Genomic DNA, 64,447 nt, shown 5'->3' on the forward strand with positions numbered 1-64,447 from the left:
CAGTATTCCAGGTGGGGTCTCCCAAGAGCAGGGTAGAGGGGGATAATCACCTCCCTCTCCCTGCTGGCCACCCCTTTGTTAATGCAGCCCAGGACACAGTTGGCCTTCCGGGCTGCAAGCGCGCACTGCTGGCTCGTGTCCAGCTTCTCGTCCATCAGGACCCCCAAGTCCTTCTCCGCAGGGCTGCTCTCAAGTTCTTCTTCTCCCAGTCTATAGAAATACCTGGGATTGCCCCAGCCCAAGGTCAACGCCTTGCACTTGGCCTTGTTGAACCTCATTAGGTTCTCATGGGCCCACTTCTCCGGCCTGTCCAGGTCCCTCCGGACGGCATCCCTTCCCTCTGTTGTATCGACTGCACCGCTCAGCTTGGTGTCATCTGCAAACTTGCTCGATTCCGTCGTCTGTGTCATTGCTAAAGATGTTGAAGAGCACCGGTCCCGAGGCCGACCCCTGAGGGACACCGCTTGTGACCGGCCTCCACCCAGACATAGAGCCGTTGACCACAACCCTTTGGCTGCGACCAGCCAACCAATTCTTTATCCGCCCAGCAGTCCATCCTTCAAATCCATACCTCTCCAATTTAGAGAGAAGAATGTGGTGAGGGACCGTATCAAAGGCTTTGCTCAGTCCAGGTGGCATATCCTATCCCAGGACTGGTTTCAGCCGTAAACAACAAACAGTTACGAGGAGAGGTGTAGCTCTGTAAATATTTTTGTTGCCTTGGGTGAATTGGTGTCTGGTCGCACTGAGTGGCCCGCGTGGTAGCTGGGAGATGGCCGACGGGGAGGACTGAGATGTTAAAGCTGCCTGTGGTTGCCTGCCCCCAGCCCCAGCCCCAGCCCCGTCCCCGTGTGCCATCCCGATGGCAGTAGCGGCTGGAACCTCAAACTAAAGCGAGCGTATTCTGATGTCGTTACCCTCCAAGCCTGTCAGAGAGGCAGAAGCGCTGTGGCCTACTCAGGCAGGAACCGCGCGTGTGGGGACGGCCACGTCCCTGCCGCCGTGTCGGGCCAGTTTGAGCTCCGCTCTCCCTGGGGCTGCTGCAGGGCACCGCGGACCACGCTTGGGCAGCCTTGGGGGGCACTGCCTATTTTTCCAGAAGCCTCCTCCCCAGCTGAGCACAAACCCAGTTGTGATGTGCCAGGGCTGAGCACAGGCTTTGTATTCCTCCCCGCCACCCCGTGCGCGGGAGGTGCAGCTTTCCCCCTTAGAAACACCAGCAGTTGAAGTGGGGCTCTCAGGGAAGGTTGTGGAGCAACTTCTGAAAAGGTAAGGCCTGCCCTGGCAAAAGCGGGGATCTGCCTGCGGGGAGCAGCGCCCAAAAGCCACCAGCGTGTTTGGGGTGGAGCTGATAGGGTCATAAATAATAGTTGGGGCTACGAGCGCGAGGTCCCGCATTTGGTCCGGGGCAATCCTAAGCACGAATCCAGGCTGGGCGGAGAATGGATGGAGAGCAGCTCTGAGGAGAAGGGCCTGGGGGCGTTGGTTGATGAGAAGCTCGTCAACCGGAGCCGGCAATGCAATGGACGCTTGCAGCCCGGAAAGCCACCCGTATCCTGGGCCGCATCAAAAGGAGGGCGGCCGGCAAGTCGAGGGAGGTGATTCTCCCTCTCTGCTGCTGTGCTCTTGTGAGGCCCCACCTAGAGTAAGTACTGTGTTCAGCTCTGGGGCCCCCAGCACAAGAAGGACGGGGACGTACTAGAACGCGTCCAGAGGAGGGCCACGAAGATGACCAGGGGGCTGGGGCACCTCTCCCAGGAAGGCAGGCTGAGGGAGTTGGGGTGGTTCAGCCTGGAGAGAGAAGGCTCCGGGGAGACCTTGGAGGGGCCTTCCAGTACCCAAAGGGGGGGCCCTACAGGAAAGCTGGGGAGGGACTCTTTGTCAGGGAGAGGAGCGATAGGGCAAGGAGTAATGGTTTTAAACTCAAAGAGGGTAGACTTAGACTGGATAGTTGGAAGAGATTCTTTCCTGAGAGGGGGGTGAGGCACTGGAACGGGTTGCCAGGAGAAGTGGCGGATGCCCCGTCCCTGGAAGTGTTTAAGGCCAGGTTGGATGGGGCTTTGAGCAACGTGGTCTAGTGGAAGGTGTCCCTGCCCAGGGCGGGGGGGTTGGAATTAGGTGATCTTTAAGTAAGGTCCCTGCCAAGCCAAGCCATGCTATGATTCTATGATCGGAGCAACCGTTCTGTGGAGCTCGTTTCCCAGCCGTGCAGGGCCCGGCTTCCCTCCGCGGAGCCGCCCAGCCCGTTTTCGGGCGCCCACTTCCTCCCTCCCGGTCGGATCCCTCCGCGCCCCGAGGGCACGCGACCTCCCTGAGCGCCGATAAGCACCGGGTCGACGGGAGCGGAGCCGCCGAGAGGGCGGGGACAAGGGAAGAGGGCAGGCGAGGCAGCCAATCGAGGCGCGGGAGCGGTCGGCGGCGATCTGTCGGCCCAATGAGCGCCGCGGAGGGCCGGGCCGAGTGCGGGAAGGGAGGGGGCGTTGTACCGAGCGGGCGCCGTCATGGCCGACGGGATCGTTAGGGCGCAGGCCGCCTGGCCCGGCGGCGGCGCTGCCGCTGCAGCCGCTTTCGGAGAGGTCGCCTGCAAGGGCAAGGAGGTCCCCGCCAACGTTCTCCGTGAGGATGAGCGGTCGTGGGCGAGGAGGTAGCCGCGGCGTCGTCGTGCGAGTCTTCTCTTTCCTTCCTTCCCTCGGCCGCTCGCAGGCCCTCTGAAACGAGGGCCCGTCGCGGGTCCCGGGAGTGCGGCAGGGCGGGTGGTGGCCTTGCTGCGGGAGGGAGGGAGGCAGGGAGGGAGGGACGGACGGACGGACGGACGGACGGTCGGTCGGTCGGTCGGGGTCTCTCCGGCTCGTGGCGCTCTCTACTGCAGCGCCTCTAAAACCCCGCGCTTCTTCGGTGCGCGTCCCGCCTGCCCCCGGGGTGCCACGGCGCGTACTGGGTCGCCGGCGCAGTCGGTCTCCTTGGGGGTTCGGACTGCCTGCGTATAGGCAGCGAGCATCGCAGTAGTGACCGTAATCAGTCATTTCTGCGTAGCAGAAACGCAGGTCTTGATGCGCCTCGTGACAGCGTTCTAGAGACGCCCCGGCTCGGCCGTGCTAGGCTTTGGTTATGGCACCACCCCCACCGCGCACGCGAGCGCACGCTCTCTCCAAAGTGGCTTGTGAAAGGGAAGAATTGCAGCTTTTCCTAGCTTTCTTAAACATCTAGAAGCCAGTCAATCCCGCAGGCTGCTGGTCCTCACTTGAGGCGGGGGGGGAACTTAGAACTGCTTTTGGAGTGTAGTTGGCTATAGCGAATGGTCTTGAATTTGCTTAGCTCGCTGTACCGAAGGCCTGTTTCACAGTTGAGCGATGTTATAGGGGGGAGAAGTGTGAGGAAGGCTCGTAATTCTCGATTGTCGCGCAGTGAAAGGCGATGGTGAGTAAGAAGTGCAAAGCATCTGTGGAATCGAGTCTTATCGGCGCTGTTTCAGTCGCATCTAAAATAAATAAAACTGCCGGAAGTCGCTAATCTGAAGTACTCGGCTGTCTCGTTGCCCCCGTCACCTTGCGTGCTGGATCCTGCTTCTGGTGCCGTATGCAGTTTCGGTCTGCTGGTGATTTGGGGAGTTCCCTCGCAATTAGTTGCGAGTCGATGGTTTCCTACAGATCGGTGGTATTCGTGTTTCGCAGGTGATACCTTGGCCTCGGTCTGGAGGTGTCTGACGTAGAGCCGGCCGTAACGGGCTAACTTGGAATGTTCTTTCCCCTGAGTACGTGGCGTTATCGAGGACGGAGAGTTTATACAGCCTCAGCCGGATTACTCCGGGTTCTTTGAAGATGCCTTCCTACCTCTGGCCGAGGCAATATTTGGACATAACTGAAGGACAGTTAGCAATTGTTTGCCGCTTGTGTGTTTTGCGTGTAGAAGGTAGAGAACTTTGCCTATTCAAAGATCGCTTAAGAAGAATCGCTGTTTTGTCGTGCGCGTTTGGGGTACCTGATAATCTGCTTCGGTAGGACGAGTTCGGTGGGGCATAGTGATTTGCTTAAGCTGTTGCCTTTCTCTGAAGCTGACTGCGTTGTAACTGTTTACTCTTCCTCCAGCGCCTTGCGTTCCGTGATAGTTCGCCTCAGGCTCCAGTGTTTTTTCCTAGTCCTTCCTGAGAAGGCAGTTGTCCGGTTATGTGAAGCAGAAGATTCTGGCGGACCCGTGAGTACTGTGGGAGCTTTCTTTTCGCTAGGCTGGCTGTACCTGTAACTAGTTTGTAACTTCCTAGACTCTTTCCCGTCCCCTCTTTTCCTCTGGATGTTGCGGAGGGGCGCACAGTAGGCTATTTTGGGTTTTCCGATGCTGTAGTCTTTTGCCTCTAGCTTGTAATGGAGTTGAGCTTTTTGACTAAGAGCGGCGATATAAAGCGATGCTGGTCTCCGGCTACGCGCTTGTAGTGCAAAAAGCAGTGTTGTTCCGAAGTACGGTCTGATGCCCGTTTTCACGGTTTCCAGACAGCGGCGGTGGTACTTTGACTATGCAGAAGAGGGCTTGGGGTTTGGGCAGGTCAGAGGCGAGGAAAGGGAAAGCTGGTTGAGCGGCGCTGGGTGTTTGTTTCGCTGTTAGCTATGCAAGTCAAGTTCCAAGGCTTTGTGAGGCCACGCAAAAGAAAAGGCACCGTGAAGCTTTTATTTTCCGCCAGAGCGGCTTACGTTGCCCGAAGCTATGACGGGGGCTTTAACCCCCGAGACAAATTTAGCTTCTGTGACTGTTTTGTAGTCTGTTCCTGTCTAGAGGGTAATTCAAAGAGCAGCGGTTGAATCGTGAAGGATTAGCTAACCGTGTTCTGTGGATGGTTCTCCGCTCGCGTTCGTTCTGTGCGTCGTGGCACGTTATGTTAGGTAACGTTATTTCCTTTTTCCAGCTTCTTGGGCGTGTAATGGTTGTTGGCAAGAAGTGTGCTGCTAACCTGGACCTGACCAATGGATTCCGGATGGCTGTGAATGCCCACCCTCGGGCCCTTCGGGCTGTCGTGTACATCTACGTATTCTGGGTGGCGGTCAGTTGGGCCGGCCTCCTGGCTAAGGTTTTTGCACCGCAGGCGTCACTGCACGCGTACGGGTCGCCGCCGAGTAGGTTTCATATGTTGCCCGTCAATCTAGCCCCTGTTGATGTATGATTTTTTTTTTTTTTTTTTTTTTCCTGGACGGCTGTCTATGGTGGGTAATAAAGAGCTTTGAGCAGCACTTGCACAATAAAGATGGAGCATGGGGATATGACCTCTGTCTTGTGTGTCTTGCCGATGGAAATAGTTCTGCAAGTTAAAAGAATGTTTCGGTCTGTTGACAGTGTCGTGTAGATGGTGGTTTGCCCAGTCATTTGAAACGCGAAGATAGAAGCGCTCGGCGGTCCTGTGGGTCTCCATCTCCCTAAGACGATCTAGGATGTGCTGTGTGTTTGAGGCCTTGCTATCTTCCCCCTGCTCCCAAATAAAAGGGCGTGCTTTTATTGCGAAACAGCCGCATCGAGGACTGGCAGATGTAGAACCAGAGAAGAATAAGGTTGGAAGAAAGCTTCCAGGCATCGTCTGTTGTCTGCCCCTGTCCCGAGGAGGCAGAATAAACTCTACCCGGTGTGATTTCTGACAGGTGCTTGTCAGCCTGTTCTTGACTACCGTAGGAGTTTTGCTACCGCTTTCTTTTCAGTCGTGGGTTTCGCAACTTCGAGAAGTAATTTCTCCCACAGACGCTTTTCAAAGCGTAGAAGGCTCTGGGATGCTTGAGTCGGCTTCTGAACGTTCAAGACTCGGCTGCCGTTCCCTTTATTTTTTTGTATGTATTTTTAGAGTCTTCTTTTTTTCTAAACGAAGTCCGTTGTTCAGGAACTAGAAGAAGGATTAGCTAAAGGCACCATAAGGCGTTTAAATGCGATCACCTCTCGTGCTTTGTTAGACCTCTGGCTTTGCTGTGCTCCTTGTTTAATTGCGGTTACGTTCAAGGCTTACTGGAGCGTGGGAGCGTTAAAATGCTATTAAATATTTTTAGTGTTTGAAACTTGCTAATGAAATGATTTTTGTGACTCCGTTCCTCACAAAGAAACTCGATTCCTTAGCAGGAGGAATGATCTTTGTTACTGGATCTGTTTGCGGGGTTAACGATTGCAGCTGTGAATGACTAAAGTCTTTTGAAGAAGCTGAATGATAAAAACCAAACCGAAACAAGAAACAGCCCTTGTTCTACTCGAAGTAATATAGAATTTGCCGTTTGCGGGGTCAGATGAAAATAGTTGTGGAAGTCAACTACTTGGGGGGGGGGAGGGGAGGGGAGGGGAGGGGTGGGTGGAGGTGGAGATGCTGTTGCCCTTTCAGGGAAAGCTTCTTAAATTGGCACTTGATCAACTGTTCTGTTTCTGTATTTGTCCTTGGTCTCTTTCATTGGTCTGTTTTGTTGACGTAGAAGAGCCCATGGAACTGCTCAAAGAAACCTGTGCAAATGGACCTTGAGTAAGTATTTACGTGTTCAACTGTTCCCCAGTCGGTCTAGCTAGGTCTAGCTAATGCTATCAGCGCTTGTAGTCTTTCACAAAAGGTGTTTAATTCCTGAGAAAGTAGAGGAGGAAGACGATTGGTAATCTCTTTGCTTAATAGGCACTGTTAGACAACCGTAGAAGGCGAAGAAATTTGCCCCCGAGGCACCAATTTGACCCTTCCTTTAGCCTGTACGCTTTCAAAGAGCATATCATAGAACCATAGAATGGCCTGGGTTGAAAAGCACCTTAAAGATCATCTAGTTTCAACCCCCCTGCTCTGGGCAGCGTTGCCAACCGCTAGAGCAGGCTGCCCAGAGCCGCGTCCAGCCTGGCCTTGAATGCCTCCAGGGATGGGGCATCCAGAACCTCTCTGGGCAACCCGTTCCAGTGCCTCACCGCCCTCTGAGTGAAAAACTTTCTCCTAATATCTAAGCTAAATCTCCCCTGTCTTAGTTTAAAACCATTCCCCCTTGTCCTATCGCTATCAACACGTGTATTTTTACTCCTGTATATACAGATTCGTAGGGGTTGGAAGGGACCTCAAGAGATCGTCGGGTCCAACCCCCCTGCCAGAGCAGGTTCCCTAGAGCAGGCTGCCCAGGTAGGCGTCCAGACGGGCCTTGAATATCTCCGGAGAAGGAGACTCCACAACCTCCCCGGGCAGCCTGTTCCAGCGCTCCGTCACCCTCACCGTGAAGAAGTTCTTTCGCATGTTGGTGCGGAACTTCCTGTGCTCCAGTTTTTGGCCGTTGCCCCTTGTCCTATCCCCACAAACCACTGAAAAGAGGGTGGCCAAGTCCCACTGTCTCCCACACTTAAGATATTTGTAATCATTGATAAGATCCCCTCTCAGTCTTCTCTTCTCAAGGCTGAACAGGCCCAGGTCTCTCAGTCTTTGCTCATAGGGGAGATGCTCCAGGCCCCGTATCATCTTTGTTGCCCTCCGCTGGACTCTTTCCAGGAGATCCCTGTCTCTCTTTTTGTACTGGGGAGCCCGGAACCGGACACGGTACTCCAGGCGAGGCCTGCCCAGGGCAGAGTAGAGGGGGAGGATCACCTCCCTTGACCTGCTGGCCACGCTCCTTTTAACGCACGCCAGGATCCCATTGGCCTTCTTGGCCACCAGGGCACGCCGCTGGCTCATGGTCAACCTGTCGTCCACCAGGACCCCCGGGTCCTTCTCCGCAGCGCTCCTCTCCAGCAGGTCATCCCCCAGCCTGTACTGATACACGCGGTTGTTCCTTCCCAGGTGCAGGACTCTACGCTTGCTCTTGTTAAACTTCATTTGGCTTCTTCCTGCCCAGCTCTCCAGCCCACCCAGGTCTCGCTGAATGGCAGCACAGCCTTCTGGCGTGTCGGCCACTCCTCCCAGCTTTGTATCATCGGCGTACTTGCTGAGGCTGGACACTATTCCCTCGTCAAGGTCGGCGATGAAGATGTTGAACAAGACCGGACCCAGCACCGACCCCTGGGGAACACCGCTAGTCACAGGGCTGCAGCCGGACTCTGCGCCGCCGATCACCGCCCTCTGAGCTCGGCCGGTCAGCCAGGTCTCAACCCACCTTACCGTCCACTCGTCTATCCCACGCTTTCTCAGCTTTGCTAGCAGGACGTCGTGGGAGACAGTATCGGAAGCCTTGCTAAAGTCAAGGTAGATGACATCCACTGCTCTCCCTCCATCAACGCAGCTGGTGATGCCATCATAGAAGGCAACGAGGTCGGTCGAGCACGATTTCCCCTTGGTGAATCCATGCTGACTACTCCTCATAACCTCCTTCTCTTCCAATGGCTTGGAGATGGCATCCAGAACAAGCTGTTCCAACACCTTTCCAGCTGTTCCAACACCTTTCCAGGGACGGAGGTGAGACTGACCTTTCCAAGAGCTCCACATCCTTCTTGTGCTGGGGGCCCCAGGCCTGCACGCAGTATTCCAGGTGGGGTCTCCCAAGAGCAGGGTAGAGGGGGATAATCACCTCCCTCTCCCTGCTGGCCACCCCTTTGTTAATGCAGCCCAGGACACAGTTGGCCTTCCGGGCTGCAAGCGCGCGCTGCTGGCTCGTGTCCAGCTTCTCGTCCATCAGGACCCCCAAGTCCTTCTCCGCAGGGCTGCTCTCAAGTTCTTCTTCTCCCAGTCTATAGAAATACCTGGGATTGCCCCAGCCCAAGGTCAACGCCTTGCACTTGGCCTTGTTGAACCTCATTAGGTTCTCATGGGCCCACTTCTCCGGCCTGTCCAGGTCCCTCCGGACGGCATCCCTTCCCTCTGTTGTATCGACTGCACCGCTCAGCTTGGTGTCATCTGCAAACTTGCTCGATTCCGTCGTCTGTGTCATTGCTAAAGATGTTGAAGAGCACCGGTCCCGAGGCCGACCCCTGAGGGACACCGCTTGTGACCGGCCTCCACCCAGACATAGAGCCGTTGACCACAACCCTTTGGCTGCGACCAGCCAACCAATTCTTTATCCGCCCAGCAGTCCATCCTTCAAATCCATACCTCTCCAATTTAGAGAGAAGAATGTGGTGAGGGACCGTATCAAAGGCTTTGCTCAGTCCAGGTGGCATATCCTATCCCAGGAGTGGTTTCAGCCGTAAACAACAAACAGTTACGAGGAGAGGTGTAGCTCTGTAAATATTTTTGTTGCCTTGGGTGAATTGGTGTCTGGTCGCACTGAGTGGCCCGCGTGGTAGCTGGGAGATGGCCGACGGGGAGGACTGAGATGTTAAAGCTGCCTGTGGTTGCCTGCCCCCAGCCCCAGCCCCAGCCCCGTCCCCGTGTGCCATCCCGATGGCAGTAGCGGCTGGAACCTCAAACTAAAGCGAGCGTATTCTGATGTCGTTACCCTCCAAGCCTGTCAGAGAGGCAGAAGCGCTGTGGCCTACTCAGGCAGGAACCGCGCGTGTGGGGACGGCCACGTCCCTGCCGCCGTGTCGGGCCAGTTTGAGCTCCGCTCTCCCTGGGGCTGCTGCAGGGCACCGCGGACCACGCTTGGGCAGCCTTGGGGGGCACTGCCTATTTTTCCAGAAGCCTCCTCCCCAGCTGAGCACAAACCCAGTTGTGATGTGCCAGGGCTGAGCACAGGCTTTGTATTCCTCCCCGCCACCCCGTGCGCGGGAGGTGCAGCTTTCCCCCTTAGAAACACCAGCAGTTGAAGTGGGGCTCTCAGGGAAGGTTGTGGAGCAACTTCTGAAAAGGTAAGGCCTGCCCTGGCAAAAGCGGGGATCTGCCTGCGGGGAGCAGCGCCCAAAAGCCACCAGCGTGTTTGGGGTGGAGCTGATAGGGTCATAAATAATAGTTGGGGCTACGAGCGCGAGGTCCCGCATTTGGTCCGGGGCAATCCTAAGCACGAATCCAGGCTGGGCGGAGAATGGATGGAGAGCAGCTCTGAGGAGAAGGGCCTGGGGGCGTTGGTTGATGAGAAGCTCGTCAACCGGAGCCGGCAATGCAATGGACGCTTGCAGCCCGGAAAGCCACCCGTATCCTGGGCCGCATCAAAAGGAGGGCGGCCGGCAAGTCGAGGGAGGTGATTCTCCCTCTCTGCTGCTGTGCTCTTGTGAGGCCCCACCTAGAGTAAGTACTGTGTTCAGCTCTGGGGCCCCCAGCACAAGAAGGACGGGGACGTACTAGAACGCGTCCAGAGGAGGGCCACGAAGATGACCAGGGGGCTGGGGCACCTCTCCCAGGAAGGCAGGCTGAGGGAGTTGGGGTGGTTCAGCCTGGAGAGAGAAGAGAAGGCTCCGGGGAGACCTTGGAGGGGCCTTCCAGTACCCAAAGGGGGGGCCCTACAGGAAAGCTGGGGAGGGACTCTTTGTCAGGGAGAGGAGCGATAGGGCAAGGAGTAATGGTTTTAAACTCAAAGAGGGTAGACTTAGACTGGATAGTTGGAAGAGATTCTTTCCTGAGAGGGGGGTGAGGCACTGGAACGGGTTGCCAGGAGAAGTGGCGGATGCCCCGTCCCTGGAAGTGTTTAAGGCCAGGTTGGATGGGGCTTTGAGCAACGTGGTCTAGTGGAAGGTGTCCCTGCCCAGGGCGGGGGGGTTGGAATTAGGTGATCTTTAAGTAAGGTCCCTGCCAAGCCAAGCCATGCTATGATTCTATGATCGGAGCAACCGTTCTGTGGAGCTCGTTTCCCAGCCGTGCAGGGCCCGGCTTCCCTCCGCGGAGCCGCCCAGCCCGTTTTCGGGCGCCCACTTCCTCCCTCCCGGTCGGATCCCTCCGCGCCCCGAGGGCACGCGACCTCCCTGAGCGCCGATAAGCACCGGGTCGACGGGAGCGGAGCCGCCGAGAGGGCGGGGACAAGGGAAGAGGGCAGGCGAGGCAGCCAATCGAGGCGCGGGAGCGGTCGGCGGCGATCTGTCGGCCCAATGAGCGCCGCGGAGGGCCGGGCCGAGTGCGGGAAGGGAGGGGGCGTTGTACCGAGCGGGCGCCGTCATGGCCGACGGGATCGTTAGGGCGCAGGCCGCCTGGCCCGGCGGCGGCGCTGCCGCTGCAGCCGCTTTCGGAGAGGTCGCCTGCAAGGGCAAGGAGGTCCCCGCCAACGTTCTCCGTGAGGATGAGCGGTCGTGGGCGAGGAGGTAGCCGCGGCGTCGTCGTGCGAGTCTTCTCTTTCCTTCCTTCCCTCGGCCGCTCGCAGGCCCTCTGAAACGAGGGCCCGTCGCGGGTCCCGGGAGTGCGGCAGGGCGGGTGGTGGCCTTGCTGCGGGAGGGAGGGAGGGAGGGAGGGAGGGACGGACGGACGGGCGGACGGTCGGTCGGTCGGTCGGTCGGGGTCTCTCCGGCTCGTGGCGCTCTCTACTGCAGCGCCTCTAAAACCCCGCGCTTCTTCGGTGCGCGTCCCGCCTGCCCCCGGGGTGCCACGGCGCGTACTGGGTCGCCGGCGCAGTCGGTCTCCTTGGGGGTTCGGACTGCCTGCGTATAGGCAGCGAGCATCGCAGTAGTGACCGTAATCAGTCATTTCTGCGTAGCAGAAACGCAGGTCTTGATGCGCCTCGTGACAGCGTTCTAGAGACGCCCCGGCTCGGCCGTGCTAGGCTTTGGTTATGGCACCACCCCCACCGCGCACGCGAGCGCACGCTCTCTCCAAAGTGGCTTGTGAAAGGGAAGAATTGCAGCTTTTCCTAGCTTTCTTAAACATCTAGAAGCCAGTCAATCCCGCAGGCTGCTGGTCCTCACTTGAGGCGGGGGGGGAACTTAGAACTGCTTTTGGAGTGTAGTTGGCTATAGCGAATGGTCTTGAATTTGCTTAGCTCGCTGTACCGAAGGCCTGTTTCACAGTTGAGCGATGTTATAGGGGGGAGAAGTGTGAGGAAGGCTCGTAATTCTCGATTGTCGCGCAGTGAAAGGCGATGGTGAGTAAGAAGTGCAAAGCATCTGTGGAATCGAGTCTTATCGGCGCTGTTTCAGTCGCATCTAAAATAAATAAAACTGCCGGAAGTCGCTAATCTGAAGTACTCGGCTGTCTCGTTGCCCCCGTCACCTTGCGTGCTGGATCCTGCTTCTGGTGCCGTATGCAGTTTCGGTCTGCTGGTGATTTGGGGAGTTCCCTCGCAATTAGTTGCGAGTCGATGGTTTCCTACAGATCGGTGGTATTCGTGTTTCGCAGGTGATACCTTGGCCTCGGTCTGGAGGTGTCTGACGTAGAGCCGGCCGTAACGGGCTAACTTGGAATGTTCTTTCCCCTGAGTACGTGGCGTTATCGAGGACGGAGAGTTTATACAGCCTCAGCCGGATTACTCCGGGTTCTTTGAAGATGCCTTCCTACCTCTGGCCGAGGCAATATTTGGACATAACTGAAGGACAGTTAGCAATTGTTTGCCGCTTGTGTGTTTTGCGTGTAGAAGGTAGAGAACTTTGCCTATTCAAAGATCGCTTAAGAAGAATCGCTGTTTTGTCGTGCGCGTTTGGGGTACCTGATAATCTGCTTCGGTAGGACGAGTTCGGTGGGGCATAGTGATTTGCTTAAGCTGTTGCCTTTCTCTGAAGCTGACTGCGTTGTAACTGTTTACTCTTCCTCCAGCGCCTTGCGTTCCGTGATAGTTCGCCTCAGGCTCCAGTGTTTTTTCCTAGTCCTTCCTGAGAAGGCAGTTGTCCGGTTATGTGAAGCAGAAGATTCTGGCGGACCCGTGAGTACTGTGGGAGCTTTCTTTTCGCTAGGCTGGCTGTACCTGTAACTAGTTTGTAACTTCCTAGACTCTTTCCCGTCCCCTCTTTTCCTCTGGATGTTGCGGAGGGGCGCACAGTAGGCTATTTTGGGTTTTCCGATGCTGTAGTCTTTTGCCTCTAGCTTGTAATGGAGTTGAGCTTTTTGACTAAGAGCGGCGATATAAAGCGATGCTGGTCTCCGGCTACGCGCTTGTAGTGCAAAAAGCAGTGTTGTTCCGAAGTACGGTCTGATGCCCGTTTTCACGGTTTCCAGACAGCGGCGGTGGTACTTTGACTATGCAGAAGAGGGCTTGGGGTTTGGGCAGGTCAGAGGCGAGGAAAGGGAAAGCTGGTTGAGCGGCGCTGGGTGTTTGTTTCGCTGTTAGCTATGCAAGTCAAGTTCCAAGGCTTTGTGAGGCCACGCAAAAGAAAAGGCACCGTGAAGCTTTTATTTTCCGCCAGAGCGGCTTACGTTGCCCGAAGCTATGACGGGGGCTTTAACCCCCGAGACAAATTTAGCTTCTGTGACTGTTTTGTAGTCTGTTCCTGTCTAGAGGGTAATTCAAAGAGCAGCGGTTGAATCGTGAAGGATTAGCTAACCGTGTTCTGTGGATGGTTCTCCGCTCGCGTTCGTTCTGTGCGTCGTGGCACGTTATGTTAGGTAACGTTATTTCCTTTTTCCAGCTTCTTGGGCGTGTAATGGTTGTTGGCAAGAAGTGTGCTGCTAACCTGGACCTGACCAATGGATTCCGGATGGCTGTGAATGCCCACCCTCGGGCCCTTCGGGCTGTCGTGTACATCTACGTATTCTGGGTGGCGGTCAGTTGGGCCGGCCTCCTGGCTAAGGTTTTTGCACCGCAGGCGTCACTGCACGCGTACGGGTCGCCGCCGAGTAGGTTTCATATGTTGCCCGTCAATCTAGCCCCTGTTGATGTATGATTTTTTTTTTTTTTTTTTTTTTCCTGGACGGCTGTCTATGGTGGGTAATAAAGAGCTTTGAGCAGCACTTGCACAATAAAGATGGAGCATGGGGATATGACCTCTGTCTTGTGTGTCTTGCCGATGGAAATAGTTCTGCAAGTTAAAAGAATGTTTCGGTCTGTTGACAGTGTCGTGTAGATGGTGGTTTGCCCAGTCATTTGAAACGCGAAGATAGAAGCGCTCGGCGGTCCTGTGGGTCTCCATCTCCCTAAGACGATCTAGGATGTGCTGTGTGTTTGAGGCCTTGCTATCTTCCCCCTGCTCCCAAATAAAAGGGCGTGCTTTTATTGCGAAACAGCCGCATCGAGGACTGGCAGATGTAGAACCAGAGAAGAATAAGGTTGGAAGAAAGCTTCCAGGCATCGTCTGTTGTCTGCCCCTGTCCCGAGGAGGCAGAATAAACTCTACCCGGTGTGATTTCTGACAGGTGCTTGTCAGCCTGTTCTTGACTACCGTAGGAGTTTTGCTACCGCTTTCTTTTCAGTCGTGGGTTTCGCAACTTCGAGAAGTAATTTCTCCCACAGACGCTTTTCAAAGCGTAGAAGGCTCTGGGATGCTTGAGTCGGCTTCTGAACGTTCAAGACTCGGCTGCCGTTCCCTTTATTTTTTTGTATGTATTTTTAGAGTCTTCTTTTTTTCTAAACGAAGTCCGTTGTTCAGGAACTAGAAGAAGGATTAGCTAAAGGCACCATAAGGCGTTTAAATGCGATCACCTCTCGTGCTTTGTTAGACCTCTGGCTTTGCTGTGCTCCTTGTTTAATTGCGGTTACGTTCAAGGCTTACTGGAGCGTGGGAGCGTTAAAATGCTATTAAATATTTTTAGTGTTTGAAACTTGCTAATGAAATGATTTTTGTGACTCCGTTCCTCACAAAGAAACTCGATTCCTTAGCAGGAGGAATGATCTTTGTTACTGGATCTGTTTGCGGGGTTAACGATTGCAGCTGTGAATGACTAAAGTCTTTTGAAGAAGCTGAATGATAAAAACCAAACCGAAACAAGAAACAGCCCTTGTTCTACTCGAAGTAATATAGAATTTGCCGTTTGCGGGGTCAGATGAAAATAGTTGTGGAAGTCAACTACTTGGGGGGGGGGAGGGGAGGGGAGGGGAGGGGTGGGTGGAGGTGGAGATGCTGTTGCCCTTTCAGGGAAAGCTTCTTAAATTGGCACTTGATCAACTGTTCTGTTTCTGTATTTGTCCTTGGTCTCTTTCATTGGTCTGTTTTGTTGACGTAGAAGAGCCCATGGAACTGCTCAAAGAAACCTGTGCAAATGGACCTTGAGTAAGTATTTACGTGTTCAACTGTTCCCCAGTCGGTCTAGCTAGGTCTAGCTAATGCTATCAGCGCTTGTAGTCTTTCACAAAAGGTGTTTAATTCCTGAGAAAGTAGAGGAGGAAGACGATTGGTAATCTCTTTGCTTAATAGGCACTGTTAGACAACCGTAGAAGGCGAAGAAATTTGCCCCCGAGGCACCAATTTGACCCTTCCTTTAGCCTGTACGCTTTCAAAGAGCATATCATAGAACCATAGAATGGCCTGGGTTGAAAAGCACCTTAAAGATCATCTAGTTTCAACCCCCCTGCTCTGGGCAGCGTTGCCAACCGCTAGAGCAGGCTGCCCAGAGCCGCGTCCAGCCTGGCCTTGAATGCCTCCAGGGATGGGGCATCCAGAACCTCTCTGGGCAACCCGTTCCAGTGCCTCACCGCCCTCTGAGTGAAAAACTTTCTCCTAATATCTAAGCTAAATCTCCCCTGTCTTAGTTTAAAACCATTCCCCCTTGTCCTATCGCTATCAACACGTGTATTTTTACTCCTGTATATACAGATTCGTAGGGGTTGGAAGGGACCTCAAGAGATCGTCGGGTCCAACCCCCCTGCCAGAGCAGGTTCCCTAGAGCAGGCTGCCCAGGTAGGCGTCCAGACGGGCCTTGAATATCTCCGGAGAAGGAGACTCCACAACCTCCCCGGGCAGCCTGTTCCAGCGCTCCGTCACCCTCACCGTGAAGAAGTTCTTTCGCATGTTGGTGCGGAACTTCCTGTGCTCCAGTTTTTGGCCGTTGCCCCTTGTCCTATCCCCACAAACCACTGAAAAGAGGGTGGCCAAGTCCCACTGTCTCCCACACTTAAGATATTTGTAATCATTGATAAGATCCCCTCTCAGTCTTCTCTTCTCAAGGCTGAACAGGCCCAGGTCTCTCAGTCTTTGCTCATAGGGGAGATGCTCCAGGCCCCGTATCATCTTTGTTGCCCTCCGCTGGACTCTTTCCAGGAGATCCCTGTCTCTCTTTTTGTACTGGGGAGCCCGGAACCGGACACGGTACTCCAGGCGAGGCCTGCCCAGGGCAGAGTAGAGGGGGAGGATCACCTCCCTTGACCTGCTGGCCACGCTCCTTTTAACGCACGCCAGGATCCCATTGGCCTTCTTGGCCACCAGGGCACGCCGCTGGCTCATGGTCAACCTGTCGTCCACCAGGACCCCCGGGTCCTTCTCCGCAGCGCTCCTCTCCAGCAGGTCATCCCCCAGCCTGTACTGATACACGCGGTTGTTCCTTCCCAGGTGCAGGACTCTACGCTTGCTCTTGTTAAACTTCATTTGGCTTCTTCCTGCCCAGCTCTCCAGCCCACCCAGGTCTCGCTGAATGGCAGCACAGCCTTCTGGCGTGTCGGCCACTCCTCCCAGCTTTGTATCATCGGCGTACTTGCTGAGGCTGGACACTATTCCCTCGTCAAGGTCGGCGATGAAGATGTTGAACAAGACCGGACCCAGCACCGACCCCTGGGGAACACCGCTAGTCACAGGGCTGCAGCCGGACTCTGCGCCGCCGATCACCGCCCTCTGAGCTCGGCCGGTCAGCCAGGTCTCAACCCACCTTACCGTCCACTCGTCTATCCCACGCTTTCTCAGCTTTGCTAGCAGGACGTCGTGGGAGACAGTATCGGAAGCCTTGCTAAAGTCAAGGTAGATGACATCCACTGCTCTCCCTCCATCAACGCAGCTGGTGATGCCATCATAGAAGGCAACGAGGTCGGTCGAGCACGATTTCCCCTTGGTGAATCCATGCTGACTACTCCTCATAACCTCCTTCTCTTCCAATGGCTTGGAGATGGCATCCAGAACAAGCTGTTCCAACACCTTTCCAGGGACGGAGGTGAGACTGACCTTTCCAAGAGCTCCACATCCTTCTTGTGCTGGGGGCCCCAGGCCTGCACGCAGTATTCCAGGTGGGGTCTCCCAAGAGCAGGGTAGAGGGGGATAATCACCTCCCTCTCCCTGCTGGCCACCCCTTTGTTAATGCAGCCCAGGACACAGTTGGCCTTCCGGGCTGCAAGCGCGCGCTGCTGGCTCGTGTCCAGCTTCTCGTCCATCAGGACCCCCAAGTCCTTCTCCGCAGGGCTGCTCTCAAGTTCTTCTTCTCCCAGTCTATAGAAATACCTGGGATTGCCCCAGCCCAAGGTCAACGCCTTGCACTTGGCCTTGTTGAACCTCATTAGGTTCTCATGGGCCCACTTCTCCGGCCTGTCCAGGTCCCTCCGGACGGCATCCCTTCCCTCTGTTGTATCGACTGCACCGCTCAGCTTGGTGTCATCTGCAAACTTGCTCGATTCCGTCGTCTGTGTCATTGCTAAAGATGTTGAAGAGCACCGGTCCCGAGGCCGACCCCTGAGGGACACCGCTTGTGACCGGCCTCCACCCAGACATAGAGCCGTTGACCACAACCCTTTGGCTGCGACCAGCCAACCAATTCTTTATCCGCCCAGCAGTCCATCCTTCAAATCCATACCTCTCCAATTTAGAGAGAAGAATGTGGTGAGGGACCGTATCAAAGGCTTTGCTCAGTCCAGGTGGCATATCCTATCCCAGGAGTGGTTTCAGCCGTAAACAACAAACAGTTACGAGGAGAGGTGTAGCTCTGTAAATATTTTTGTTGCCTTGGGTGAATTGGTGTCTGGTCGCACTGAGTGGCCCGCGTGGTAGCTGGGAGATGGCCGACGGGGAGGACTGAGATGTTAAAGCTGCCTGTGGTTGCCTGCCCCCAGCCCCAGCCCCAGCCCCGTCCCCGTGTGCCATCCCGATGGCAGTAGCGCCTGGAACCTCAAACTAAAGCGAGCGTATTCTGATGTCGTTACCCTCCAAGCCTGTCAGAGAGGCAGAAGCGCTGTGGCCTACTCAGGCAGGAACCGCGCGTGTGGGGACGGCCACGTCCCTGCCGCCGTGTCGGGCCAGTTTGAGCTCCGCTCTCCCTGGGGCTGCTGCAGGGCACCGCGGACCACGCTTGGGCAGCCTTGGGGGGCACTGCCTATTTTTCCAGAAGCCTCCTCCCCAGCTGAGCACAAACCCAGTTGTGATGTGCCAGGGCTGAGCACAGGCTTTGTATTCCTCCCCGCCACCCCGTGCGCGGGAGGTGCAGCTTTCCCCCTTAGAAACACCAGCAGTTGAAGTGGGGCTCTCAGGGAAGGTTGTGGAGCAACTTCTGAAAAGGTAAGGCCTGCCCTGGCAAAAGCGGGGATCTGCCTGCGGGGAGCAGCGCCCAAAAGCCACCAGCGTGTTTGGGGTGGAGCTGATAGGGTCATAAATAATAGTTGGGGCTACGAGCGCGAGGTCCCGCATTTGGTCCGGGGCAATCCTAAGCACGAATCCAGGCTGGGCGGAGAATGGATGGAGAGCAGCTCTGAGGAGAAGGGCCTGGGGGCGTTGGTTGATGAGAAGCTCGTCAACCGGAGCCGGCAATGCAATGGACGCTTGCAGCCCGGAAAGCCACCCGTATCCTGGGCCGCATCAAAAGGAGGGCGGCCGGCAAGTCGAGGGAGGTGATTCTCCCTCTCTGCTGCTGTGCTCTTGTGAGGCCCCACCTAGAGTAAGTACTGTGTTCAGCTCTGGGGCCCCCAGCACAAGAAGGACGGGGACGTACTAGAACGCGTCCAGAGGAGGGCCACGAAGATGACCAGGGGGCTGGGGCACCTCTCCCAGGAAGGCAGGCTGAGGGAGTTGGGGTGGTTCAGCCTGGAGAGAGAAGAGAAGGCTCCGGGGAGACCTTGGAGGGGCCTTCCAGTACCCAAAGGGGGGGCCCTACAGGAAAGCTGGGGAGGGACTCTTTGTCAGGGAGAGGAGCGATAGGGCAAGGAGTAATGGTTTTAAACTCAAAGAGGGTAGACTTAGACTGGATAGTTGGAAGAGATTCTTTCCTGAGAGGGGGGTGAGGCACTGGAACGGGTTGCCAGGAGAAGTGGCGGATGCCCCGTCCCTGGAAGTGTTTAAGGCCAGGTTGGATGGGGCTTTGAGCAACGTGGTCTAGTGGAAGGTGTCCCTGCCCAGGGCGGGGGGGTTGGAATTAGGTGATCTTTAAGTAAGGTCCCTGCCAAGCCAAGCCATGCTATGATTCTATGATCGGAGCAACCGTTCTGTGGAGCTCGTTTCCCAGCCGTGCAGGGCCCGGCTTCCCTCCGCGGAGCCGCCCAGCCCGTTTTCGGGCGCCCACTTCCTCCCTCCCGGTCGGATCCCTCCGCGCCCCGAGGGCACGCGACCTCCCTGAGCGCCGATAAGCACCGGGTCGACGGGAGCGGAGCCGCCGAGAGGGCGGGGACAAGGGAAGAGGGCAGGCGAGGCAGCCAATCGAGGCGCGGGAGCGGTCGGCGGCGATCTGTCGGCCCAATGAGCGCCGCGGAGGGCCGGGCCGAGTGCGGGAAGGGAGGGGGCGTTGTACCGAGCGGGCGCCGTCATGGCCGACGGGATCGTTAGGGCGCAGGCCGCCTGGCCCGGCGGCGGCGCTGCCGCTGCAGCCGCTTTCGGAGAGGTCGCCTGCAAGGGCAAGGAGGTCCCCGCCAACGTTCTCCGTGAGGATGAGCGGTCGTGGGCGAGGAGGTAGCCGCGGCGTCGTCGTGCGAGTCTTCTCTTTCCTTCCTTCCCTCGGCCGCTCGCAGGCCCTCTGAAACGAGGGCCCGTCGCGGGTCCCGGGAGTGCGGCAGGGCGGGTGGTGGCCTTGCTGCGGGAGGGAGGGAGGGAGGGAGGGAGGGACGGACGGACGGGCGGACGGTCGGTCGGTCGGTCGGGGTCTCTCCGGCTCGTGGCGCTCTCTACTGCAGCGCCTCTAAAACCCCGCGCTTCTTCGGTGCGCGTCCCGCCTGCCCCCGGGGTGCCACGGCGCGTACTGGGTCGCCGGCGCAGTCGGTCTCCTTGGGGGTTCGGACTGCCTGCGTATAGGCAGCGAGCATCGCAGTAGTGACCGTAATCAGTCATTTCTGCGTAGCAGAAACGCAGGTCTTGATGCGCCTCGTGACAGCGTTCTAGAGACGCCCCGGCTCGGCCGTGCTAGGCTTTGGTTATGGCACCACCCCCACCGCGCACGCGAGCGCACGCTCTCTCCAAAGTGGCTTGTGAAAGGGAAGAATTGCAGCTTTTCCTAGCTTTCTTAAACATCTAGAAGCCAGTCAATCCCGCAGGCTGCTGGTCCTCACTTGAGGCGGGGGGGGAACTTAGAACTGCTTTTGGAGTGTAGTTGGCTATAGCGAATGGTCTTGAATTTGCTTAGCTCGCTGTACCGAAGGCCTGTTTCACAGTTGAGCGATGTTATAGGGGGGAGAAGTGTGAGGAAGGCTCGTAATTCTCGATTGTCGCGCAGTGAAAGGCGATGGTGAGTAAGAAGTGCAAAGCATCTGTGGAATCGAGTCTTATCGGCGCTGTTTCAGTCGCATCTAAAATAAATAAAACTGCCGGAAGTCGCTAATCTGAAGTACTCGGCTGTCTCGTTGCCCCCGTCACCTTGCGTGCTGGATCCTGCTTCTGGTGCCGTATGCAGTTTCTGTCTGCTGGTGATTTGGGGAGTTCCCTCGCAATTAGTTGCGAGTCGATGGTTTCCTACAGATCGGTGGTATTCGTGTTTCGCAGGTGATACCTTGGCCTCGGTCTGGAGGTGTCTGACGTAGAGCCGGCCGTAACGGGCTAACTTGGAATGTTCTTTCCCCTGAGTACGTGGCGTTATCGAGGACGGAGAGTTTATACAGCCTCAGCCGGATTACTCCGGGTTCTTTGAAGATGCCTTCCTACCTCTGGCCGAGGCAATATTTGGACATAACTGAAGGACAGTTAGCAATTGTTTGCCGCTTGTGTGTTTTGCGTGTAGAAGGTAGAGAACTTTGCCTATTCAAAGATCGCTTAAGAAGAATCGCTGTTTTGTCGTGCGCGTTTGGGGTACCTGATAATCTGCTTCGGTAGGACGAGTTCGGTGGGGCATAGTGATTTGCTTAAGCTGTTGCCTTTCTCTGAAGCTGACTGCGTTGTAACTGTTTACTCTTCCTCCAGCGCCTTGCGTTCCGTGATAGTTCGCCTCAGGCTCCAGTGTTTTTTCCTAGTCCTTCCTGAGAAGGCAGTTGTCCGGTTATGTGAAGCAGAAGATTCTGGCGGACCCGTGAGTACTGTGGGAGCTTTCTTTTCGCTAGGCTGGCTGTACCTGTAACTAGTTTGTAACTTCCTAGACTCTTTCCCGTCCCCTCTTTTCCTCTGGATGTTGCGGAGGGGCGCACAGTAGGCTATTTTGGGTTTTCCGATGCTGTAGTCTTTTGCCTCTAGCTTGTAATGGAGTTGAGCTTTTTGACTAAGAGCGGCGATATAAAGCGATGCTGGTCTCCGGCTACGCGCTTGTAGTGCAAAAAGCAGTGTTGTTCCGAAGTACGGTCTGATGCCCGTTTTCACGGTTTCCAGACAGCGGCGGTGGTACTTTGACTATGCAGAAGAGGGCTTGGGGTTTGGGCAGGTCAGAGGCGAGGAAAGGGAAAGCTGGTTGAGCGGCGCTGGGTGTTTGTTTCGCTGTTAGCTATGCAAGTCAAGTTCCAAGGCTTTGTGAGGCCACGCAAAAGAAAAGGCACCGTGAAGCTTTTATTTTCCGCCAGAGCGGCTTACGTTGCCCGAAGCTATGACGGGGGCTTTAACCCCCGAGACAAATTTAGCTTCTGTGACTGTTTTGTAGTCTGTTCCTGTCTAGAGGGTAATTCAAAGAGCAGCGGTTGAATCGTGAAGGATTAGCTAACCGTGTTCTGTGGATGGTTCTCCGCTCGCGTTCGTTCTGTGCGTCGTGGCACGTTATGTTAGGTAACGTTATTTCCTTTTTCCAGCTTCTTGGGCGTGTAATGGTTGTTGGCAAGAAGTGTGCTGCTAACCTGGACCTGACCAATGGATTCCGGATGGCTGTGAATGCCCACCCTCGGGCCCTTCGGGCTGTCGTGTACATCTACGTATTCTGGGTGGCGGTCAGTTGGGCCGGCCTCCTGGCTAAGGTTTTTGCACCGCAGGCGTCACTGCACGCGTACGGGTCGCCGCCGAGTAGGTTTCATATGTTGCCCGTCAATCTAGCCCCTGTTGATGTATGATTTTTTTTTTTTTTTTTTTCCTGGACGGCTGTCTATGGAGGGTAATAAAGAGCTTTGAGCAGCACTTGCACAATAAAGATGGAGCATGGGGATATGACCTCTGTCTTGTGTGTCTTGCCGATGGAAATAGTTCTGCAAGTTAAAAGAATGTTTCGGTCTGTTGACAGTGTCGTGTAGATGGTGGTTTGCCCAGTCATTTGAAACGCGAAGATAGAAGCGCTCGGCGGTCCTGTGGGTCTCCATCTCCCTAAGACGATCTAGGATGTGCTGTGTGTTTGAGGCCTTGCTATCTTCCCCCTGCTCCCAAATAAAAGGGCGTGCTTTTATTGCGAAACAGCCGCATCGAGGACTGGCAGATGTAGAACCAGAGAAGAATAAGGTTGGAAGAAAGCTTCCAGGCATCGTCTGTTGTCTGCCCCTGTCCCGAGGAGGCAGAATAAACTCTACCCGGTGTGATTTCTGACAGGTGCTTGTCAGCCTGTTCTTGACTACCGTAGGAGTTTTGCTACCGCTTTCTTTTCAGTCGTGGGTTTCGCAACTTCGAGAAGTAATTTCTCCCACAGACGCTTTTCAAAGCGTAGAAGGCTCTGGGATGCTTGAGTCGGCTTCTGAACGTTCAAGACTCGGCTGCCGTTCCCTTTATTTTTTTGTATGTATTTTTAGAGTCTTCTTTTTTCCTAAACGAAGTCCGTTGTTCAGGAACTAGAAGAAGGATTAGCTAAAGGCACCATAAGGCGTTTAAATGCGATCACCTCTCGTGCTTTGTTAGACCTCTGGCTTTGCTGTGCTCCTTGTTTAATTGCGGTTACGTTCAAGGCTTACTGGAGCGTGGGAGCGTTAAAATGCTATTAAATATTTTTAGTGTTTGAAACTTGCTAATGAAATGATTTTTGTGACTCCGTTCCTCACAAAGAAACTCGATTCCTTAGCAGGAGGAATGATCTTTGTTACTGGATCTGTTTGCGGGGTTAACGATTGCAGCTGTGAATGACTAAAGTCTTTTGAAGAAGCTGAATGATAAAAACCAAACCGAAACAAGAAACAGCCCTTGTTCTACTCGAAGTAATATAGAATTTGCCGTTTGCGGGGTCAGATGAAAATAGTTGTGGAAGTCAACTACTTGGGGGGGGGGGAGGGGAGGGGAAGGGAAGGGAGGGGAGGGGAGGGGTGGGTGGAGGTGGAGATGCTGTTGCCCTTTCAGGGAAAGCTTCTTAAATTGGCACTTGATCAACTGTTCTGTTTCTGTATTTGTCCTTGGTCTCTTTCATTGGTCTGTTTTGTTGACGTAGAAGATGGAACTGCTCAAAGAAACCTGTGCAAATGGACCTTGAGTAAGTATTTACGTGTTCAACTGTTCCCCAGTCGGTCTAGCTAATGCTATCAGCGCTTGTAGTCTTTCACAAAAGGTGTTTAATTCCTGAGAAAGTAGAGGAGGAAGACGATTGGTAATCTCTTTGCTTAATAGGCACTGTTAGACAACCGTAGAAGGCGAAGAAATTTGCCCCCGAGGCACCAATTTGACCCTTCCTTTAGCCTGTACGCTTTCAAAGAGCATATCATAGAACCATAGAATGGCCTGGGTTGAAAAGCACCTTAAAGATCATCTAGTTTCAACCCCCCTGCTCTGGGCAGCGTTGCCAACCGCTAGAGCAGGCTGCCCAGAGCCGCGTCCAGCCTGGCCTTGAATGCCTCCAGGGATGGGGCATCCAGAACCTCTCTGGGCAACCCGTTCCAGTGCCTCACCGCCCTCTGAGTGAAAAACTTTCTCCTAATATCTAAGCTAAATCTCCCCTGTCTTAGTTTAAAACCATTCCCCCTTGTCCTATCGCTATCAACACGTGTATTTTTACTCCTGTATATACACATTCGTAGGGGTTGGAAGGGACCTCAAGAGATCGTCGGGTCTAACCCCCCTGCCAGAGCAGGTTCCCTAGAGCAGGCTGCCCAGGTAGGCGTCCAGACGGGCCTTGAATATCTCCGGAGAAGGAGACTCCACAACCTCCCCGGGCAGCCTGTTCCAGCGCTCCGTCACCCTCACCGTGAAGAAGTTCTTTCGCATGTTGGTGCGGAACTTCCTGTGCTCCAGTTTTTGGCCGTTGCCCCTTGTCCTATCCCCACAAACCACTGAAAAGAGGGTGGCCAAGTCCCACTGTCTCCCACACTTAAGATACTTGTAATCATTGATAAGATCCCCTCTCAGTCTTCTCTTCTCAAGGCTGAACAGGCCCAGGTCTCTCAGTCTTTGCTCATAGGGGAGATGCTCCAGGCCCCGTATCATCTTTGTTGCCCTCCGCTGGACTCTTTCCAGGAGATCCCTGTCTCTTTTTGTACTGGGGAGCCCAGAACCGGACACGGTACTCCCAGGCGAGGCCTGCCCAGGGCAGAGTAGAGGGGGAGGATCACCTCCCTTGACCTGCTGGCCACGCTCCTTTTAACGCACGCCAGGATCCCATTGGCCTTCTTGGCCACCAGGGCACGCCGCTGGCTCATGGTCAACCTGTCGTCCACCAGGACCCCCGGGTCCTTCTCCGCAGCGCTCCTCTCCAGCAGGTCATCCCCCAGCCTGTACTGATACACGCGGTTGTTCCTTCCCAGGTGCAGGACTCTACGCTTGCTCTTGTTAAACTTCATTTGGCTTCTTCCTGCCCAGCTCTCCAGCCCGCCCAGGTCTCGCTGAATGGCAGCACAGCCTTCTGGCGTGTCGGCCACTCCTCCCAGCTTTGTATCATCGGCGTACTTGCTGAGGCTGGACACTATTCCCTCGTCAAGGTCGGCGATGAAGATGTTGAACAAGACCGGACCCAGCACCGACCCCTGGGGAACACCGCTAGTCACAGGGCTGCAGCCGGACTCTGCGCCGCCGATCACCGCCCTCTGAGCTCGGCCGGTCAGCCAGGTCTCAACCCACCTTACCGTCCACTCGTCTATCCCACGCTTTCTCAGCTTTGCTAGCAGGACGTCGTGGGAGACAGTATCGGAAGCCTTGCTAAAGTCAAGGTAGATGACATCCACTGCTCTCCCTCCATCAACGCAGCTGGTGATGCCATCATAGAAGGCAACGAGGTCGGTCGAGCACGATTTCCCCTTGGTGAATCCATGCTGACTACTCCTCATAACCTCCTTCTCTTCCAATGGCTTGGAGATGGCATCCAGAACAAGCTGTTCCAACACCTTTCCAGGGACGGAGGTGAGACTGACCTTTCCAAGAGCTCCACATCCTTCTTGTGCTGGGGGCCCCAGGCCTGCACGCAGTATTCCAGGTGGGGTCTCCCAAGAGCAGGGTAGAGGGGGATAATCACCTCCCTCTCCCTGCTGGCCACCCCTTTGTTAATGCAGCCCAGGACACAGTTGGCCTTCCGGGCTGCAAGCGCGCGCTGCTGGCTCGTGTCCAGCTTCTCGTCCATCAGGACCCCCAAGTCCTTCTCCGCAGGGCTGCTCTCAAGTTCTTCTTCTCCCAGTCTATAGAAATACCTGGGATTGCCCCAGCCCAAGGTCAACGCCTTGCACTTGGCCTTGTTGAACCTCATTAGGTTCTCATGGGCCCACTTCTCCGGCCTGTCCAGGTCCCTCCGGACGGCATCCCTTCCCTCTGTTGTATCGACTGCACCGCTCAGCTTGGTGTCATCTGCAAACTTGCTCGATTCCGTCGTCTGTGTCATTGCTAAAGATGTTGAAGAGCACCGGTCCCGAGGCCGACCCCTGAGGGACACCGCTTGTGACCGGCCTCCACCCAGACATAGAGCCGTTGACCACAACCCTTTGGCTGCGACCAGCCAACCAATTCTTTATCCGCCCAGCAGTCCATCCTTCAAATCCATACCTCTCCAATTTAGAGAGAAGAATGTGGTGAGGGACCATATCAAAGGCTTTGCTCAGTCCAGGTGGCATATCCTATCCCAGGACTGGTTTCAGCCGTAAACAACAAACAGTTACGAGGAGAGGTGTAGCTCTGTAAATATTTTTGTTGCCTTGGGTGAATTGGTGTCTGGTCGCACTGAGTGGCCCGCGTGGTAGCTGGGAGATGGCCGACGGGGAGGACTGAGATGTTAAAGCTGCCTGTGGTTGCCTGCCCCCAGCCCCAGCCCCAGCCCCGTCCCCGTGTGCCATCCCGATGGCAGTAGCGGCTGGAACCTCAAACTAAAGCGAGCGTATTCTGATGTCGTTACCCTCCAAGCCTGTCAGAGAGGCAGAAGCGCTGTGGCCTACTCAGGCAGGAACCGCGCGTGTGGGGACGGCCACGTCCCTGCCGCCGTGTCGGGCCAGTTTGAGCTCCGCTCTCCCTGGGGCTGCTGCAGGGCACCGCGGACCACGCTTGGGCAGCCTTGGGGGGCACTGCCTATTTTTCCAGAAGCCTCCTCCCCAGCTGAGCACAAACCCAGTTGTGATGTGCCAGGGCTGAGCACAGGCTTTGTATTCCTCCCCGCCACCCCGTGCGCGGGAGGTGCAGCTTTCCCCCTTAGAAACACCAGCAGTTGAAGTGGGGCTCTCAGGGAAGGTTGTGGAGCAACTTCTGAAAAGGTAAGGCCTGCCCTGGCAAAAGCGGGGATCTGCCTGCGGGGAGCAGCGCCCAAAAGCCACCAGCGTGTTTGGGGTGGAGCTGATAGGGTCATAAATAATAGTTGGGGCTACGAGCGCGAGGTCCCGCATTTGGTCCGGGGCAATCCTAAGCACGAATCCAGGCTGGGCGGAGAATGGATGGAGAGCAGCTCTGAGGAGAAGGGCCTGGGGGCGTTGGTTGATGAGAAGCTCGTCAACCGGAGCCGGCAATGCAATGGACGCTTGCAGCCCGGAAAGCCACCCGTATCCTGGGCCGCATCAAAAGGAGGGCGGCCGGCAAGTCGAGGGAGGTGATTCTCCCTCTCTGCTGCTGTGCTCTTGTGAGGCCCCACCTAGAGTAAGTACTGTGTTCAGCTCTGGGGCCCCCAGCACAAGAAGGACGGGGACGTACTAGAACGCGTCCAGAGGAGGGCCACGAAGATGACCAGGGGGCTGGGGCACCTCTCCCAGGAAGGCAGGCTGAGGGAGTTGGGGTGGTTCAGCCTGGAGAGAGAAGAGAAGGCTCCGGGGAGACCTTGGAGGGGCCTTCCAGTACCCAAAGGGGGGGCCCTACAGGAAAGCTGGGGAGGGACTCTTTGTCAGGGAGAGGAGCGATAGGGCAAGGAGTAATGGTTTTAAACTCAAAGAGGGTAGACTTAGACTGGATAGTTGGAAGAGATTCTTTCCTGAGAGGGGGGTGAGGCACTGGAACGGGTTGCCAGGAGAAGTGGCGGATGCCCCGTCCCTGGAAGTGTTTAAGGCCAGGTTGGATGGGGCTTTGAGCAACGTGGTCTAGTGGAAGGTGTCCCTGCCCAGGGCGGGGGGGTTGGAATTAGGTGATCTTTAAGTAAGGTCCCTGCCAAGCCAAGCCATGCTATGATTCTATGATCGGAGCAACCGTTCTGTGGAGCTCGTTTCCCAGCCGTGCAGGGCCCGGCTTCCCTCCGCGGAGCCGCCCAGCCCGTTTTCGGGCGCCCACTTCCTCCCTCCCGGTCGGATCCCTCCGCGCCCCGAGGGCACGCGACCTCCCTGAGCGCCGATAAGCACCGGGTCGACGGGAGCGGAGCCGCCGAGAGGGCGGGGACAAGGGAAGAGGGCAGGCGAGGCAGCCAATCGAGGCGCGGGAGCGGTCGGCGGCGATCTGTCGGCCCAATGAGCGCCGCGGAGGGCCGGGCCGAGTGCGGGAAGGGAGGGGGCGTTGTACCGAGCGGGCGCCGTCATGGCCGACGGGATCGTTAGGGCGCAGGCCGCCTGGCCCGGCGGCGGCGCTGCCGCTGCAGCCGCTTTCGGAGAGGTCGCCTGCAAGGGCAAGGAGGTCCCCGCCAACGTTCTCCGTGAGGATGAGCGGTCGTGGGCGAGGAGGTAGCCGCGGCGTCGTCGTGCGAGTCTTCTCTTTCCTTCCTTCCCTCGGCCGCTCGCAGGCCCTCTGAAACGAGGGCCCGTCGCGGGTCCCGGGAGTGCGGCAGGGCGGGTGGTGGCCTTGCTGCGGGAGGGAGGGAGGGAGGGACGGACGGTCGGTCGGTCGGTCGGTCGGGGTCTCTCCGGCTCGTGGCGCTCTCTACTGCAGCGCCTCTAAAACCCCGCGCTTCTTCGGTGCGCGTCCCGCCTGCCCCCGGGGTGCCACGGCGCGTACTGGGTCGCCGGCGCAGTCGGTCTCCTTGGGGGTTCGGACTGCCTGCGTATAGGCAGCGAGCATCGCAGTAGTGACCGTAATCAGTCATTTCTGCGTAGCAGAAACGCAGGTCTTGATGCGCCTCGTGACAGCGTTCTAGAGACGCCCCGGCTCGGCCGTGCTAGGCTTTGGTTATGGCACCACCCCCACCGCGCACGCGAGCGCACGCTCTCTCCAAAGTGGCTTGTGAAAGGGAAGAATTGCAGCTTTTCCTAGCTTTCTTAAACATCTAGAAGCCAGTCAATCCCGCAGGCTGCTGGTCCTCACTTGAGGCGGGGGGGGAACTTAGAACTGCTTTTGGAGTGTAGTTGGCTATAGCGAATGGTCTTGAATTTGCTTAGCTCGCTGTACCGAAGGCCTGTTTCACAGTTGAGCGATGTTATAGGGGGGAGAAGTGTGAGGAAGGCTCGTAATTCTCGATTGTCGCGCAGTGAAAGGCGATGGTGAGTAAGAAGTGCAAAGCATCTGTGGAATCGAGTCTTATCGGCGCTGTTTCAGTCGCATCTAAAATAAATAAAACTGCCGGAAGTCGCTAATCTGAAGTACTCGGCTGTCTCGTTGCCCCCGTCACCTTGCGTGCTGGATCCTGCTTCTGGTGCCGTATGCAGTTTCTGTCTGCTGGTGATTTGGGGAGTTCCCTCGCAATTAGTTGCGAGTCGATGGTTTCCTACAGATCGGTGGTATTCGTGTTTCGCAGGTGATACCTTGGCCTCGGTCTGGAGGTGTCTGACGTAGAGCCGGCCGTAACGGGCTAACTTGGAATGTTCTTTCCCCTGAGTACGTGGCGTTATCGAGGACGGAGAGTTTATACAGCCTCAGCCGGATTACTCCGGGTTCTTTGAAGATGCCTTCCTACCTCTGGCCGAGGCAATATTTGGACATAACTGAAGGACAGTTAGCAATTGTTTGCCGCTTGTGTGTTTTGCGTGTAGAAGGTAGAGAACTTTGCCTATTCAAAGATCGCTTAAGAAGAATCGCTGTTTTGTCGTGCGCGTTTGGGGTACCTGATAATCTGCTTCGGTAGGACGAGTTCGGTGGGGCATAGTGATTTGCTTAAGCTGTTGCCTTTCTCTGAAGCTGACTGCGTTGTAACTGTTTACTCTTCCTCCAGCGCCTTGCGTTCCGTGATAGTTCGCCTCAGGCGCCAGTGTTTTTTCCTAGTCCTTCCTGAGAAGGCAGTTGTCCGGTTATGTGAAGCAGAAGATTCTGGCGGACCCGTGAGTACTGTGGGAGCTTTCTTTTCGCTAGGCTGGCTGTACCTGTAACTAGTTTGTAACTTCCTAGACTCTTTCCCGTCCCCTCTTTTCCTCTGGATGTTGCGGAGGGGCGCACAGTAGGCTATTTTGGGTTTTCCGATGCTGTAGTCTTTTGCCTCTAGCTTGTAATGGAGTTGAGCTTTTTGACTAAGAGCGGCGATATAAAGCGATGCTGGTCTCCGGCTACGCGCTTGTAGTGCAAAAAGCAGTGTTGTTCCGAAGTACGGTCTGATGCCCGTTTTCACGGTTTCCAGACAGCGGCGGTGGTACTTTGACTATGCAGAAGAGGGCTTGGGGTTTGGGCAGGTCAGAGGCGAGGAAAGGGAAAGCTGGTTGAGCGGCGCTGGGTGTTTGTTTCGCTGTTAGCTATGCAAGTCAAGTTCCAAGGCTTTGTGAGGCCACGCAAAAGAAAAGGCACCGTGAAGCTTTTATTTTCCGCCAGAGCGGCTTACGTTGCCCGAAGCTATGACGGGGGCTTTAACCCCCGAGACAAATTTAGCTTCTGTGACTGTTTTGTAGTCTGTTCCTGTCTAGAGGGTAATTCAAAGAGCAGCGGTTGAATCGTGAAGGATTAGCTAACCGTGTTCTGTGGATGGTTCTCCGCTCGCGTTCGTTCTGTGCGTCGTGGCACGTTATGTTAGGTAACGTTATTTCCTTTTTCCAGCTTCTTGGGCGTGTAATGGTTGTTGGCAAGAAGTGTGCTGCTAACCTGGACCTGACCAATGGATTCCGGATGGCTGTGAATGCCCACCCTCGGGCCCTTCGGGCTGTCGTGTACATCTACGTATTCTGGGTGGCGGTCAGTTGGGCCGGCCTCCTGGCTAAGGTTTTTGCACCGCAGGCGTCACTGCACGCGTACGGGTCGCCGCCGAGTAGGTTTCATATGTTGCCCGTCAATCTAGCCCCTGTTGATGTATGATTTTTTTTTTTTTTTTTTTCCTGGACGGCTGTCTATGGAGGGTAATAAAGAGCTTTGAGCAGCACTTGCACAATAAAGATGGAGCATGGGGATATGACCTCTGTCTTGTGTGTCTTGCCGATGGAAATAGTTCTGCAAGTTAAAAGAATGTTTCGGTCTGTTGACAGTGTCGTGTAGATGGTGGTTTGCCCAGTCATTTGAAACGCGAAGATAGAAGCGCTCGGCGGTCCTGTGGGTCTCCATCTCCCTAAGACGATCTAGGATGTGCTGTGTGTTTGAGGCCTTGCTATCTTCCCCCTGCTCCCAAATAAAAGGGCGTGCTTTTATTGCGAAACAGCCGCATCGAGGACTGGCAGATGTAGAACCAGAGAAGAATAAGGTTGGAAGAAAGCTTCCAGGCATCGTCTGTTGTCTGCCCCTGTCCCGAGGAGGCAGAATAAACTCTACCCGGTGTGATTTCTGACAGGTGCTTGTCAGCCTGTTCTTGACTACCGTAGGAGTTTTGCTACCGCTTTCTTTTCAGTCGTGGGTTTCGCAACTTCGAGAAGTAATTTCTCCCACAGACGCTTTTCAAAGCGTAGAAGGCTCTGGGATGCTTGAGTCGGCTTCTGAACGTTCAAGACTCGGCTGCCGTTCCCTTTATTTTTTTGTATGTATTTTTAGAGTCTTCTTTTTTCCTAAACGAAGTCCGTTGTTCAGGAACTAGAAGAAGGATTAGCTAAAGGCACCATAAGGCGTTTAAATGCGATCACCTCTCGTGCTTTGTTAGACCTCTGGCTTTGCTGTGCTCCTTGTTTAATTGCGGTTACGTTCAAGGCTTACTGGAGCGTGGGAGCGTTAAAATGCTATTAAATATTTTTAGTGTTTGAAACTTGCTAATGAAATGATTTTTGTGACTCCGTTCCTCACAAAGAAACTCGATTCCTTAGCAGGAGGAATGATCTTTGTTACTGGATCTGTTTGCGGGGTTAACGATTGCAGCTGTGAATGACTAAAGTCTTTTGAAGAAGCTGAATGATAAAAACCAAACCGAAACAAGAAACAGCCCTTGTTCTACTCGAAGTAATATAGAATTTGCCGTTTGCGGGGTCAGATGAAAATAGTTGTGGAAGTCAACTACTTGGGGGGGGGGAGGGGAGGGGAGGGGAGGGGTGGGTGGAGGTGGAGATGCTGTTGCACTTTCAGGGAAAGCTTCTTAAATTGGCACTTGATCAACTGTTCTGTTTCTGTATTTGTCCTTGGTCTCTTTCATTGGTCTGTTTTGTTGACGTAGAAGAGCCCATGGAACTGCTCAAAGAAACCTGTGCAAATGGACCTTGAGTAAGTATTTACATGTTCAACTGTTCCCCAGTCGGTCTAGCTAGGTCTAGCTAATGCTATCAGCGCTTGTAGTCTTTCACAAAAGGTGTTTAATTCCTGAGAAAGTAGAGGAGGAAGACGATTGGTAATCTCTTTGCTTAATAGGCACTGTTAGACAACCGTAGAAGGCGAAGAAATTTGCCCCCGAGGCACCAATTTGACCCTTCCTTTAGCCTGTACGCTTTCAAAGAGCATATCATAGAACCATAGAATGGCCTGGGTTGAAAAGCACCTTAAAGATCATCTAGTTTCAACCCCCCTGCTCTGGGCAGCGTTGCCAACCGCTAGAGCAGGCTGCCCAGAGCCGCGTCCAGCCTGGCCTTGAATGCCTCCAGGGATGGGGCATCCAGAACCTCTCTGGGCAACCCGTTCCAGTGCCTCACCGCCCTCTGAGTGAAAAACTTTCTCCTAATATCTAAGCTAAATCTCCCCTGTCTTAGTTTAAAACCATTCCCCCTTGTCCTATCGCTATCAACACGTGTATTTTTACTCCTGTATATACACATTCGTAGGGGTTGGAAGGGACCTCAAGAGATCGTCGGGTCTAACCCCCCTGCCAGAGCAGGTTCCCTAGAGCAGGCTGCCCAGGTAGGCGTCCAGACGGGCCTTGAATATCTCCGGAGAAGGAGACTCCACAACCTCCCCGGGCAGCCTGTTCCAGCGCTCCGTCACCCTCACCGTGAAGAAGTTCTTTCGCATGTTGGTGCGGAACTTCCTGTGCTCCAGTTTTTGGCCGTTGCCCCTTGTCCTATCCCCACAAACCACTGAAAAGAGGGTGGCCAAGTCCCACTGTCTCCCACACTTAAGATATTTGTAATCATTGATAAGATCCCCTCTCAGTCTTCTCTTCTCAAGGCTGAACAGGCCCAGGTCTCTCAGTCTTTGCTCATAGGGGAGATGCTCCAGGCCCCGTATCATCTTTGTTGCCCTCCGCTGGACTCTTTCCAGGAGATCCCTGTCTCTTTTTGTACTGGGGAGCCCAGAACCGGACACGGTACTCCCAGGCGAGGCCTGCCCAGGGCAGAGTAGAGGGGGAGGATCACCTCCCTTGACCTGCTGGCCACGCTCCTTTTAACGCACGCCAGGATCCCATTGGCCTTCTTGGCCACCAGGGCACGCCGCTGGCTCATGGTCAACCTGTCGTCCACCAGGACCCCCGGGTCCTTCTCCGCAGCGCTCCTCTCCAGCAGGTCATCCCCCAGCCTGTACTGATACACGCGGTTGTTCCTTCCCAGGTGCAGGACTCTACGCTTGCTCTTGTTAAACTTCATTTGGCTTCTTCCTGCCCAGCTCTCCAGCCCGCCCAGGTCTCGCTGAATGGCAGCACAGCCTTCTGGCGTGTCGGCCACTCCTCCCAGCTTTGTATCATCGGCGTACTTGCTGAGGCTGGACACTATTCCCTCGTCAAGGTCGGCGATGAAGATGTTGAACAAGACCGGACCCAGCACCGACCCCTGGGGAACACCGCTAGTCACAGGGCTGCAGCCGGACTCTGCGCCGCCGATCACCGCCCTCTGAGCTCGGCCGGTCAGCCAGGTCTCAACCCACCTTACCGTCCACTCGTCTATCCCACGCTTTCTCAGCTTTGCTAGCAGGACGTCGTGGGAGACAGTATCGGAAGCCTTGCTAAAGTCAAGGTAGATGACATCCACTGCTCTCCCTCCATCAACGCAGCTGGTGATGCCATCATAGAAGGCAACGAGGTCGGTCGAGCACGATTTCCCCTTGGTGAATCCATGCTGACTACTCCTCATAACCTCCTTCTCTTCCAATGGCTTGGAGATGGCATCCAGAACAAGCTGTTCCAACACCTTTCCAGCTGTTCCAACACCTTTCCAGGGACGGAGGTGAGACTGACCTTTCCAAGAGCTCCACATCCTTCTTGTGCTGGGGGCCCCAGGCCTGCACGCAGTATTCCAGGTGGGGTCTCCCAAGAGCAGGGTAGAGGGGGATAATCACCTCCCTCTCCCTGCTGGCCACCCCTTTGTTAATGCAGCCCAGGACACAGTTGGCCTTCCGGGCTGCAAGCGCGTGCTGCTGGCTCGTGTCCAGCTTCTCGTCCATCAGGACCCCCAAGTCCTTCTCCGCAGGGCTGCTCTCAAGTTCTTCTTCTCCCAGTCTATAGAAATACCTGGGATTGCCCCAGCCCAAGGTCAACGCCTTGCACTTGGCCTTGTTGAACCTCATTAGGTTCTCATGGGCCCACTTCTCCGGCCTGTCCAGGTCCCTCCGGACGGCATCCCTTCCCTCTGTTGTATCGACTGCACCGCTCAGCTTGGTGTCATCTGCAAACTTGCTCGATTCCGTCGTCTGTGTCATTGCTAAAGATGTTGAAGAGCACCGGTCCCGAGGCCGACCCCTGAGGGACACCGCTTGTGACCGGCCTCCACCCAGACATAGAGCCGTTGACCACAACCCTTTGGCTGCGACCAGCCAACCAATTCTTTATCCGCCCAGCAGTCCATCCTTCAAATCCATACCTCTCCAATTTAGAGAGAAGAATGTGGTGAGGGACCATATCAAAGGCTTTGCTCAGTCCAGGTGGCATATCCTATCCCAGGACTGGTTTCAGCCGTAAACAACAAACAGTTACGAGGAGAGGTGTAGCTCTGTAAATATTTTTGTTGCCTTGGGTGAATTGGTGTCTGGTCGCACTGAGTGGCCCGCGTGGTAGCTGGGAGATGGCCGACGGGGAGGACTGAGATGTTAAAGCTGCCTGTGGTTGCCTGCCCCCAGCCCCAGCCCCAGCCCCGTCCCCGTGTGCCATCCCGATGGCAGTAGCGGCTGGAACCTCAAACTAAAGCGAGCGTATTCTGATGTCGTTACCCTCCAAGCCTGTCAGAGAGGCAGAAGCGCTGTGGCCTACTCAGGCAGGAACCGCGCGTGTGGGGACGGCCACGTCCCTGCCGCCGTGTCGGGCCAGTTTGAGCTCCGCTCTCCCTGGGGCTGCTGCAGGGCACCGCGGACCACGCTTGGGCAGCCTTGGGGGGCACTGCCTATTTTTCCAGAAGCCTCCTCCCCAGCTGAGCACAAACCCAGTTGTGATGTGCCAGGGCTGAGCACAGGCTTTGTATTCCTCCCCGCCACCCCGTGCGCGGGAGGTGCAGCTTTCCCCCTTAGAAACACCAGCAGTTGAAGTGGGGCTCTCAGGGAAGGTTGTGGAGCAACTTCTGAAAAGGTAAGGCCTGCCCTGGCAAAAGCGGGGATCTGCCTGCGGGGAGCAGCGCCCAAAAGCCACCAGCGTGTTTGGGGTGGAGCTGATAGGGTCATAAATAATAGTTGGGGCTACGAGCGCGAGGTCCCGCATTTGGTCCGGGGCAATCCTAAGCACGAATCCAGGCTGGGCGGAGAATGGATGGAGAGCAGCTCTGAGGAGAAGGGCCTGGGGGCGTTGGTTGATGAGAAGCTCGTCAACCGGAGCCGGCAATGCAATGGACGCTTGCAGCCCGGAAAGCCACCCGTATCCTGGGCCGCATCAAAAGGAGGGCGGCCGGCAAGTCGAGGGAGGTGATTCTCCCTCTCTGCTGCTGTGCTCTTGTGAGGCCCCACCTAGAGTAAGTACTGTGTTCAGCTCTGGGGCCCCCAGCACAAGAAGGACGGGGACGTACTAGAACGCGTCCAGAGGAGGGCCACGAAGATGACCAGGGGGCTGGGGCACCTCTCCCAGGAAGGCAGGCTGAGGGAGTTGGGGTGGTTCAGCCTGGAGAGAGAAGAGAAGGCTCCGGGGAGACCTTGGAGGGGCCTTCCAGTACCCAAAGGGGGGGCCCTACAGGAAAGCTGGGGAGGGACTCTTTGTCAGGGAGAGGAGCGATAGGGCAAGGAGTAATGGTTTTAAACTCAAAGAGGGTAGACTTAGACTGGATAGTTGGAAGAGATTCTTTCCTGAGAGGGGGGTGAGGCACTGGAACGGGTTGCCAGGAGAAGTGGCGGATGCCCCGTCCCTGGAAGTGTTTAAGGCCAGGTTGGATGGGGCTTTGAGCAACGTGGTCTAGTGGAAGGTGTCCCTGCCCAGGGCGGGGGGGTTGGAATTAGGTGATCTTTAAGTAAGGTCCCTGCCAAGCCAAGCCATGCTATGATTCTATGATCGGAGCAACCGTTCTGTGGAGCTCGTTTCCCAGCCGTGCAGGGCCCGGCTTCCCTCCGCGGAGCCGCCCAGCCCGTTTTCGGGCGCCCACTTCCTCCCTCCCGGTCGGATCCCTCCGCGCCCCGAGGGCACGCGACCTCCCTGAGCGCCGATAAGCACCGGGTCGACGGGAGCGGAGCCGCCGAGAGGGCGGGGACAAGGGAAGAGGGCAGGCGAGGCAGCCAATCGAGGCGCGGGAGCGGTCGGCGGCGATCTGTCGGCCCAATGAGCGCCGCGGAGGGCCGGGCCGAGTGCGGGAAGGGAGGGGGCGTTGTACCGAGCGGGCGCCGTCATGGCCGACGGGATCGTTAGGGCGCAGGCCGCCTGGCCCGGCGGCGGCGCTGCCGCTGCAGCCGCTTTCGGAGAGGTCGCCTGCAAGGGCAAGGAGGTCCCCGCCAACGTTCTCCGTGAGGATGAGCGGTCGTGGGCGAGGAGGTAGCCGCGGCGTCGTCGTGCGAGTCTTCTCTTTCCTTCCTTCCCTCGGCCGCTCGCAGGCCCTCTGAAACGAGGGCCCGTCGCGGGTCCCGGGAGTGCGGCAGGGCGGGTGGTGGCCTTGCTGCGGGAGGGAGGGAGGCAGGCAGGGAGGGAGGGACGGACGGACGGACGGACGGTCGGTCGGTCGGTCGGGGTCTCTCCGGCTCGTGGCGCTCTCTACTGCAGCGCCTCTAAAACCCCGCGCTTCTTCGGTGCGCGTCCCGCCTGCCCCCGGGGTGCCACGGCGCGTACTGGGTCGCCGGCGCAGTCGGTCTCCTTGGGGGTTCGGACTGCCTGCGTATAGGCAGCGAGCATCGCAGTAGTGACCGTAATCAGTCATTTCTGCGTAGCAGAAACGCAGGTCTTGATGCGCCTCGTGACAGCGTTCTAGAGACGCCCCGGCTCGGCCGTGCTAGGCTTTGGTTATGGCACCACCCCCACCGCGCACGCGAGCGCACGCTCTCTCCAAAGTGGCTTGTGAAAGGGAAGAATTGCAGCTTTTCCTAGCTTTCTTAAACATCTAGAAGCCAGTCAATCCCACAGGCTGCTGGTCCTCACTTGAGGCGGGGGGGGAACTTAGAACTGCTTTTGGAGTGTAGTTGGCTATAGCGAATGGTCTTGAATTTGCTTAGCTCGCTGTACCGAAGGCCTGTTTCACAGTTGAGCGATGTTATAGGGGGGAGAAGTGTGAGGAAGGCTCGTAATTCTCGATTGTCGCGCAGTGAAAGGCGATGGTGAGTAAGAAGTGCAAAGCATCTGTGGAATCGAGTCTTATCGGCGCTGTTTCAGTCGCATCTAAAATAAATAAAACTGCCGGAAGTCGCTAATCTGAAGTACTCGGCTGTCTCGTTGCCCCCGTCACCTTGCGTGCTGGATCCTGCTTCTGGTGCCGTATGCAGTTTCGGTCTGCTGGTGATTTGGGGAGTTCCCTCGCAATTAGTTGCGAGTCGATGGTTTCCTACAGATCGGTGGTATTCGTGTTTCGCAGGTGATACCTTGGCCTCGGTCTGGAGGTGTCTGACGTAGAGCCGGCCGTAACGGGCTAACTTGGAATGTTCTTTCCCCTGAGTACGTGGCGTTATCGAGGACGGAGAGTTTATACAGCCTCAGCCGGATTACTCCGGGTTCTTTGAAGATGCCTTCCTACCTCTGGCCGAGGCAATATTTGGACATAACTGAAGGACAGTTAGCAATTGTTTGCCGCTTGTGTGTTTTGCGTGTAGAAGGTAGAGAACTTTGCCTATTCAAAGATCGCTTAAGAAGAATCGCTGTTTTGTCGTGCGCGTTTGGGGTACCTGATAATCTGCTTCGGTAGGACGAGTTCGGTGGGGCATAGTGATTTGCTTAAGCTGTTGCCTTTCTCTGAAGCTGACTGCGTTGTAACTGTTTACTCTTCCTCCAGCGCCTTGCGTTCCGTGATAGTTCGCCTCAGGCTCCAGTGTTTTTTCCTAGTCCTTCCTGAGAAGGCAGTTGTCCGGTTATGTGAAGCAGAAGATTCTGGCGGACCCGTGAGTACTGTGGGAGCTTTCTTTTCGCTAGGCTGGCTGTACCTGTAACTAGTTTGTAACTTCCTAGACTCTTTCCCGTCCCCTCTTTTCCTCTGGATGTTGCGGAGGGGCGCACAGTAGGCTATTTTGGGTTTTCCGATGCTGTAGTCTTTTGCCTCTAGCTTGTAATGGAGTTGAGCTTTTTGACTAAGAGCGGCGATATAAAGCGATGCTGGTCTCCGGCTACGCGCTTGTAGTGCAAAAAGCAGTGTTGTTCCGAAGTACGGTCTGATGCCCGTTTTCACGGTTTCCAGACAGCGGCGGTGGTACTTTGACTATGCAGAAGAGGGCTTGGGGTTTGGGCAGGTCAGAGGCGAGGAAAGGGAAAGCTGGTTGAGCGGCGCTGGGTGTTTGTTTCGCTGTTAGCTATGCAAGTCAAGTTCCAAGGCTTTGTGAGGCCACGCAAAAGAAAAGGCACCGTGAAGCTTTTATTTTCCGCCAGAGCGGCTTACGTTGCCCGAAGCTATGACGGGGGCTTTAACCCCCGAGACAAATTTAGCTTCTGTGACTGTTTTGTAGTCTGTTCCTGTCTAGAGGGTAATTCAAAGAGCAGCGGTTGAATCGTGAAGGATTAGCTAACCGTGTTCTGTGGATGGTTCTCCGCTCGCGTTCGTTCTGTGCGTCGTGGCACGTTATGTTAGGTAACGTTATTTCCTTTTTCCAGCTTCTTGGGCGTGTAATGGTTGTTGGCAAGAAGTGTGCTGCTAACCTGGACCTGACCAATGGATTCCGGATGGCTGTGAATGCCCACCCTCGGGCCCTTCGGGCTGTCGTGTACATCTACGTATTCTGGGTGGCGGTCAGTTGGGCCGGCCTCCTGGCTAAGGTTTTTGCACCGCAGGCGTCACTGCACGCGTACGGGTCGCCGCCGAGTAGGTTTCATATGTTGCCCGTCAATCTAGCCCCTGTTGACGTATGATTTTTTTTTTTTTTTTTTTCCTGGACGGCTGTCTATGGAGGGTAATAAAGAGCTTTGAGCAGCACTTGCACAATAAAGATGGAGCATGGGGATATGACCTCTGTCTTGTGTGTCTTGCCGATGGAAATAGTTCTGCAAGTTAAAAGAATGTTTCGGTCTGTTGACAGTGTCGTGTAGATGGTGGTTTGCCCAGTCATTTGAAACGCGAAGATAGAAGCGCTCGGCGGTCCTGTGGGTCTCCATCTCCCTAAGACGATCTAGGATGTGCTGTGTGTTTGAGGCCTTGCTATCTTCCCCCTGCTCCCAAATAAAAGGGCGTGCTTTTATTGCGAAACAGCCGCATCGAGGACTGGCAGATGTAGAACCAGAGAAGAATAAGGTTGGAAGAAAGCTTCCAGGCATCGTCTGTTGTCTGCCCCTGTCCCGAGGAGGCAGAATAAACTCTACCCGGTGTGATTTCTGACAGGTGCTTGTCAGCCTGTTCTTGACTACCGTAGGAGTTTTGCTACCGCTTTCTTTTCAGTCGTGGGTTTCGCAACTTCGAGAAGTAATTTCTCCCACAGACGCTTTTCAAAGCGTAGAAGGCTCTGGGATGCTTGAGTCGGCTTCTGAACGTTCAAGACTCGGCTGCCGTTCCCTTTATTTTTTTGTATGTATTTTTAGAGTCTTTTTTTTTCCTAAACGAAGTCCGTTGTTCAGGAACTAGAAGAAGGATTAGCTAAAGGCACCATAAGGCGTTTAAATGCGATCACCTCTCGTGCTTTGTTAGACCTCTGGCTTTGCTGTGCTCCTTGTTTAATTGCGGTTACGTTCAAGGCTTACTGGAGCGTGGGAGCGTTAAAATGCTATTAAATATTTTTAGTGTTTGAAACTTGCTAATGAAATGATTTTTGTGACTCCGTTCCTCACAAAGAAACTCGATTCCTTAGCAGGAGGAATGATCTTTGTTACTGGATCTGTTTGCGGGGTTAACGATTGCAGCTGTGAATGACTAAAGTCTTTTGAAGAAGCTGAATGATAAAAACCAAACCGAAACAAGAAACAGCCCTTGTTCTACTCAAAGTAATATAGAATTTGCCGTTTGCGGGGTCAGATGAAAATAGTTGTGGAAGTCAACTACTTGGGGGGGGGGAGGGGAGGGGAGGGGTGGGTGGAGGTGGAGATGCTGTTGCACTTTCAGGGAAAGCTTCTTAAATTGGCACTTGATCAACTGTTCTGTTTCTGTATTTGTCCTTGGTCTCTTTCATTGGTCTGTTTTGTTGACGTAGAAGAGCCCATGGAACTGCTCAAAGAAACCTGTGCAAATGGACCTTGAGTAAGTATTTACATGTTCAACTGTTCCCCAGTCGGTCTAGCTAGGTCTAGCTAATGCTATCAGCGCTTGTAGTCTTTCACAAAAGGTGTTTAATTCCTGAGAAAGTAGAGGAGGAAGACGATTGGTAATCTCTTTGCTTAATAGGCACTGTTAGACAACCGTAGAAGGCGAAGAAATTTGCCCCCGAGGCACCAATTTGACCCTTCCTTTAGCCTGTACGCTTTCAAAGAGCATATCATAGAACCATAGAATGGCCTGGGTTGAAAAGCACCTTAAAGATCATCTAGTTTCAACCCCCCTGCTCTGGGCAGCGTTGCCAACCGCTAGAGCAGGCTGCCCAGAGCCGCGTCCAGCCTGGCCTTGAATGCCTCCAGGGATGGGGCATCCAGAACCTCTCTGGGCAACCCGTTCCAGTGCCTCACCGCCCTCTGAGTGAAAAACTTTCTCCTAATATCTAAGCTAAATCTCCCCTGTCTTAGTTTAAAACCATTCCCCCTTGTCCTATCGCTATCAACACGTGTATTTTTACTCCTGTATATACAGATTCGTAGGGGTTGGAAGGGACCTCAAGAGATCGTCGGGTCCAACCCCCCTGCCAGAGCAGGTTCCCTAGAGCAGGCTGCCCAGGTAGGCGTCCAGACGGGCCTTGAATATCTCCGGAGAAGGAGACTCCACAACCTCCCCGGGCAGCCTGTTCCAGCGCTCCGTCACCCTCACCGTGAAGAAGTTCTTTCGCATGTTGGTGCGGAACTTCCTGTGCTCCAGTTTTTGGCCGTTGCCCCTTGTCCTATCCCCACAAACCACTGAAAAGAGGGTGGCCAAGTCCCACTGTCTCCCACACTTAAGATACTTGTAATCATTGATAAGATCCCCTCTCAGTCTTCTCTTCTCAAGGCTGAACAGGCCCAGGTCTCTCAGTCTTTGCTCATAGGGGAGATGCTCCAGGCCCTGTATCATCTTTGTTGCCCTCCGCTGGACTCTTTCCAGGAGATCCCTGTCTCTTTTTGTACTGGGGAGCCCAGAACCGGACACAGTACTCCCACGCGAGGCCTGCCCAGGGCAGAGTAGAGGGGGAGGATCACCTCCCTTGACCTGCTGGCCACGCTCCTTTTAACGCACGCCAGGATCCCATTGGCCTTCTTGGCCACCAGGGCACGCCGCTGGCTCATGGTCAACCTGTCGTCCACCAGGACCCCCGGGTCCTTCTCCGCAGCGCTCCTCTCCAGCAGGTCATCCCCCAGCCTGTACTGATACATGCGGTTGTTCCTTCCCAGGTGCAGGACTCTACGCTTGCTCTTGTTAAACTTCATTTGGCTTCTTCCTGCCCAGCTCTCCAGCCCGCCCAGGTCTCGCTGAATGGCAGCACAGCCTTCTGGCGTGTCGGCCACTCCTCCCAGCTTTGTATCATCGGCGTACTTGCTGAGGCTGGACACTATTCCCTCGTCAAGGTCGGCGATGAAGATGTTGAACAAGACCGGACCCAGCACCGACCCCTGGGGAACACCGCTAGTCACAGGGCTGCAGCCGGACTCTGCGCCGCCGATCACCGCCCTCTGAGCTCGGCCGGTCAGCCAGGTCTCAACCCACCTTACCGTCCACTCGTCTATCTCACGCTTTCTCAGCTTTGCTAGCAGGACGTCGTGGGAGACAGTATCGGAAGCCTTGCTAAAGTCAAGGTAGATGACATCCACTGCTCTCCCTCCATCAACGCAGCTGGTGATGCCATCATAGAAGGCAACGAGGTCGGTCGAGCACGATTTCCCCTTGGTGAATCCATGCTGACTACTCCTCATAACCTCCTTCTCTTCCAATGGCTTGGAGATGGCATCCAGAACAAGCTGTTCCAACACCTTTCCAGGGACGGAGGTGAGACTGACCTTTCCAAGAGCTCCACATCCTTCTTGTGCTGGGGGCCCCAGGCCTGCACGCAGTATTCCAGGTGGGGTCTCCCAAGAGCAGGGTAGAGGGGGATAATCACCTCCCTCTCCCTGCTGGCCACCCCTTTGTTAATGCAGCCCAGGACACAGTTGGCCTTCCGGGCTGCAAGCGCGCGCTGCTGGCTCGTGTCCAGCTTCTCGTCCATCAGGACCCCCAAGTCCTTCTCCGCAGGGCTGCTCTCAAGTTCTTCTTCTCCCAGTCTATAGAAATACCTGGGATTGCCCCAGCCCAAGGTCAACGCCTTGCACTTGGCCTTGTTGAACCTCATTAGGTTCTCATGGGCCCACTTCTCCGGCCTGTCCAGGTCCCTCCGGACGGCATCCCTTCCCTCTGTTGTATCGACTGCACCGCTCAGCTTGGTGTCATCTGCAAACTTGCTCGATTCCGTCATCTGTGTCATTGCTAAAGATGTTGAAGAGCACCGGTCCCGAGGCCGACCCCTGAGGGACACCGCTTGTGACCGGCCTCCACCCAGACATAGAGCCGTTGACCACAACCCTTTGGCTGCGACCAGCCAACCAATTCTTTATCCGCCCAGCAGTCCATCCTTCAAATCCATACCTCTCCAATTTAGAGAGAAGAATGTGGTGAGGGACCGTATCAAAGGCTTTGCTCAGTCCAGGTGGCATATCCTATCCCAGGACTGGTTTCAGCCGTAAACAACAAACAGTTACGAGGAGAGGTGTAGCTCTGTAAATATTTTTGTTGCCTTGGGTGAATTGGTGTCTGGTCGCACTGAGTGGCCCGCGTGGTAGCTGGGAGATGGCCGACGGGGAGGACTGAGATGTTAAAGCTGCCTGTGGTTGCCTGCCCCCAGCCCCAGCCCCAGCCCCGTCCCCGTGTGCCATCCCGATGGCAGTAGCGGCTGGAACCTCAAACTAAAGCGAGCGTATTCTGATGTCGTTACCCTCCAAGCCTGTCAGAGAGGCAGAAGCGCTGTGGCCTACTCAGGCAGGAACCGCGCGTGTGGGGACGGCCACGTCCCTGCCGCCGTGTCGGGCCAGTTTGAGCTCCGCTCTCCCTGGGGCTGCTGCAGGGCACCGCGGACCACGCTTGGGCAGCCTTGGGGGGCACTGCCTATTTTTCCAGAAGCCTCCTCCCCAGCTGAGCACAAACCCAGTTGTGATGTGCCAGGGCTGAGCACAGGCTTTGTATTCCTCCCCGCCACCCCGTGCGCGGGAGGTGCAGCTTTCCCCCTTAGAAACACCAGCAGTTGAAGTGGGGCTCTCAGGGAAGGTTGTGGAGCAACTTCTGAAAAGGTAAGGCCTGCCCTGGCAAAAGCGGGGATCTGCCTGCGGGGAGCAGCGCCCAAAAGCCACCAGCGTGTTTGGGGTGGAGCTGATAGGGTCATAAATAATAGTTGGGGCTACGAGCGCGAGGTCCCGCATTTGGTCCGGGGCAATCCTAAGCACGAATCCAGGCTGGGCGGAGAATGGATGGAGAGCAGCTCTGAGGAGAAGGGCCTGGGGGCGTTGGTTGATGAGAAGCTCGTCAACCGGAGCCGGCAATGCAATGGACGCTTGCAGCCCGGAAAGCCACCCGTATCCTGGGCCGCATCAAAAGGAGGGCGGCCGGCAAGTCGAGGGAGGTGATTCTCCCTCTCTGCTGCTGTGCTCTTGTGAGGCCCCACCTAGAGTAAGTACTGTGTTCAGCTCTGGGGCCCCCAGCACAAGAAGGACGGGGACGTACTAGAACGCGTCCAGAGGAGGGCCACGAAGATGACCAGGGGGCTGGGGCACCTCTCCCAGGAAGGCAGGCTGAGGGAGTTGGGGTGGTTCAGCCTGGAGAGAGAAGAGAAGGCTCCGGGGAGACCTTGGAGGGGCCTTCCAGTACCCAAAGGGGGGGCCCTACAGGAAAGCTGGGGAGGGACTCTTTGTCAGGGAGAGGAGCGATAGGGCAAGGAGTAATGGTTTTAAACTCAAAGAGGGTAGACTTAGACTGGATAGTTGGAAGAGATTCTTTCCTGAGAGGGGGGTGAGGCACTGGAACGGGTTGCCAGGAGAAGTGGCGGATGCCCCGTCCCTGGAAGTGTTTAAGGCCAGGTTGGATGGGGCTTTGAGCAACGTGGTCTAGTGGAAGGTGTCCCTGCCCAGGGCGGGGGGGTTGGAATTAGGTGATCTTTAAGTAAGGTCCCTGCCAAGCCAAGCCATGCTATGATTCTATGATCGGAGCAACCGTTCTGTGGAGCTCGTTTCCCAGCCGTGCAGGGCCCGGCTTCCCTCCGCGGAGCCGCCCAGCCCGTTTTCGGGCGCCCACTTCCTCCCTCCCGGTCGGATCCCTCCGCGCCCCGAGGGCACGCGACCTCCCTGAGCGCCGATAAGCACCGGGTCGACGGGAGCGGAGCCGCCGAGAGGGCGGGGACAAGGGAAGAGGGCAGGCGAGGCAGCCAATCGAGGCGCGGGAGCGGTCGGCGGCGATCTGTCGGCCCAATGAGCGCCGCGGAGGGCCGGGCCGAGTGCGGGAAGGGAGGGGGCGTTGTACCGAGCGGGCGCCGTCATGGCCGACGGGATCGTTAGGGCGCAGGCCGCCTGGCCCGGCGGCGGCGCTGCCGCTGCAGCCGCTTTCGGAGAGGTCGCCTGCAAGGGCAAGGAGGTCCCCGCCAACGTTCTCCGTGAGGATGAGCGGTCGTGGGCGAGGAGGTAGCCGCGGCGTCGTCGTGCGAGTCTTCTCTTTCCTTCCTTCCCTCGGCCGCTCGCAGGCCCTCTGAAACGAGGGCCCGTCGCGGGTCCCGGGAGTGCGGCAGGGCGGGTGGTGGCCTTGCTGCGGGAGGGAGGGAGGGACGGACGGACGGACGGACGGTCGGTCGGTCGGTCGGTCGGTCGGTCGGGGTCTCTCCGGCTCGTGGCGCTCTCTACTGCAGCGCCTCTAAAACCCCGCGCTTCTTCGGTGCGCGTCCCGCCTGCCCCCGGGGTGCCACGGCGCGTACTGGGTCGCCGGCGCAGTCGGTCTCCTTGGGGGTTCGGACTGCCTGCGTATAGGCAGCGAGCATCGCAGTAGTGACCGTAATCAGTCATTTCTGCGTAGCAGAAACGCAGGTCTTGATGCGCCTCGTGACAGCGTTCTAGAGACGCCCCGGCTCGGCCGTGCTAGGCTTTGGTTATGGCACCACCCCCACCGCGCACGCGAGCGCACGCTCTCTCCAAAGTGGCTTGTGAAAGGGAAGAATTGCAGCTTTTCCTAGCTTTCTTAAACATCTAGAAGCCAGTCAATCCCGCAGGCTGCTGGTCCTCACTTGAGGCGGGGGGGGAACTTAGAACTGCTTTTGGAGTGTAGTTGGCTATAGCGAATGGTCTTGAATTTGCTTAGCTCGCTGTACCGAAGGCCTGTTTCACAGTTGAGCGATGTTATAGGGGGGAGAAGTGTGAGGAAGGCTCGTAATTCTCGATTGTCGCGCAGTGAAAGGCGATGGTGAGTAAGAAGTGCAAAGCATCTGTGGAATCGAGTCTTATCGGCGCTGTTTCAGTCGCATCTAAAATAAATAAAACTGCCGGAAGTCGCTAATCTGAAGTACTCGGCTGTCTCGTTGCCCCCGTCACCTTGCGTGCTGGATCCTGCTTCTGGTGCCGTATGCAGTTTCGGTCTGCTGGTGATTTGGGGAGTTCCCTCGCAATTAGTTGCGAGTCGATGGTTTCCTACAGATCGGTGGTATTCGTGTTTCGCAGGTGATACCTTGGCCTCGGTCTGGAGGTGTCTGACGTAGAGCCGGCCGTAACGGGCTAACTTGGAATGTTCTTTCCCCTGAGTACGTGGCGTTATCGAGGACGGAGAGTTTATACAGCCTCAGCCGGATTACTCCGGGTTCTTTGAAGATGCCTTCCTACCTCTGGCCGAGGCAATATTTGGACATAACTGAAGGACAGTTAGCAATTGTTTGCCGCTTGTGTGTTTTGCGTGTAGAAGGTAGAGAACTTTGCCTATTCAAAGATCGCTTAAGAAGAATCGCTGTTTTGTCGTGCGCGTTTGGGGTACCTGATAATCTGCTTCGGTAGGACGAGTTCGGTGGGGCATAGTGATTTGCTTAAGCTGTTGCCTTTCTCTGAAGCTGACTGCGTTGTAACTGTTTACTCTTCCTCCAGCGCCTTGCGTTCCGTGATAGTTCGCCTCAGGCTCCAGTGTTTTTTCCTAGTCCTTCCTGAGAAGGCAGTTGTCCGGTTATGTGAAGCAGAAGATTCTGGCGGACCCGTGAGTACTGTGGGAGCTTTCTTTTCGCTAGGCTGGCTGTACCTGTAACTAGTTTGTAACTTCCTAGACTCTTTCCCGTCCCCTCTTTTCCTCTGGATGTTGCGGAGGGGCGCACAGTAGGCTATTTTGGGTTTTCCGATGCTGTAGTCTTTTGCCTCTAGCTTGTAATGGAGTTGAGCTTTTTGACTAAGAGCGGCGATATAAAGCGATGCTGGTCTCCGGCTACGCGCTTGTAGTGCAAAAAGCAGTGTTGTTCCGAAGTACGGTCTGATGCCCGTTTTCACGGTTTCCAGACAGCGGCGGTGGTACTTTGACTATGCAGAAGAGGGCTTGGGGTTTGGGCAGGTCAGAGGCGAGGAAAGGGAAAGCTGGTTGAGCGGCGCTGGGTGTTTGTTTCGCTGTTAGCTATGCAAGTCAAGTTCCAAGGCTTTGTGAGGCCACGCAAAAGAAAAGGCACCGTGAAGCTTTTATTTTCCGCCAGAGCGGCTTACGTTGCCCGAAGCTATGACGGGGGCTTTAACCCCCGAGACAAATTTAGCTTCTGTGACTGTTTTGTAGTCTGTTCCTGTCTAGAGGGTAATTCAAAGAGCAGCGGTTGAATCGTGAAGGATTAGCTAACCGTGTTCTGTGGATGGTTCTCCGCTCGCGTTCGTTCTGTGCGTCGTGGCACGTTATGTTAGGTAACGTTATTTCCTTTTTCCAGCTTCTTGGGCGTGTAATGGTTGTTGGCAAGAAGTGTGCTGCTAACCTGGACCTGACCAATGGATTCCGGATGGCTGTGAATGCCCACCCTCGGGCCCTTCGGGCTGTCGTGTACATCTACGTATTCTGGGTGGCGGTCAGTTGGGCCGGCCTCCTGGCTAAGGTTTTTGCACCGCAGGCGTCACTGCACGCGTACGGGTCGCCGCCGAGTAGGTTTCATATGTTGCCCGTCAATCTAGCCCCTGTTGATGTATGATTTTTTTTTTTTTTTTTTTCCTGGACGGCTGTCTATGGAGGGTAATAAAGAGCTTTGAGCAGCACTTGCACAATAAAGATGGAGCATGGGGATATGACCTCTGTCTTGTGTGTCTTGCCGATGGAAATAGTTCTGCAAGTTAAAAGAATGTTTCGGTCTGTTGACAGTGTCGTGTAGATGGTGGTTTGCCCAGTCATTTGAAACGCGAAGATAGAAGCGCTCGGCGGTCCTGTGGGTCTCCATCTCCCTAAGACGATCTAGGATGTGCTGTGTGTTTGAGGCCTTGCTATCTTCCCCCTGCTCCCAAATAAAAGGGCGTGCTTTTATTGCGAAACAGCCGCATCGAGGACTGGCAGATGTAGAACCAGAGAAGAATAAGGTTGGAAGAAAGCTTCCAGGCATCGTCTGTTGTCTGCCCCTGTCCCGAGGAGGCAGAATAAACTCTACCCGGTGTGATTTCTGACAGGTGCTTGTCAGCCTGTTCTTGACTACCGTAGGAGTTTTGCTACCGCTTTCTTTTCAGTCGTGGGTTTCGCAACTTCGAGAAGTAATTTCTCCCACAGACGCTTTTCAAAGCGTAGAAGGCTCTGGGATGCTTGAGTCGGCTTCTGAACGTTCAAGACTCGGCTGCCGTTCCCTTTATTTTTTTGTATGTATTTTTAGAGTCTTCTTTTTTCCTAAACGAAGTCCGTTGTTCAGGAACTAGAAGAAGGATTAGCTAAAGGCACCATAAGGCGTTTAAATGCGATCACCTCTCGTGCTTTGTTAGACCTCTGGCTTTGCTGTGCTCCTTGTTTAATTGCGGTTACGTTCAAGGCTTACTGGAGCGTGGGAGCGTTAAAATGCTATTAAATATTTTTAGTGTTTGAAACTTGCTAATGAAATGATTTTTGTGACTCCGTTCCTCACAAAGAAACTCGATTCCTTAGCAGGAGGAATGATCTTTGTTACTGGATCTGTTTGCGGGGTTAACGATTGCAGCTGTGAATGACTAAAGTCTTTTGAAGAAGCTGAATGATAAAAACCAAACCGAAACAAGAAACAGCCCTTGTTCTACTCGAAGTAATATAGAATTTGCCGTTTGCGGGGTCAGATGAAAATAGTTGTGGAAGTCAACTACTTGGGGGGGGAGGGGGGGGGGGGGAGGGGAGGGGAAGGGAAGGGAAGGGAAGGGAAGGGAAGGGAGGGGAGGGGTGGGTGGAGGTGGAGATGCTGTTGCCCTTTCAGGGAAAGCTTCTTAAATTGGCACTTGATCAACTGTTCTGTTTCTGTATTTGTCCTTGGTCTCTTTCATTGGTCTGTTTTGTTGACGTAGAAGAGCCCATGGAACTGCTCAAAGAAACCTGTGCAAATGGACCTTGAGTAAGTATTTACGTGTTCAACTGTTCCCCAGTCGGTCTAGCTAGGTCTAGCTAATGCTATCAGCGCTTGTAGTCTTTCACAAAAGGTGTTTAATTCCTGAGAAAGTAGAGGAGGAAGACGATTGGTAATCTCTTTGCTTAATAGGCACTGTTAGACAACCGTAGAAGGCGAAGAAATTTGCCCCCGAGGCACCAATTTGACCCTTCCTTTAGCCTGTACGCTTTCAAAGAGCATATCATAGAACCATAGAATGGCCTGGGTTGAAAAGCACCTTAAAGATCATCTAGTTTCAACCCCCCTGCTCTGGGCAGCGTTGCCAACCGCTAGAGCAGGCTGCCCAGAGCCGCGTCCAGCCTGGCCTTGAATGCCTCCAGGGATGGGGCATCCAGAACCTCTCTGGGCAACCCGTTCCAGTGCCTCACCGCCCTCTGAGTGAAAAACTTTCTCCTAATATCTAAGCTAAATCTCCCCTGTCTTAGTTTAAAACCATTCCCCCTTGTCCTATCGCTATCAACACGTGTATTTTTACTCCTGTATATACAGATTCGTAGGGGTTGGAAGGGACCTCAAGAGATCGTCGGGTCCAACCCCCCTGCCAGAGCAGGTTCCCTAGAGCAGGCTGCCCAGGTAGGCGTCCAGACGGGCCTTGAATATCTCCGGAGAAGGAGACTCCACAACCTCCCCGGGCAGCCTGTTCCAGCGCTCCGTCACCCTCACCGTGAAGAAGTTCTTTCGCATGTTGGTGCGGAACTTCCTGTGCTCCAGTTTTTGGCCGTTGCCCCTTGTCCTATCCCCACAAACCACTGAAAAGAGGGTGGCCAAGTCCCACTGTCTCCCACACTTAAGATACTTGTAATCATTGATAAGATCCCCTCTCAGTCTTCTCAAGGCTGAACAGGCCCAGGTCTCTCAGTCTTTGCTCATAGGGGAGATGCTCCAGGCCCCGTATCATCTTTGTTGCCCTCCGCTGGACTCTTTCCAGGAGATCCCTGTCTCTCTTTTTGTACTGGGGAGCCCAGAACCGGACACGGTACTCCAGGCGAGGCCTGCCCAGGGCAGAGTAGAGGGGGAGGATCACCTCCCTTGACCTGCTGGCCACGCTCCTTTTAACGCACGCCAGGATCCCATTGGCCTTCTTGGCCACCAGGGCACGCCGCTGGCTCATGGTCAACCTGTCGTCCACCAGGACCCCCGGGTCCTTCTCCGCAGCGCTCCTCTCCAGCAGGTCATCCCCCAGCCTGTACTGATACACGCGGTTGTTCCTTCCCAGGTGCAGGACTCTACGCTTGCTCTTGTTAAACTTCATTTGGCTTCTTCCTGCCCAGCTCTCCAGCCCGCCCAGGTCTCGCTGAATGGCAGCACAGCCTTCTGGCGTGTCGGCCACTCCTCCCAGCTTTGTATCATCGGCGTACTTGCTGAGGCTGGACACTATTCCCTCGTCAAGGTCGGCGATGAAGATGTTGAACAAGACCGGACCCAGCACCGACCCCTGGGGAACACCGCTAGTCACAGGGCTGCAGCCGGACTCTGCGCCGCCGATCACCGCCCTCTGAGCTCGGCCGGTCAGCCAGGTCTCAACCCACCTTACCGTCCACTCGTCTATCCCACGCTTTCTCAGCTTTGCTAGCAGGACGTCGTGGGAGACAGTATCGGAAGCCTTGCTAAAGTCAAGGTAGATGACATCCACTGCTCTCCCTCCATCAACGCAGCTGGTGATGCCATCATAGAAGGCAACGAGGTCGGTCGAGCACGATTTCCCCTTGGTGAATCCATGCTGACTACTCCTCATAACCTCCTTCTCTTCCAATGGCTTGGAGATGGCATCCAGAACAAGCTGTTCCAACACCTTTCCAGGGACGGAGGTGAGACTGACCTTTCCAAGAGCTCCACATCCTTCTTGTGCTGGGGGCCCCAGGCCTGCACGCAGTATTCCAGGTGGGGTCTCCCAAGAGCAGGGTAGAGGGGGATAATCACCTCCCTCTCCCTGCTGGCCACCCCTTTGTTAATGCAGCCCAGGACACAGTTGGCCTTCCGGGCTGCAAGCGCGCGCTGCTGGCTCGTGTCCAGCTTCTCGTCCATCAGGACCCCCAAGTCCTTCTCCGCAGGGCTGCTCTCAAGTTCTTCTTCTCCCAGTCTATAGAAATACCTGGGATTGCCCCAGCCCAAGGTCAACGCCTTGCACTTGGCCTTGTTGAACCTCATTAGGTTCTCATGGGCCCACTTCTCCGGCCTGTCCAGGTCCCTCCGGACGGCATCCCTTCCCTCTGTTGTATCGACTGCACCGCTCAGCTTGGTGTCATCTGCAAACTTGCTCGATTCCGTCGTCTGTGTCATTGCTAAAGATGTTGAAGAGCACCGGTCCCGAGGCCGACCCCTGAGGGACACCGCTTGTGACCGGCCTCCACCCAGACATAGAGCCGTTGACCACAACCCTTTGGCTGCGACCAGCCAACCAATTCTTTATCCGCCCAGCAGTCCATCCTTCAAATCCATACCTCTCCAATTTAGAGAGAAGAATGTGGTGAGGGACCGTATCAAAGGCTTTGCTCAGTCCAGGTGGCATATCCTATCCCAGGACTGGTTTCAGCCGTAAACAACAAACAGTTACGAGGAGAGGTGTAGCTCTGTAAATATTTTTGTTGCCTTGGGTGAATTGGTGTCTGGTCGCACTGAGTGGCCCGCGTGGTAGCTGGGAGATGGCCGACGGGGAGGACTGAGATGTTAAAGCTGCCTGTGGTTGCCTGCCCCCAGCCCCAGCCCCAGCCCCGTCCCCGTGTGCCATCCCGATGGCAGTAGCGGCTGGAACCTCAAACTAAAGCGAGCGTATTCTGATGTCGTTACCCTCCAAGCCTGTCAGAGAGGCAGAAGCGCTGTGGCCTACTCAGGCAGGAACCGCGCGTGTGGGGACGGCCACGTCCCTGCCGCCGTGTCGGGCCAGTTTGAGCTCCGCTCTCCCTGGGGCTGCTGCAGGGCACCGCGGACCACGCTTGGGCAGCCTTGGGGGGCACTGCCTATTTTTCCAGAAGCCTCCTCCCCAGCTGAGCACAAACCCAGTTGTGATGTGCCAGGGCTGAGCACAGGCTTTGTATTCCTCCCCGCCACCCCGTGCGCGGGAGGTGCAGCTTTCCCCCTTAGAAACACCAGCAGTTGAAGTGGGGCTCTCAGGGAAGGTTGTGGAGCAACTTCTGAAAAGGTAAGGCCTGCCCTGGCAAAAGCGGGGATCTGCCTGCGGGGAGCAGCGCCCAAAAGCCACCAGCGTGTTTGGGGTGGAGCTGATAGGGTCATAAATAATAGTTGGGGCTACGAGCGCGAGGTCCCGCATTTGGTCCGGGGCAATCCTAAGCACGAATCCAGGCTGGGCGGAGAATGGATGGAGAGCAGCTCTGAGGAGAAGGGCCTGGGGGCGTTGGTTGATGAGAAGCTCGTCAACCGGAGCCGGCAATGCAATGGACGCTTGCAGCCCGGAAAGCCACCCGTATCCTGGGCCGCATCAAAAGGAGGGCGGCCGGCAAGTCGAGGGAGGTGATTCTCCCTCTCTGCTGCTGTGCTCTTGTGAGGCCCCACCTAGAGTAAGTACTGTGTTCAGCTCTGGGGCCCCCAGCACAAGAAGGACGGGGACGTACTAGAACGCGTCCAGAGGAGGGCCACGAAGATGACCAGGGGGCTGGGGCACCTCTCCCAGGAAGGCAGGCTGAGGGAGTTGGGGTGGTTCAGCCTGGAGAGAGAAGAGAAGGCTCCGGGGAGACCTTGGAGGGGCCTTCCAGTACCCAAAGGGGGGGCCCTACAGGAAAGCTGGGGAGGGACTCTTTGTCAGGGAGAGGAGCGATAGGGCAAGGAGTAATGGTTTTAAACTCAAAGAGGGTAGACTTAGACTGGATAGTTGGAAGAGATTCTTTCCTGAGAGGGGGGTGAGGCACTGGAACGGGTTGCCAGGAGAAGTGGCGGATGCCCCGTCCCTGGAAGTGTTTAAGGCCAGGTTGGATGGGGCTTTGAGCAACGTGGTCTAGTGGAAGGTGTCCCTGCCCAGGGCGGGGGGGTTGGAATTAGGTGATCTTTAAGTAAGGTCCCTGCCAAGCCAAGCCATGCTATGATTCTATGATCGGAGCAACCGTTCTGTGGAGCTCGTTTCCCAGCCGTGCAGGGCCCGGCTTCCCTCCGCGGAGCCGCCCAGCCCGTTTTCGGGCGCCCACTTCCTCCCTCCCGGTCGGATCCCTCCGCGCCCCGAGGGCACGCGACCTCCCTGAGCGCCGATAAGCACCGGGTCGACGGGAGCGGAGCCGCCGAGAGGGCGGGGACAAGGGAAGAGGGCAGGCGAGGCAGCCAATCGAGGCGCGGGAGCGGTCGGCGGCGATCTGTCGGCCCAATGAGCGCCGCGGAGGGCCGGGCCGAGTGCGGGAAGGGAGGGGGCGTTGTACCGAGCGGGCGCCGTCATGGCCGACGGGATCGTTAGGGCGCAGGCCGCCTGGCCCGGCGGCGGCGCTGCCGCTGCAGCCGCTTTCGGAGAGGTCGCCTGCAAGGGCAAGGAGGTCCCCGCCAACGTTCTCCGTGAGGATGAGCGGTCGTGGGCGAGGAGGTAGCCGCGGCGTCGTCGTGCGAGCCTTCTCTTTCCTTCCTTCCCTCGGCCGCTCGCAGGCCCTCTGAAACGAGGGCCCGTCGCGGGTCCCGGGAGTGCGGCAGGGCGGGTGGTGGCCTTGCTGCGGGAGGGAGGGAGGGAGGGAGGGACGGACGGACGGACGGACGGACGGTCGGTCGGTCGGTCGGGGTCTCTCCGGCTCGTGGCGCTCTCTACTGCAGCGCCTCTAAAACCCCGCGCTTCTTCGGTGCGCGTCCCGCCTGCCCCCGGGGTGCCACGGCGCGTACTGGGTCGCCGGCGCAGTCGGTCTCCTTGGGGGTTCGGACTGCCTGCGTATAGGCAGCGAGCATCGCAGTAGTGACCGTAATCAGTCATTTCTGCGTAGCAGAAACGCAGGTCTTGATGCGCCTCGTGACAGCGTTCTAGAGACGCCCCGGCTCGGCCGTGCTAGGCTTTGGTTATGGCACCACCCCCACCGCGCACGCGAGCGCACGCTCTCTCCAAAGTGGCTTGTGAAAGGGAAGAATTGCAGCTTTTCCTAGCTTTCTTAAACATCTAGAAGCCAGTCAATCCCGCAGGCTGCTGGTCCTCACTTGAGGCGGGGGGGGAACTTAGAACTGCTTTTGGAGTGTAGTTGGCTATAGCGAATGGTCTTGAATTTGCTTAGCTCGCTGTACCGAAGGCCTGTTTCACAGTTGAGCGATGTTATAGGGGGGAGAAGTGTGAGGAAGGCTCGTAATTCTCGATTGTCGCGCAGTGAAAGGCGATGGTGAGTAAGAAGTGCAAAGCATCTGTGGAATCGAGTCTTATCGGCGCTGTTTCAGTCGCATCTAAAATAAATAAAACTGCCGGAAGTCGCTAATCTGAAGTACTCGGCTGTCTCGTTGCCCCCGTCACCTTGCGTGCTGGATCCTGCTTCTGGTGCCGTATGCAGTTTCGGTCTGCTGGTGATTTGGGGAGTTCCCTCGCAATTAGTTGCGAGTCGATGGTTTCCTACAGATCGGTGGTATTCGTGTTTCGCAGGTGATACCTTGGCCTCGGTCTGGAGGTGTCTGACGTAGAGCCGGCCGTAACGGGCTAACTTGGAATGTTCTTTCCCCTGAGTACGTGGCGTTATCGAGGACGGAGAGTTTATACAGCCTCAGCCGGATTACTCCGGGTTCTTTGAAGATGCCTTCCTACCTCTGGCCGAGGCAATATTTGGACATAACTGAAGGACAGTTAGCAATTGTTTGCCGCTTGTGTGTTTTGCGTGTAGAAGGTAGAGAACTTTGCCTATTCAAAGATCGCTTAAGAAGAATCGCTGTTTTGTCGTGCGCGTTTGGGGTACCTGATAATCTGCTTCGGTAGGACGAGTTCGGTGGGGCATAGTGATTTGCTTAAGCTGTTGCCTTTCTCTGAAGCTGACTGCGTTGTAACTGTTTACTCTTCCTCCAGCGCCTTGCGTTCCGTGATAGTTCGCCTCAGGCTCCAGTGTTTTTTCCTAGTCCTTCCTGAGAAGGCAGTTGTCCGGTTATGTGAAGCAGAAGATTCTGGCGGACCCGTGAGTACTGTGGGAGCTTTCTTTTCGCTAGGCTGGCTGTACCTGTAACTAGTTTGTAACTTCCTAGACTCTTTCCCGTCCCCTCTTTTCCTCTGGATGTTGCGGAGGGGCGCACAGTAGGCTATTTTGGGTTTTCCGATGCTGTAGTCTTTTGCCTCTAGCTTGTAATGGAGTTGAGCTTTTTGACTAAGAGCGGCGATATAAAGCGATGCTGGTCTCCGGCTACGCGCTTGTAGTGCAAAAAGCAGTGTTGTTCCGAAGTACGGTCTGATGCCCGTTTTCACGGTTTCCAGACAGCGGCGGTGGTACTTTGACTATGCAGAAGAGGGCTTGGGGTTTGGGCAGGTCAGAGGCGAGGAAAGGGAAAGCTGGTTGAGCGGCGCTGGGTGTTTGTTTCGCTGTTAGCTATGCAAGTCAAGTTCCAAGGCTTTGTGAGGCCACGCAAAAGAAAAGGCACCGTGAAGCTTTTATTTTCCGCCAGAGCGGCTTACGTTGCCCGAAGCTATGACGGGGGCTTTAACCCCCGAGACAAATTTAGCTTCTGTGACTGTTTTGTAGTCTGTTCCTGTCTAGAGGGTAATTCAAAGAGCAGCGGTTGAATCGTGAAGGATTAGCTAACCGTGTTCTGTGGATGGTTCTCCGCTCGCGTTCGTTCTGTGCGTCGTGGCACGTTATGTTAGGTAACGTTATTTCCTTTTTCCAGCTTCTTGGGCGTGTAATGGTTGTTGGCAAGAAGTGTGCTGCTAACCTGGACCTGACCAATGGATTCCGGATGGCTGTGAATGCCCACCCTCGGGCCCTTCGGGCTGTCGTGTACATCTACGTATTCTGGGTGGCGGTCAGTTGGGCCGGCCTCCTGGCTAAGGTTTTTGCACCGCAGGCGTCACTGCACGCGTACGGGTCGCCGCCGAGTAGGTTTCATATGTTGCCCGTCAATCTAGCCCCTGTTGACGTATGATTTTTTTTTTTTTTTTTTTTCCTGGACGGCTGTCTATGGAGGGTAATAAAGAGCTTTGAGCAGCACTTGCACAATAAAGATGGAGCATGGGGATATGACCTCTGTCTTGTGTGTCTTGCCGATGGAAATAGTTCTGCAAGTTAAAAGAATGTTTCGGTCTGTTGACAGTGTCGTGTAGATGGTGGTTTGCCCAGTCATTTGAAACGCGAAGATAGAAGCGCTCGGCGGTCCTGTGGGTCTCCATCTCCCTAAGACGATCTAGGATGTGCTGTGTGTTTGAGGCCTTGCTATCTTCCCCCTGCTCCCAAATAAAAGGGCGTGCTTTTATTGCGAAACAGCCGCATCGAGGACTGGCAGATGTAGAACCAGAGAAGAATAAGGTTGGAAGAAAGCTTCCAGGCATCGTCTGTTGTCTGCCCCTGTCCCGAGGAGGCAGAATAAACTCTACCCGGTGTGATTTCTGACAGGTGCTTGTCAGCCTGTTCTTGACTACCGTAGGAGTTTTGCTACCGCTTTCTTTTCAGTCGTGGGTTTCGCAACTTCGAGAAGTAATTTCTCCCACAGACGCTTTTCAAAGCGTAGAAGGCTCTGGGATGCTTGAGTCGGCTTCTGAACGTTCAAGACTCGGCTGCCGTTCCCTTTATTTTTTTGTATGTATTTTTAGAGTCTTCTTTTTTCCTAAACGAAGTCCGTTGTTCAGGAACTAGAAGAAGGATTAGCTAAAGGCACCATAAGGCGTTTAAATGCGATCACCTCTCGTGCTTTGTTAGACCTCTGGCTTTGCTGTGCTCCTTGTTTAATTGCGGTTACGTTCAAGGCTTACTGGAGCGTGGGAGCGTTAAAATGCTATTAAATATTTTTAGTGTTTGAAACTTGCTAATGAAATGATTTTTGTGACTCCGTTCCTCACAAAGAAACTCGATTCCTTAGCAGGAGGAATGATCTTTGTTACTGGATCTGTTTGCGGGGTTAACGATTGCAGCTGTGAATGACTAAAGTCTTTTGAAGAAGCTGAATGATAAAAACCAAACCGAAACAAGAAACAGCCCTTGTTCTACTCGAAGTAATATAGAATTTGCCGTTTGCGGGGTCAGATGAAAATAGTTGTGGAAGTCAACTACTTGGGGGGGGGGAGGGGAGGGGAGGGGAGGGGTGGGTGGAGGTGGAGATGCTGTTGCCCTTTCAGGGAAAGCTTCTTAAATTGGCACTTGATCAACTGTTCTGTTTCTGTATTTGTCCTTGGTCTCTTTCATTGGTCTGTTTTGTTGACGTAGAAGAGCCCATGGAACTGCTCAAAGAAACCTGTGCAAATGGACCTTGAGTAAGTATTTACGTGTTCAACTGTTCCCCAGTCGGTCTAGCTAGGTCTAGCTAATGCTATCAGCGCTTGTAGTCTTTCACAAAAGGTGTTTAATTCCTGAGAAAGTAGAGGAGGAAGACGATTGGTAATCTCTTTGCTTAATAGGCACTGTTAGACAACCGTAGAAGGCGAAGAAATTTGCCCCCGAGGCACCAATTTGACCCTTCCTTTAGCCTGTACGCTTTCAAAGAGCATATCATAGAACCATAGAATGGCCTGGGTTGAAAAGCACCTTAAAGATCATCTAGTTTCAACCCCCCTGCTCTGGGCAGCGTTGCCAACCGCTAGAGCAGGCTGCCCAGAGCCGCGTCCAGCCTGGCCTTGAATGCCTCCAGGGATGGGGCATCCAGAACCTCTCTGGGCAACCCGTTCCAGTGCCTCACCGCCCTCTGAGTGAAAAACTTTCTCCTAATATCTAAGCTAAATCTCCCCTGTCTTAGTTTAAAACCATTCCCCCTTGTCCTATCGCTATCAACACGTGTATTTTTACTCCTGTATATACAGATTCGTAGGGGTTGGAAGGGACCTCAAGAGATCGTCGGGTCCAACCCCCCTGCCAGAGCAGGTTCCCTAGAGCAGGCTGCCCAGGTAGGCGTCCAGACGGGCCTTGAATATCTCCGGAGAAGGAGACTCCACAACCTCCCCGGGCAGCCTGTTCCAGCGCTCCGTCACCCTCACCGTGAAGAAGTTCTTTCGCATGTTGGTGCGGAACTTCCTGTGCTCCAGTTTTTGGCCGTTGCCCCTTGTCCTATCCCCACAAACCACTGAAAAGAGGGTGGCCAAGTCCCACTGTCTCCCACACTTAAGATACTTGTAATCATTGATAAGATCCCCTCTCAGTCTTCTCTTCTCAAGGCTGAACAGGCCCAGGTCTCTCAGTCTTTGCTCATAGGGGAGATGCTCCAGGCCCCGTATCATCTTTGTTGCCCTCCGCTGGACTCTTTCCAGGAGATCCCTGTCTCTTTTTGTACTGGGGAGCCCAGAACCGGACACGGTACTCCAGGCGAGGCCTGCCCAGGGCAGAGTAGAGGGGGAGGATCACCTCCCTTGACCTGCTGGCCACGCTCCTTTTAACGCACGCCAGGATCCCATTGGCCTTCTTGGCCACCAGGGCACGCCGCTGGCTCATGGTCAACCTGTCGTCCACCAGGACCCCCGGGTCCTTCTCCGCAGCGCTCCTCTCCAGCAGGTCATCCCCCAGCCTGTACTGATACACGCGGTTGTTCCTTCCCAGGTGCAGGACTCTACGCTTGCTCTTGTTAAACTTCATTTGGCTTCTTCCTGCCCAGCTCTCCAGCCCGCCCAGGTCTCGCTGAATGGCAGCACAGCCTTCTGGCGTGTCGGCCACTCCTCCCAGCTTTGTATCATCGGCGTACTTGCTGAGGCTGGACACTATTCCCTCGTCAAGGTCGGCGATGAAGATGTTGAACAAGACCGGACCCAGCACCGACCCCTGGGGAACACCGCTAGTCACAGGGCTGCAGCCGGACTCTGCGCCGCCGATCACCGCCCTCTGAGCTCGGCCGGTCAGCCAGGTCTCAACCCACCTTACCGTCCACTCGTCTATCCCACGCTTTCTCAGCTTTGCTAGCAGGACGTCGTGGGAGACAGTATCGGAAGCCTTGCTAAAGTCAAGGTAGATGACATCCACTGCTCTCCCTCCATCAACGCAGCTGGTGATGCCATCATAGAAGGCAACGAGGTCGGTCGAGCACGATTTCCCCTTGGTGAATCCATGCTGACTACTCCTCATAACCTCCTTCTCTTCCAATGGCTTGGAGATGGCATCCAGAACAAGCTGTTCCAACACCTTTCCAGCTGTTCCAACACCTTTCCAGGGACGGAGGTGAGACTGACCTTTCCAAGAGCTCCACATCCTTCTTGTGCTGGGGGCCCCAGGCCTGCACGCAGTATTCCAGGTGGGGTCTCCCAAGAGCAGGGTAGAGGGGGATAATCACCTCCCTCTCCCTGCTGGCCACCCCTTTGTTAATGCAGCCCAGGACACAGTTGGCCTTCCGGGCTGCAAGCGCGCGCTGCTGGCTCGTGTCCAGCTTCTCGTCCATCAGGACCCCCAAGTCCTTCTCCGCAGGGCTGCTCTCAAGTTCTTCTTCTCCCAGTCTATAGAAATACCTGGGATTGCCCCAGCCCAAGGTCAACGCCTTGCACTTGGCCTTGTTGAACCTCATTAGGTTCTCATGGGCCCACTTCTCCGGCCTGTCCAGGTCCCTCCGGACGGCATCCCTTCCCTCTGTTGTATCGACTGCACCGCTCAGCTTGGTGTCATCTGCAAACTTGCTCGATTCCGTCGTCTGTGTCATTGCTAAAGATGTTGAAGAGCACCGGTCCCGAGGCCGACCCCTGAGGGACACCGCTTGTGACCGGCCTCCACCCAGACATAGAGCCGTTGACCACAACCCTTTGGCTGCGACCAGCCAACCAATTCTTTATCCGCCCAGCAGTCCATCCTTCAAATCCATACCTCTCCAATTTAGAGAGAAGAATGTGGTGAGGGACCGTATCAAAGGCTTTGCTCAGTCCAGGTGGCATATCCTATCCCAGGACTGGTTTCAGCCGTAAACAACAAACAGTTACGAGGAGAGGTGTAGCTCTGTAAATATTTTTGTTGCCTTGGGTGAATTGGTGTCTGGTCGCACTGAGTGGCCCGCGTGGTAGCTGGGAGATGGCCGACGGGGAGGACTGAGATGTTAAAGCTGCCTGTGGTTGCCTGCCCCCAGCCCCAGCCCCAGCCCCGTCCCCGTGTGCCATCCCGATGGCAGTAGCGGCTGGAACCTCAAACTAAAGCGAGCGTATTCTGATGTCGTTACCCTCCAAGCCTGTCAGAGAGGCAGAAGCGCTGTGGCCTACTCAGGCAGGAACCGCGCGTGTGGGGACGGCCACGTCCCTGCCGCCGTGTCGGGCCAGTTTGAGCTCCGCTCTCCCTGGGGCTGCTGCAGGGCACCGCGGACCACGCTTGGGCAGCCTTGGGGGGCACTGCCTATTTTTCCAGAAGCCTCCTCCCCAGCTGAGCACAAACCCAGTTGTGATGTGCCAGGGCTGAGCACAGGCTTTGTATTCCTCCCCGCCACCCCGTGCGCGGGAGGTGCAGCTTTCCCCCTTAGAAACACCAGCAGTTGAAGTGGGGCTCTCAGGGAAGGTTGTGGAGCAACTTCTGAAAAGGTAAGGCCTGCCCTGGCAAAAGCGGGGATCTGCCTGCGGGGAGCAGCGCCCAAAAGCCACCAGCGTGTTTGGGGTGGAGCTGATAGGGTCATAAATAATAGTTGGGGCTACGAGCGCGAGGTCCCGCATTTGGTCCGGGGCAATCCTAAGCACGAATCCAGGCTGGGCGGAGAATGGATGGAGAGCAGCTCTGAGGAGAAGGGCCTGGGGGCGTTGGTTGATGAGAAGCTCGTCAACCGGAGCCGGCAATGCAATGGACGCTTGCAGCCCGGAAAGCCACCCGTATCCTGGGCCGCATCAAAAGGAGGGCGGCCGGCAAGTCGAGGGAGGTGATTCTCCCTCTCTGCTGCTGTGCTCTTGTGAGGCCCCACCTAGAGTAAGTACTGTGTTCAGCTCTGGGGCCCCCAGCACAAGAAGGACGGGGACGTACTAGAACGCGTCCAGAGGAGGGCCACGAAGATGACCAGGGGGCTGGGGCACCTCTCCCAGGAAGGCAGGCTGAGGGAGTTGGGGTGGTTCAGCCTGGAGAGAGAAGAGAAGGCTCCGGGGAGACCTTGGAGGGGCCTTCCAGTACCCAAAGGGGGGGCCCTACAGGAAAGCTGGGGAGGGACTCTTTGTCAGGGAGAGGAGCGATAGGGCAAGGAGTAATGGTTTTAAACTCAAAGAGGGTAGACTTAGACTGGATAGTTGGAAGAGATTCTTTCCTGAGAGGGGGGTGAGGCACTGGAACGGGTTGCCAGGAGAAGTGGCGGATGCCCCGTCCCTGGAAGTGTTTAAGGCCAGGTTGGATGGGGCTTTGAGCAACGTGGTCTAGTGGAAGGTGTCCCTGCCCAGGGCGGGGGGGTTGGAATTAGGTGATCTTTAAGTAAGGTCCCTGCCAAGCCAAGCCATGCTATGATTCTATGATCGGAGCAACCGTTCTGTGGAGCTCGTTTCCCAGCCGTGCAGGGCCCGGCTTCCCTCCGCGGAGCCGCCCAGCCCGTTTTCGGGCGCCCACTTCCTCCCTCCCGGTCGGATCCCTCCGCGCCCCGAGGGCACGCGACCTCCCTGAGCGCCGATAAGCACCGGGTCGACGGGAGCGGAGCCGCCGAGAGGGCGGGGACAAGGGAAGAGGGCAGGCGAGGCAGCCAATCGAGGCGCGGGAGCGGTCGGCGGCGATCTGTCGGCCCAATGAGCGCCGCGGAGGGCCGGGCCGAGTGCGGGAAGGGAGGGGGCGTTGTACCGAGCGGGCGCCGTCATGGCCGACGGGATCGTTAGGGCGCAGGCCGCCTGGCCCGGCGGCGGCGCTGCCGCTGCAGCCGCTTTCGGAGAGGTCGCCTGCAAGGGCAAGGAGGTCCCCGCCAACGTTCTCCGTGAGGATGAGCGGTCGTGGGCGAGGAGGTAGCCGCGGCGTCGTCGTGCGAGTCTTCTCTTTCCTTCCTTCCCTCGGCCGCTCGCAGGCCCTCTGAAACGAGGGCCCGTCGCGGGTCCCGGGAGTGCGGCAGGGCGGGTGGTGGCCTTGCTGCGGGAGGGAGGGAGGGACGGACGGACGGACGGACGGTCGGTCGGTCGGTCGGGGTCTCTCCGGCTCGTGGCGCTCTCTACTGCAGCGCCTCTAAAACCCCGCGCTTCTTCGGTGCGCGTCCCGCCTGCCCCCGGGGTGCCACGGCGCGTACTGGGTCGCCGGCGCAGTCGGTCTCCTTGGGGGTTCGGACTGCCTGCGTATAGGCAGCGAGCATCGCAGTAGTGACCGTAATCAGTCATTTCTGCGTAGCAGAAACGCAGGTCTTGATGCGCCTCGTGACAGCGTTCTAGAGACGCCCCGGCTCGGCCGTGCTAGGCTTTGGTTATGGCACCACCCCCACCGCGCACGCGAGCGCACGCTCTCTCCAAAGTGGCTTGTGAAAGGGAAGAATTGCAGCTTTTCCTAGCTTTCTTAAACATCTAGAAGCCAGTCAATCCCGCAGGCTGCTGGTCCTCACTTGAGGCGGGGGGGGAACTTAGAACTGCTTTCGGAGTGTAGTTGGCTATAGCGAATGGTCTTGAATTTGCTTAGCTCGCTGTACCGAAGGCCTGTTTCACAGTTGAGCGATGTTATAGGGGGGAGAAGTGTGAGGAAGGCTCGTAATTCTCGATTGTCGCGCAGTGAAAGGCGATGGTGAGTAAGAAGTGCAAAGCATCTGTGGAATCGAGTCTTATCGGCGCTGTTTCAGTCGCATCTAAAATAAATAAAACTGCCGGAAGTCGCTAATCTGAAGTACTCGGCTGTCTCGTTGCCCCCGTCACCTTGCGTGCTGGATCCTGCTTCTGGTGCCGTATGCAGTTTCGGTCTGCTGGTGATTTGGGGAGTTCCCTCGCAATTAGTTGCGAGTCGATGGTTTCCTACAGATCGGTGGTATTCGTGTTTCGCAGGTGATACCTTGGCCTCGGTCTGGAGGTGTCTGACGTAGAGCCGGCCGTAACGGGCTAACTTGGAATGTTCTTTCCCCTGAGTACGTGGCGTTATCGAGGACGGAGAGTTTATACAGCCTCAGCCGGATTACTCCGGGTTCTTTGAAGATGCCTTCCTACCTCTGGCCGAGGCAATATTTGGACATAACTGAAGGACAGTTAGCAATTGTTTGCCGCTTGTGTGTTTTGCGTGTAGAAGGTAGAGAACTTTGCCTATTCAAAGATCGCTTAAGAAGAATCGCTGTTTTGTCGTGCGCGTTTGGGGTACCTGATAATCTGCTTCGGTAGGACGAGTTCGGTGGGGCATAGTGATTTGCTTAAGCTGTTGCCTTTCTCTGAAGCTGACTGCGTTGTAACTGTTTACTCTTCCTCCAGCGCCTTGCGTTCCGTGATAGTTCGCCTCAGGCTCCAGTGTTTTTTCCTAGTCCTTCCTGAGAAGGCAGTTGTCCGGTTATGTGAAGCAGAAGATTCTGGCGGACCCGTGAGTACTGTGGGAGCTTTCTTTTCGCTAGGCTGGCTGTACCTGTAACTAGTTTGTAACTTCCTAGACTCTTTCCCGTCCCCTCTTTTCCTCTGGATGTTGCGGAGGGGCGCACAGTAGGCTATTTTGGGTTTTCCGATGCTGTAGTCTTTTGCCTCTAGCTTGTAATGGAGTTGAGCTTTTTGACTAAGAGCGGCGATATAAAGCGATGCTGGTCTCCGGCTACGCGCTTGTAGTGCAAAAAGCAGTGTTGTTCCGAAGTACGGTCTGATGCCCGTTTTCACGGTTTCCAGACAGCGGCGGTGGTACTTTGACTATGCAGAAGAGGGCTTGGGGTTTGGGCAGGTCAGAGGCGAGGAAAGGGAAAGCTGGTTGAGCGGCGCTGGGTGTTTGTTTCGCTGTTAGCTATGCAAGTCAAGTTCCAAGGCTTTGTGAGGCCACGCAAAAGAAAAGGCACCGTGAAGCTTTTATTTTCCGCCAGAGCGGCTTACGTTGCCCGAAGCTATGACGGGGGCTTTAACCCCCGAGACAAATTTAGCTTCTGTGACTGTTTTGTAGTCTGTTCCTGTCTAGAGGGTAATTCAAAGAGCAGCGGTTGAATCGTGAAGGATTAGCTAACCGTGTTCTGTGGATGGTTCTCCGCTCGCGTTCGTTCTGTGCGTCGTGGCACGTTATGTTAGGTAACGTTATTTCCTTTTTCCAGCTTCTTGGGCGTGTAATGGTTGTTGGCAAGAAGTGTGCTGCTAACCTGGACCTGACCAATGGATTCCGGATGGCTGTGAATGCCCACCCTCGGGCCCTTCGGGCTGTCGTGTACATCTACGTATTCTGGGTGGCGGTCAGTTGGGCCGGCCTCCTGGCTAAGGTTTTTGCACCGCAGGCGTCACTGCACGCGTACGGGTCGCCGCCGAGTAGGTTTCATATGTTGCCCGTCAATCTAGCCCCTGTTGATGTATGATTTTTTTTTTTTTTTTTTTTCCTGGACGGCTGTCTATGGAGGGTAATAAAGAGCTTTGAGCAGCACTTGCACAATAAAGATGGAGCATGGGGATATGACCTCTGTCTTGTGTGTCTTGCCGATGGAAATAGTTCTGCAAGTTAAAAGAATGTTTCGGTCTGTTGACAGTGTCGTGTAGATGGTGGTTTGCCCAGTCATTTGAAACGCGAAGATAGAAGCGCTCGGCGGTCCTGTGGGTCTCCATCTCCCTAAGACGATCTAGGATGTGCTGTGTGTTTGAGGCCTTGCTATCTTCCCCCTGCTCCCAAATAAAAGGGCGTGCTTTTATTGCGAAACAGCCGCATCGAGGACTGGCAGATGTAGAACCAGAGAAGAATAAGGTTGGAAGAAAGCTTCCAGGCATCGTCTGTTGTCTGCCCCTGTCCCGAGG

The 64,447-nt window shown here is 55.5% G+C and overlaps 8 protein-coding genes across 12 annotated transcripts in view; all 8 read left to right on the forward strand.

Moving 5' to 3' along the window:
• The first annotated feature begins 2,459 nt into the window (after positions 1-2,459).
• On the forward strand, positions 2,460-6,023 carry LOC308184954 (adenosine 5'-monophosphoramidase HINT1-like). The gene is made up of 4 exons (XM_080572502.1): positions 2,460-2,644; positions 4,086-4,191; positions 4,895-5,102; positions 5,320-6,023. The coding sequence occupies exons 1-4, from the start codon at positions 2,502-2,504 to the stop codon at positions 5,364-5,366; spliced, it is 504 nt and encodes a 167-aa protein (XP_080428628.1). The 5' UTR covers positions 2,460-2,501; the 3' UTR covers positions 5,367-6,023.
• A 4,862-nt stretch (positions 6,024-10,885) lies between these two features.
• Positions 10,886-14,449, forward strand: LOC308184956 (adenosine 5'-monophosphoramidase HINT1-like). The gene is made up of 4 exons (XM_080572504.1): positions 10,886-11,070; positions 12,512-12,617; positions 13,321-13,528; positions 13,746-14,449. The coding sequence occupies exons 1-4, from the start codon at positions 10,928-10,930 to the stop codon at positions 13,790-13,792; spliced, it is 504 nt and encodes a 167-aa protein (XP_080428630.1). The 5' UTR covers positions 10,886-10,927; the 3' UTR covers positions 13,793-14,449.
• Positions 14,450-19,300: 4,851 nt separating this feature from the next.
• Positions 19,301-22,848, forward strand: LOC308184957 (adenosine 5'-monophosphoramidase HINT1-like). Of its 2 annotated transcripts, none has more exons than XM_080572505.1 (4): positions 19,301-19,476; positions 20,914-21,019; positions 21,723-21,930; positions 22,145-22,848. In XM_080572505.1, exons 1-4 carry the CDS (start codon positions 19,334-19,336, stop codon positions 22,189-22,191), a joined length of 504 nt encoding a protein of 167 aa, XP_080428631.1. In that variant the 5' UTR covers positions 19,301-19,333; the 3' UTR covers positions 22,192-22,848. The 2 variants fall into 2 exon arrangements, with proteins under 2 accessions (XP_080428631.1, XP_080428632.1); XM_080572506.1 differs by having other exon boundaries at positions 19,321-19,476; positions 21,723-21,857.
• A 4,843-nt stretch (positions 22,849-27,691) lies between these two features.
• Positions 27,692-31,680, forward strand: LOC308184959 (adenosine 5'-monophosphoramidase HINT1-like). 3 transcript variants are annotated; one of them, XM_080572508.1, is made up of 4 exons: positions 27,698-27,875; positions 29,297-29,402; positions 30,106-30,313; positions 30,528-31,231. In XM_080572508.1, the coding sequence occupies exons 1-4, from the start codon at positions 27,733-27,735 to the stop codon at positions 30,572-30,574; spliced, it is 504 nt and encodes a 167-aa protein (XP_080428634.1). In that variant the 5' UTR covers positions 27,698-27,732; the 3' UTR covers positions 30,575-31,231. The 3 variants fall into 3 exon arrangements, 1 of the variants encoding a protein (XP_080428634.1); XR_013943058.1 differs by lacking the exons at positions 29,297-29,402; positions 30,106-30,313 and adding an exon at positions 31,634-31,680 and having other exon boundaries at positions 27,696-27,875; positions 30,528-31,009; XR_013943057.1 differs by lacking the exons at positions 29,297-29,402; positions 30,106-30,313 and having other exon boundaries at positions 27,692-27,875.
• Positions 31,681-36,084: 4,404 nt separating this feature from the next.
• Positions 36,085-39,653, forward strand: LOC308184958 (adenosine 5'-monophosphoramidase HINT1-like). The gene is made up of 4 exons (XM_080572507.1): positions 36,085-36,277; positions 37,719-37,824; positions 38,528-38,735; positions 38,950-39,653. The coding sequence occupies exons 1-4, from the start codon at positions 36,135-36,137 to the stop codon at positions 38,994-38,996; spliced, it is 504 nt and encodes a 167-aa protein (XP_080428633.1). The 5' UTR covers positions 36,085-36,134; the 3' UTR covers positions 38,997-39,653.
• A 4,836-nt stretch (positions 39,654-44,489) lies between these two features.
• On the forward strand, positions 44,490-48,046 carry LOC308184817 (adenosine 5'-monophosphoramidase HINT1-like). Of its 2 annotated transcripts, none has more exons than XM_080572395.1 (4): positions 44,490-44,674; positions 46,112-46,217; positions 46,921-47,128; positions 47,343-48,046. In XM_080572395.1, the coding sequence occupies exons 1-4, from the start codon at positions 44,532-44,534 to the stop codon at positions 47,387-47,389; spliced, it is 504 nt and encodes a 167-aa protein (XP_080428521.1). In that variant the 5' UTR covers positions 44,490-44,531; the 3' UTR covers positions 47,390-48,046. The 2 variants fall into 2 exon arrangements, with proteins under 2 accessions (XP_080428521.1, XP_080428522.1); XM_080572396.1 differs by having other exon boundaries at positions 44,506-44,674; positions 46,921-47,055.
• A 4,879-nt stretch (positions 48,047-52,925) lies between these two features.
• On the forward strand, positions 52,926-56,483 carry LOC308184808 (adenosine 5'-monophosphoramidase HINT1-like). Its single transcript, XM_080572386.1, has 4 exons — positions 52,926-53,110; positions 54,548-54,653; positions 55,357-55,564; positions 55,780-56,483. Exons 1-4 carry the CDS (start codon positions 52,968-52,970, stop codon positions 55,824-55,826), a joined length of 504 nt encoding a protein of 167 aa, XP_080428512.1. The 5' UTR covers positions 52,926-52,967; the 3' UTR covers positions 55,827-56,483.
• A 4,860-nt stretch (positions 56,484-61,343) lies between these two features.
• Positions 61,344-64,447, forward strand: part of LOC308184816 (adenosine 5'-monophosphoramidase HINT1-like) — a 3,546-nt gene continuing 442 nt past the window's right edge. The window contains exons 1-4 of the mRNA XM_080572394.1: positions 61,344-61,528; positions 62,954-63,059; positions 63,763-63,970; positions 64,186-64,447. The exon at positions 64,186-64,447 is cut by the window's right edge and continues 442 nt beyond it. Coding sequence (XP_080428520.1) covers positions 61,386-61,528; positions 62,954-63,059; positions 63,763-63,970; positions 64,186-64,232 — 504 coding nt within the window. The 5' untranslated portion in view covers positions 61,344-61,385 and the 3' untranslated portion in view covers positions 64,233-64,447. The remainder of the gene's footprint in view (positions 61,529-62,953; positions 63,060-63,762; positions 63,971-64,185) is intronic.

The sequence above is a fragment of the Anser brachyrhynchus genome, assembly GCF_964034855.1.
Source record: "Anser brachyrhynchus genome assembly, chromosome: W".
NCBI classification, from domain to species: domain Eukaryota; kingdom Metazoa; phylum Chordata; class Aves; order Anseriformes; family Anatidae; genus Anser; species Anser brachyrhynchus.

Bases quoted from the DNA above. Each gene is read 5' to 3' on its own strand.
- LOC308184817 (XM_080572395.1), top strand. From the start codon at position 44,532: ATGGCCGACGGGATCGTTAGGGCGCAGGCCGCCTGGCCCGGCGGCGGC. The intron at 44,675-46,111 runs GTAGCCGCGGCG...CTCTTCCTCCAG, and splicing joins GAGCGGTCGTGGGCGAGGAG to CGCCTTGCGTTCCGTGATAG. The intron at 47,129-47,342 runs GTAGGTTTCATA...GTCTGTTGACAG, and splicing joins CGCGTACGGGTCGCCGCCGA to TGTCGTGTAGATGGTGGTTT.
- LOC308184959 (XM_080572508.1), top strand. From the start codon at position 27,733: ATGGCCGACGGGATCGTTAGGGCGCAGGCCGCCTGGCCCGGCGGCGGC. The intron at 27,876-29,296 runs GTAGCCGCGGCG...CTCTTCCTCCAG, and splicing joins GAGCGGTCGTGGGCGAGGAG to CGCCTTGCGTTCCGTGATAG. The intron at 30,314-30,527 runs GTAGGTTTCATA...GTCTGTTGACAG, and splicing joins CGCGTACGGGTCGCCGCCGA to TGTCGTGTAGATGGTGGTTT.
- LOC308184957 (XM_080572505.1), top strand. From the start codon at position 19,334: ATGGCCGACGGGATCGTTAGGGCGCAGGCCGCCTGGCCCGGCGGCGGC. The intron at 19,477-20,913 runs GTAGCCGCGGCG...CTCTTCCTCCAG, and splicing joins GAGCGGTCGTGGGCGAGGAG to CGCCTTGCGTTCCGTGATAG. The intron at 21,020-21,722 runs GTGAGTACTGTG...TCCTTTTTCCAG, and splicing joins CAGAAGATTCTGGCGGACCC to CTTCTTGGGCGTGTAATGGT.
- LOC308184954 (XM_080572502.1), top strand. From the start codon at position 2,502: ATGGCCGACGGGATCGTTAGGGCGCAGGCCGCCTGGCCCGGCGGCGGC. The intron at 4,192-4,894 runs GTGAGTACTGTG...TCCTTTTTCCAG, and splicing joins CAGAAGATTCTGGCGGACCC to CTTCTTGGGCGTGTAATGGT. The intron at 5,103-5,319 runs GTAGGTTTCATA...GTCTGTTGACAG, and splicing joins CGCGTACGGGTCGCCGCCGA to TGTCGTGTAGATGGTGGTTT.
- LOC308184958 (XM_080572507.1), top strand. From the start codon at position 36,135: ATGGCCGACGGGATCGTTAGGGCGCAGGCCGCCTGGCCCGGCGGCGGC. The intron at 36,278-37,718 runs GTAGCCGCGGCG...CTCTTCCTCCAG, and splicing joins GAGCGGTCGTGGGCGAGGAG to CGCCTTGCGTTCCGTGATAG. The intron at 38,736-38,949 runs GTAGGTTTCATA...GTCTGTTGACAG, and splicing joins CGCGTACGGGTCGCCGCCGA to TGTCGTGTAGATGGTGGTTT.
- LOC308184956 (XM_080572504.1), top strand. From the start codon at position 10,928: ATGGCCGACGGGATCGTTAGGGCGCAGGCCGCCTGGCCCGGCGGCGGC. The intron at 11,071-12,511 runs GTAGCCGCGGCG...CTCTTCCTCCAG, and splicing joins GAGCGGTCGTGGGCGAGGAG to CGCCTTGCGTTCCGTGATAG. The intron at 12,618-13,320 runs GTGAGTACTGTG...TCCTTTTTCCAG, and splicing joins CAGAAGATTCTGGCGGACCC to CTTCTTGGGCGTGTAATGGT.
- LOC308184808 (XM_080572386.1), top strand. From the start codon at position 52,968: ATGGCCGACGGGATCGTTAGGGCGCAGGCCGCCTGGCCCGGCGGCGGC. The intron at 53,111-54,547 runs GTAGCCGCGGCG...CTCTTCCTCCAG, and splicing joins GAGCGGTCGTGGGCGAGGAG to CGCCTTGCGTTCCGTGATAG. The intron at 55,565-55,779 runs GTAGGTTTCATA...GTCTGTTGACAG, and splicing joins CGCGTACGGGTCGCCGCCGA to TGTCGTGTAGATGGTGGTTT.